General features: G+C 40.2%; 1 long non-coding RNA gene across 1 annotated transcript; it reads left to right on the plus strand.

The window, feature by feature from the left end:
* The first annotated feature begins 12,538 nt into the window (after positions 1–12,538).
* On the plus strand, positions 12,539–51,304 carry LOC134737869 (uncharacterized). Its single transcript, XR_010123270.1, has 3 exons — positions 12,539–12,767; positions 14,522–14,654; positions 49,868–51,304. It is a non-coding gene; the product is annotated as an uncharacterized LOC134737869 (long non-coding RNA).
* Positions 51,305–72,089: the final 20,785 nt, after the last annotated feature.

The raw sequence follows: 72,089 nt of genomic DNA on the forward strand, positions 1-72,089 counted from the left end.
GAAGCCTGAGTTTACTACCACAGGCAGTAAAGTCCAGCAGTTAAAGGCAGGCACAATGAAGTGGAGCAAACTTGCATTTGAATTCTGACTTGGACTCCTTCTAGGGGTATGACATTGGGCATAGCATTTGAGACTAAGCCTTTTGTTTCCTCGCATACAAAATAGACATAGCACTGCCTGTCTTTTGGAATTGTGGTAAATATTCAACATGATACCATATCCCAGTGAGCCTAAGGATAGTTGTGGAATAATTATCCGTAGGCCCACATTCAGTCTCAAAGTTTTCCTGGTTTGCATGAAATACTATACACCCACCCAATACTGAAACTACTTAGCTTCAGGCCTCACACACAGCTATGAAGTACCCACATCTTAATATACTAACCTTTTCCTAAACTTTGCATTAATTTTTTTAAATGTATACATTTTGAAATCATTTTAGTATAGTGCCAGAAAAAATGATATCACAAAAAAGTTCAAGAATATGCCATGTTGCCATGCCACTTGAGCACCAGAGCCTGTAAAATAAAATGTCATTTTGGAAAAGGAAAGCACCCATAATGCCATCTTCATTTGTGTGGTAATGATGGAATACTAACACCTACACTGGGCTTTCTATGTGCCAGGAGCTGTTCAAAGTGCTTTACACTTATTAACACTTCCTAGTTCTCACGCAACTGTCTGAGGGAGGCACTTGAATCATCACCATTTTATGGAAAGGGAAACTGAGGCATGTAGGTCATCCATGTCAGCAGCAGAGCTAATACTGGAACACGATCAGTCTGACTCCAAAGTCTGTGCTTTTGACTCTGCTGAATATGTTAACAAGGAAACTTTTACCCCATTGGTTATAACATTTCTTATCTGTCAAGGGCTGGGAAACCAGGTAAAATAAGTCACCCTTCAACAAACGAAAAGTGCTTCTGTGGAGCTCAGACTTTGCGACACAGTTTTGACCCCTCGGGGTCTCTTTCTATTGTTTCTTTCCAAGTACTCAACTATGTTCTAAGAGAGTTAGGTTCTGGATAAGTAGTGTGGTTGGCTGGAAGAAAGGATTAACTTTCCCTCTTAAAAAATCAACATATTTTACCCAAGGGAGGATTGAGAATATCCTACCTCTCCATAAGGCTGATCATTTTTCTAATAACTACCTGGGTTTTTTTTTTTTTTTTTCCAATCACACCTAGAGAAGACATGAGCTCCACTCTAAGATAATAGGAATGGCTCAGATTCTACTCATTAATATAATGATTCCATAACACAATGACAGATAAAAGAACTCTTTTTTAATTCTACTCAAGGCTGGTTTTACATAAAAATAGACCATAACTCAGAGTCTGTAATGTCTATGAAAAGGTTATACTCGTTACCATCCAAATAGGCTGAGCTAATAAAAATTATATTTGTTACAATCCAAATAGATTAACCGGCCTTAAGGGCTTAGCTATGTATTACACTTTTCAATTTTCTTATAATTAAATTAACATAAAATAGTCTTCACAAATAAATGGCTGTTTCAGAAATAGTTAAGCTCTGTTTAACAAAAATAGCCATTCTATTTACATGTGCAGCCACTCAGGTAGACCTGGGAATTGGAAGAGGCTCTTCTCTGTGGAGTGGACTCATGATCAAAAGATTAATAGATCCCCTCTCACATGTCCTGCTGATGCCTCAGGCACCCCCCAGAAGACGGCCCAAGGACAAACCCAGGCTCCTCTTGCATTGTCCTCTGGACTGAGGGCCTCCTGAACCAACTGCCTGCTCTTGCCTGGATGCTCCCAGCCATGCACCACAGGGTGGAGCCTCAACTGGCTCACCTGTTAAATGGGAGACCTACGGCAGGTCTCCTCAGTCCTAGTGCTCCGTTTCCTGCCAGCCTCGAAGCTCATGAATAAAGGTTCTGCTGAAATTTTCTCAGCTCATCCCCCCTTTCCTTCTCCGGAAGCCTGGTCTCTGGGAATTTGCCTTCCAGCTGGAAATCCTGTTGAAATATTGCTTCTGTTTGTAAAACTCAAGATTCAAAATGTTGATGTTTTTGTTGAGGTGCCATTTTGTAATTCTGTCCCAGAAGCGCGCTGAACATTAAATAAACGACAACTTAAGTCTCTCAGCTGAAGTCTTGAACAAAAGAGTTGATGCCCTTAGTTTAATTCCTTAAATGTCATCATGCTCAAAAAACTAATTAATTGCCAATCAGCCTTTTGTTTTTTTCTATAAATGTCTTAAGGAATGGAAAGAAGTGGAACAAGTTATGTATCTGTTGCCATTTGAAACAATCAGAAGCTTGAGTTTCCTCAGTTCTTAAAGTCCAGAGGGAGAAAACTCACAAGGAAGAGATGGGAGCGTATGCTGGCTGTGAGCTCAGATCTCAGGCATGGGGCTGGGTGCTGTGTTGAACAATTTTAATTGCTTCATCTCATTTAATCTACTTATCATCCTGAGAATTAGGGAAACACTCAATTTCGAAAGGGGGAAATAAAGGTCACAGAGCCAGTGTGAGTCAGAACAAGTTGTGCAAATGCAGAAGCAAGGAGACAGATTGGTAGAGGTGAGAAGCCCAGTGCATGGAGAAGCCCCGTCAGAGTATTACTGAAACCAGAAGCGGAGTGTGCATCCACGATCTCATCATATACAGGGGTTCTGCAGATAGCCTGAGCTTCACAATATGGTCAGTTCCCATCAATCTTGAGTGTTCTTCTTTGAGCTCAGTGGCTTGACTTTATCAGTAGTAAAATGTAGTCTAATTGAGCTATGTGATAATATAATGTAAACCCTCACACGAGCAGCCCTTTGTTTATCATTGTGATTATTTCCTTGGAAGTAAATAGAACTTAGAGGATATCTTGATTGACAGATGGTAGCTCCATCAATCTCTGTAAGCCCTCAGGAGCTGCCCACCTTTTGGGCAATCTAGTCCTTCCTCCTTGGCATCTCCACAAAAGGATGAGCAAGAAAAATAGAGATGAGGCTCAAATGAGCCCATTTTGCTGCATGTCACCAGCTTTTGTTGAAGCTATGACAAGGCAGGAGGTCAAAAGTAATGGTGCAATAAGATGCCTAAATTATCTGGAGATCACTCATTTATGGTACCCCTGTTCCTCATCATCATGGATGAACAAGACCTGGATGCACATTTAATAAGATTAAAATGCTTTCATTCAAAGTGTTCCTGTGAAGCAAGTAGGTGACAAACATTGCAATTTGCATTTTGTAGCTTTTCCCCTCTCTTGGTGTAGACAGTAGTAAAGTTATTCATCTTTACCTCCCAAGTGCGTAGCACAGAGTAGATGCTCAACAAATGTTGTTTTGAAAGCACAGGTTTGTGATGTTGTGCACAGGTTCTCAATGTTGGCTGCATGTTGCTGTCCCCCAGGGAGCCTTCCTTGGAGATCCCCAGGAGACCATAACATGCAGCAAATTGGAGGACAATGAGAATTATCTGTGTTGCTGGAGGGCAGCTGTGACAGAGTGTCATGGCACAACTGCAGGGTCACATGTCTGTTACCCTTTCCCAGTCAGATAAGGATCAGGAAACAGCACCCAACTGACAAGGCAGCTAGATAGTGAGTGAGTTAAAAAACAAAACACCTGGGACACTGAGACAAGAAAAGGGAGTGAGATGAAAATTCTTTCAGAGGCTGAAGGCCAAGCTTTGTGCTATTTCTGATGGACCTCAACACCTTCAGCATAAAACAGGTGCCTCCTAAATGACAAGATTGGCCTCACCCTGGAGCATTGGAATGGATAAGTAGAAAGTGCATGGGCTTTAAAGACCAAGCTGTACTCCAATTCCACCCCCACTCTGCAAGCCTCCTGGCCTCAATGGGCTCATCTTTGAGATGGGGTCTCTCAGGGTTGTGGTGAGGTGGACTGAGGGGTCAGTCTGCATGAGGAATGGACACACAGTGGGCACCTGGTCTGATACATGCAATTTTACATTTACATACAAGCAAGTACATGTGTGTGCACATACACACACACACACACACACACACACGTGTCCTTCCCAAGCTTGTGCTGGCAGAAAAAACCTCAAGAGACCATTTTGGCAGAAGTCATCCTTGCCAAAACTGCTTCCGTTTCCTACACATAAGCCAGTGTAAAAATGTCTCTTGCAGGGTCTCAGGCGGAAATAGTTGGGAAGGAGCTGTTGCTGTGATCCCTGACAAAAGCAGCCTCCTCACTGCCATCCTCGCACTTCTTGGCTCCTGCTGGTCCCAGCACATACTCCCAGGGCACTGGGATAGAAAAGCCCCTGGGAATCCACTCTGAGCAGCTCCAGCCACGCCTGGTAGGAGCCCTCCCTTCCCACCACCCACTTTCCCTCTCTGCTTTTCTTCCACTCGTTTGCCTGTGTGGTCCTTTCAGCCCATGCAGGGCTGACAGACAGGTCCCTGGCCTAAAGCATATCAGTTCATCCCACTGATCAAAAGCTAAATGACTCGTGCTTCCCTGGGCACTTTCTTTTTTGACTTTTTTTTCCTTTGGAGCCTATGTTTAAATGATTCAGTAATTCATTTCACCAGAGAGCAAGCTCTCTGGGGAATTCAGCATCAGTCTCCTCATTCCCAGAGCCGAGATCGGTGTGTCCACCCTGTCCTATTATAAATGCACGACGTTCCTCGTGAGAATTACTGTGTGCCGTAGACCCGCTCTTCACATGAAATTAGGCCACGCTTAAAACAAACAGCGTCGCAGACAGCGTGGGAGGAAAACAGTGGCCTACATATTAAGAAACTCTAGGAGCCTTCAATTTGAGATCTAAGCAGGATGAAATCCCTCCCCACACACCTGTGACATTTATCCTAAGAATACTTGGTAAACATCGATTGTCAGAGTTAAAAAGGGCCCTTGGGATGACCTAGCCCAGGGATTATTAAGTAGAGGCAGACATCAAAATCACCTGAGGAGGTTTTTCAACCTGAGCAAGAGATTCTGATTCGCTAATTCGAGCTGGATTTTAAAGGAATTAAAATGTTGCCAGTGGATGCTGTATTTTGCATTCACTATTTGGGTGGGTGGCGGAAGGAGGTTATTTTTATCATTGTCATTTTCTGCAAAGGGAAAAAGCACAAATTGTTCATGAATGATGGTTGCTCCTTTCACTTTTATTTTGTCGTATGAATTCCCTGCACCCTCACGATCTTCGATTAAGTAAAGGAGCCAGAAAGCGGAAGAATGGTGGGCGCTCATATAGAAACAAAGGAAAGCCAACGAAGTTGAAATATTTGATCTTTTTCCCCAGGTCTTTGATAGAGGCCCTGTAACATTTCCTCTCCTGCCGCTTCAATGGCTCATTCATGTCATTTCTTTGCTTCATTTGCCTTTCTCATCTTATAGATTTTCCCCGTTTACGGACTGCTTTTGGTCCCATTTCCCTCTCACCTTCCCATTCCCCTACTCAAATCCACCTGGATAAAAATGAAAATGACTACTGTATGTCAGACACTTGGTATTTCATGATGCAGGTCAAGGACCCACCCTTCAGGAAACTCAAAAAGTGGCTTTGTCCTGAGGTCCCAACCAGGCCACTCCCTGTACAAAGTATAGCTTGGTGATTCTCAAACTTCTGCAAACCTAAAAAAAAAAGTCACCTTGGATAGCTTGTAGAAATGCAGACCCCCAGGCTTCACTGGGCAGAATTTGATTCAGTGAGTATAAGGTGGTTGCCCAAAGGTTTTAAGAACACAGAACACAAAGGGATTATAATGCAGGTAGCCCAAGGAATAGACATCAAAGAAGGCTGATGTGGTCCCAGAGCCCTCGGGTTCCTGTTTGCAACCTTAGTACCAGAAGCTCAATCACCAGCTCTGAACTCTCGATGTCTGCTTTGGTCCAGTGAGGATTCCCGTCACACCCACCTCACGGGGCCAGGATACCGACTAGATGAGAGCATCATATAAAGCACCCACACAAGGCCTGGCCTACACAGGCAGTCGCTTTATTATCATCTCAGCTGTTCTACACGCATTCTCAAAAATCAAGCAATTGTTTCTGATGAGTGTGATTTCAAGAGAAAATAAAACTCTAAGAAATTAAACTTTTGCCTTAACGTCAATGTTCTTCCATGAAGCACCAGACCTGAAACTCAGGAACTTTAATGAGGGAAATGGATTCCTTTGACCCCTTCCTACTTCCAACATCACTTTTCTCTGTCAACGCTTCCATGTGAGCAAGAGTCGTCTTTGTTAAAGGCAATAATACATTTGCATTTGGCCTTTAGTTCTAATCTTCTTCATCATGTAAGGAATAAAGTCCAAGAAATGACCTCAATTCATCTGGCTAAGCTCCATTCCCCAACCCTCACCTCCTTTCTTCTTCCCAGATGCATTTCCCCTTGTGCTCAATGCCCAGCTCAAATGTCTTGTGCAGATCTTATCTGTAGCTCTTTTCCTCACAATTTCTTATAACTTTGGGTTCCTCTGTGTTTTTCCCACATTTTCTAGTCTTTTGATTTTTTTTTTTTTTTTTTTTTTTGTCAGTGTACATATCCACCTCATCCCCTGGGCCTAGCATACTCTCTCTATACTCTCTGGACAGGAAACACGTCCACAGGAGCCCTCAACCCCCAGCTCCTGACCTGCAGCATGATGGGCATTAGACCCTCAGTGATGTGTAAACAGGACCTGAACTTCTGACTCCTTAGGATCAGAAGTGAGAAATGAAAAAAGTACTGGGGAAATACCTAACATTTGGATGAGGGCACCCGATATATAAAGCAAAAACAAAACAACTCTTCTTTCATGGTTTTAGCCACATCTCCTCCCACTTCAGTCAATGCTTCAGTTGCAATGCTTAATTACAAATGCATGCTTCACTCCCCCCATAGTTACAGTACAGGCTGAGAAGAATCTAGCTCTTCAATGACTCAGGAAATGAAAGGTAGAAACAACCTCCCCAGATGTAGCTAGGCCTAATGTGCCCCTGTGTTTTTTGTGTGTGTGTTTTTTTTTTTTTTTGAGACAGAGTCTTACTCTGTCGCCCAGGCTGGAGTACAATGGCACAATCTCAGCTCACTGCAACCTCTGCCTCCCGGGTTCAAGCGGTTTTCCTGCCTCAGCCTCCTGAGTAGCTAGGACTACAGGCACCCGCCACCACACCCGGCTAGTTTTTGTATTTTTAGTAGAGACAGGGTTTTACCATATTGGCCAAGCTGGTCTCGAACTCCTGACCTCAGGTGATCCACTAGCCTCGGCCTCCCAAAGTGCTGGCATTACAGGCGTGAGCAACCTTGCCTGGCCTATGTCCCTGTTACAAACAATTTCAGTGCCCAGGATATTGCTTAGCACACCATGGGTACCCAATAGATATTTATAAAATGAATAACCATGCATGTTTGTCATTTTATTAGTATCCTTCAAAGCCACAGTCATTGGTTACACGGTGTTGTTTGGGAATTTTTGCAATATGGGGGGCAATTGATTTATGCGAAATTTTATATATTGATTCCAAATATAAATAACTTGCGTTTGTGGTGTATTTAACTCTTGAACATTATGTTTGTTTCCTGGGGCTGCCATAAAGAATTGCCACAAGCTGCGTGGTCTAAAACAACAGAAATGTATTCTGCATGGTTCTGGAAGCCGGAAGGCTGAAATTAAAATGCAGGTGGGACCATGCTGTCTCTGAGGTCTCTAGGAAAGAATACTTCTTGGATGCTTCTAGCTTCTGGTAGTTGCCAGCAATCCCTAGTGGCTGGCTTGTAGATGCAGCACTTCAATCTATGTCTCCATCTTCACGTGGCCTTCTCTTCTGTGTGTCTGTGTCCAAATTTCCTTCTTCTTAGAACACCAGTCCTATTGGAATAGGGCACACCTTGGGCCCTACAGGAAGTAGGGCCCTGCCCTTATGATCCCATTTAACTTGAATTACCTCCTAAAACCCTTGTCTCCAAATACACCTCTTCTTAGCTTGATTATATCTGCAAGACCCTATTTCCCAGTAAGGTTGTATTCACAGGTTCCCAGTGAACATGAAGTTTGAGGGACACTGTAACACTATTCAACCCAGTACAGACATCTTCTTGACCTGAGAACTGTGAATGTGTAGTACACTGAAATCTTCCTCAGCCAGTTCTTTTATGGGGGAAAAGCAGTTTTATATTTCCCAAAAGCCTTGACCTTAACAATTAATTGGAGGAAGGAGTTAGGGTGGGAGATGAATGAGATGACCATTCAAGAGTGTGTCCATCTGCACTGGGAGGAGGGTCTCATCACAGAGAGAAGACCCTCGAGTCATGGAGCCAAGACAGTCAGGGAAAGGGACAGGATAGAAAGGGTTAGGTCTCTACACCCTGGTGACCCCCTTTAAAATTTCAGAGTTGGAAGGTGTCTTCATTAGCTTGAGTTGCCATAACAAAATACCATGGGCCATGTGGCTTAAATAATGAAAACTCATTTTCTCAACAGTTCTGAGGGCTGGAAGGACAAGTTGAGGGTGCCGGAATGGTCATTTCTGGTGAGGCTCCTTTCCTTTTCTGCAGACGGCCCACTTCGTGCTGTGTCCTCACATGTCCTTTGCTCTGTGAGTGCCCATCCCTGGTACCTCTCTTCTTATAGGTACACTAGTCCTATAGGATTAGGGCCCTGCCCTTCTGATCCCATTTAACCTGAATTACCTCCTAAAAGCCCTGTCTCCAAATACAGTCACAATGGGGGTTAGGACTTCAACATATGAGTTTGGGGAGGATGCAATTCAGTCATAGCAGACAGAACCTTGGAAGTCATTGCACTGATGAGGACTGTTCTGCCAGGTCCAGAGATTTGATAAAGGTCTCTCCGGTTGGAAAGGGTCTCATGTTCCTGATGCTCCTCCACTCTGCTAGAGCCTCAAGTTGAGTCTTTCAACTTTCCCTTTTGCTTTACTCTTCTCAAAACACAGAAAAATAAATAAATATCTCTTAAATAAGCAAACATAGATGGCAACTGCTTCATTTTGACTTATGCCTAAAGACAATATATAGGAGTTTGAGCTACAGTCTCCTTTGAGGCAGAAACCAAACAAAATGCATAACCCATGTTGGATTCCCCATGAACCCAGCGCTGGTCTTACACAGAGTAGGCATGCATAAGTACAGATACTAGTAATATTAATAACAAAATTGTATTTAGTACTTGTACTAAGTGCTTTACATATATTAAGTCATTTAATCCACACTATAATTTCATAGATAGGTTCTAGTATAAATGGCATTTTGCAGACAAAAAAATCAAGGAGGCTGGGCACGGTGGCTCACGCCTGTAATCCCAGCATTTTAGGAGGCCGAGATGGGCAGATCACGAGGTCAGGAGATGGAGATCATCCTGGCTAACATGGTGAAACCCTGTCTCTACTGAAAATACAAAAAAAAAAAAAAATTAGCCAGGCGTGGTGGCGGGTGCCTGTAGTCCCAGCTACACGGGAGGCTGAGGCAGGAGAATGGTGTGAACCCTGGAGGTGGAGCTTGCAGTGAGCCAAGATCACGCCACTGCACTCCAGCCTGGGCTACAGAGCAAGACTCCGTCTCAAAAAGTAAAAAATAAAAAATAAATCAAGGCACAGGGAAGTTTATTAATTTATTCGTTTCATTAATGTATAAATGAGAGAATTGATCAAGATATTTAAAGACTGCTCTAAGCTCTATGCTTCAACACTGCATAGCCATATCATTTATTTTATTTACAATATTTGGATATAGATTTTTTATGTATTTAGGAGGAGTTGTTATTGTTTGATTATTGTTGTTAAAGGTAAGAGAATACCAGGCAAATCACACTAATAATAAAGTCACTAACTATAAGTATTCAACTCTTTATATCAGTGTATTTATATCATTACCCAGTATACATACTTATACTAAAACAAGTTTCCCAAAAATAATATTTAGCCTTACTATATACGGTAATGTACTCTGCTATTTTCTCTTGTATTCTATTTTAGTCTATTTAGTTTGTCTATTCAATTTAAGTTTTTAATGCAGATCATGACCAACCAAGTAGAGATTTCAAGAGCCACAATCCAGTCACAGTCAGCTGTTTGAAAAACAACACTACTATGTATGTACAGCATCTATGTATTACATATATAGCATCTATATTATATATTTATATACATATTACATTTTTCTCAACAACATACACATGCACATATACACCTAATAAGTAGATTTTTCTTTTTCCCTCAGCTGCTGAAATTCAGGAGTATAAAGATGTTATAATATGTGTACATTTTAAAGCTTTCAGAATGTTTAAAAAAATGCTTTGTTGTTACCCTAAAGTAAAAGGGACTAACATATTTCAGACGTTTAGGCTTTGGGAAGTCATTTAATTTTTCCCCAGTCTTCTCTCACAGTATGTTTCCTTTTGTTGGATGTGACTTTCCTAATAGGAACTTATTTTATAGTTAAACAATTCAGGTCAGACATCAGATTGTGTCTCTATTTAAGTTCTAAATTGCATCAGACACCAAAATGCCTCCTAAGATTCTGGTGCTGAATCCGAGTTTCTGTGAATGTTCAGAACTGCAGAAAACCCTGTTTTCTTAACATGAAATCTATTACATAATGAACTTCTGCAGAGGGTAAGATCCAAAGCTGAAAAAGTGATGCGGTGTGATACATTGTCAGAAGCAATAGTGCGACATGGAAGATTTGATCTTCCAGTGCTGTGGAGAAAAGAATAAATAAAGGAATAAATTAAGATATGTCTTGGAATGGTGTCCTCAGGAAGGAGATATATTAACAGGCAGGTATAGAACAGTAATCGCCTAGGAAGAGCTAATATATTAAAAAGGATGATAAAGAGATAGGTTTGAAGCATTCCCTATTTATATATTATTTTTAAATATGCCAAAGAAAAGGAACCAGTGCACACCCAGTTGAACTGAAATGTTGTTTCCTGAAAATATTTAGAGGAGTAAATGTTTTATGAAGACCAGAGGCATACAAGTAAGCATATCACCACGGAATTTAAAAGTTGTGAGAACTCCTTTTTAAAGAGTCCCATTGATATCAGTTTCCTTTCCCTCAAAACAACGTTAGTTCCATTGCTCTTCTTTCTTCCTAAAGCAAGTTACAGTCGTCTTTGGATGAGCCATGCCGAGAGAGGATTCTACTGGCACTGGCTCATCCAACACGTTATTTGTACGCAGCACTGAGTCCACTTTATCAGAGCAGTGCTCCTAAAGCTGGCAAATTTGTGTGCTCCACTCCCTGAGGATCTTCCTGGAAGCCTGGGGTAAGTCAGGGAAGGGCCGACAAAAGACGCTAAAACTGCAAATAGATCACCTGTTTGTGGTTCATGAAGACTTTAGTCCATTGATTCTCAAACTTGAACAGGCATCAGAAACACCTGGAGGGCTTGTGAAAACCCAGACTGTTGAGCCCATCCCCAGGGTTCTGATTCAGTGGATCTGGGGAGGGGCCAGAGACTTTGCATATTCAACAGTTACCAGGTGCTGCCTGCTATGTTCTGGAACACACTTTGAGAATCACTGCTCTAGTCCCATTCTGTGGAGTTAGGACACTTAAAGTTAATATCAGATTAAGGTGTAGAACCTCCCTGATTTCTTTAGAGACACCAGCTACAAGCTGGTGATCAAATTGACTAAAGGCCAAACATCACAAATGAAAGTGATGAGCAAATAAGTATAAAAGGCAACTATTATAATCACAAAAAATGCTGTGAGGTTCTCAAGGTTGTATCTTTCAAGAAAGGAAGGGAAAACAAAATTGTATAAGACGTAATGACCATACAAGTAAATGGTGCGGACCTCATTCTTCCTTTTTAATAAATAGCTGACGTATTTTCATGTCACCAAAGAGCAAGAGAGGTGGCATGTGGATCATACAAGCAACGTGTAATTTATCTGCAGCTAAAAATAAAGATTTCAGAGTACAAATGCTGCGAAACACAGGAGATGTTAAAATAGAGAGAGAGAGGTAAGGAGAGAAAAAGCGAGAGAAAGAAAGAAAAGTTGAGCAGGGTAATTGAGAGAAACAGTCCTCTGGCAAAGACAGCCCTGTCTCTCTGAAACAGTTTATCAACTGATTTGGGGGCAGGAGGCTGACTGCAGCAAGCCTAAATGTGATTCCATTTCCCACAATGCCACAGGGTGGTTCACACAGAACAAAGCTCCGCTTCTTTACCTGAGTGCCAGGTAAGCCGTCGGAAACAGCCACCGTCAGTGGGAGGAAAGCAGATTGCTTTAAGAGAAAAAGGCTTTATTAAAATTCAAAGAAAAAAATAAGCTGAGATGATTTAGAAAGCATTATGCATTTATTGAACAAACACTGCTAAAGACATTTCAGCAAACTGTGTGTTTAAAAAGTAATAAATAGCTATTGTGCTTACTTCATAAACTTGTCAGACTGTCTTCATTTTATTTTCCTGAACAAACTGAATTTCTGTACTGCTCATCCCCAGCCAGTTAATAAATACATCACCCTAAAAAGTGCTGTGGTATTAAATTTACAGCAGATAAAATATGGATGAAGTTGCTGTGCCTCAGGTACGTCAAGTGTGATTTAATATCTCACACTCCTCTTATGAGGAGTAAAAGATTATTCGGCTGCTTCAACCGCCAGAGAGCGAGGTGACCTTTGCCCCCAAGTAACAGCCACTCAGCAAATAGCACCAAATGAAGACGGAGAATAACATATAGATTTGCCACAAGAAAAAATTGATCTAAATCCATATATCAAATCTGCTGATCAGAGCTCTAGAGAAATGCTTCACAATCCTTGGCAAGCACTTGCAGGAAGTTTGGGCAGAAAGAAGACCTTCCTGAAGGTATATAGGATATTTTGGTTTTTCAATTTTTTACTTTATTACTATTATCCTTATTGGTCTTTCATATCATTGGAATAAAATCTCTTTAGAAGAAAATGCTGTTTGGCTTAATGTCTTAGTGGTGAGTATTTTCTTCTCTCTGGAGAAAGTATAACCTCTTTGAGCATTTCAGAGATCCGGAGAATCTTATAAATGAAGGCGTTGTTCCCCAGCAAAATTTCTCAACAATCTGATTTAATTTATATCTTTTTTAAAAGTTCCATCTAAAATGATAAAAAAAAAATCTCCAAGGAAAACATTTGTTAGCACAGAAAATAAATTCTTATGATTAACATTCTACCATCCAAAAAGGCTGGTGACTGGGAGAGTTCTCTACACTTCAAAGGTAGGAGAGGAATGAGTTTTAAAACAAGGGTAAAAAAAAAAAAAAGAAGCAAATTGCTGCTGAGCTATTTTTATTTCAAATATATAAAAGTAGAGTTGGTAAGTGCCATGTATAAATCTTCAAAGTGCAGATTGCCAAGGGTCTTCCTCTAAAGACTGCTGTGAAAAAATAAACTTCGGCAATTAAAGCGGCTTTTTCCTTTCACCATGAAGTGAGGGAAGTGGCCGGGTGTCCCAGGGGCTCCTGGTATCCTCTGTGTTCCTAGGCAGTGGTGAGCCTTTGCTAATTTCAAAAATCTCTTCAGCTCTGGGCCTTCGCAAATAAAAGCTTCTGTCACCTCTCCTAAAATGTGACTGCTCCACGGTTTGAGGTTTTGTGTTTGTTTATTTGTTTTTCACTGGGCACTTTTGTGCTCAGTTGGTAATTGGTTTTACTGAGCCAGAGGGGGCTGGGGACAAGGCTGTTTATTTCAACTTCCTTCAACGGTGAATAGTGAGGCATTGGCACTAGCGGATAGGTTCACACAAACGCTATGATTCTTAACATATATGAATTTGGAGGGAAATAGTCCAGAATCAGGTGAGAGAGGGGATTGAGTAGGGTGGTTTGGTGGGCGGGGGCGGGGGGGTGCGGGGAGGGGGAGGTGTGTGTTTGTGTTTGTGTGCAAGAGCCTATTTATAATAGAAGATTTCCTACCACAAATGAACATTCTTTTGAAAGTAGATGTGCTGGACAGGCCCGCAGCCCCTTCCTAGACTGGCCCAGATGTCACTGAGTTCAACAGCTGTTCATCTCTGCACCTTTCCAAATAAGTGCTTTCCCCATTCCAGCTATACAATGGATTGGTCAAGGCAGGGTGACATTTCTTGAGTGACAGATGTGTCTACTGCTGTGGTAGCACCGGCCCGCCCACTTGCTGGCAATCTCTGGTTCCAGGAGGAGCAGTAATATTTCCTTTGTTTGCCTCTGTGGGGAGAGGTGAACAGGGCTGGCTGAGGGTGGGGGTTTGAGAGAAACCGCTGGGAAGAGAGGAAAAGAGAGACCATCTCCTTATGCCAGGGATTATTTTCTTTTTAAAATATATATGTGCACATTGTGAGCATAGAAGAATTTAAGCCAACTGGCAAGGATCTAGAGGTCGTGCAGGGCTGGGAAGGTTTTAAAGGCATGCAACTTCAAATCCCATGACAGAAAGCCTCCTCATGTCAGTCTTTCCCAAATTGACCAGACAGGGAAGGAAAATTGCATTGGGACCACCGAGGAAAGGAAAATGATGTCCTGATTTCTAAATATCATAATAGATTCCAAAGGCTAATTTCTCTTTTCAAACTGCTATTTTATTTTTTTTTTGTTTCTCTCCTGTCCCCAGCTTAAATTAATAAATCATCTTGTCAACTGTTTCTCAGTGTGGAATGTGTTCCTCAAAAATCTGCTGAGAAATCAGGATCCCCGGGGATTTACGTGCACCTTGCGCTGTGATGACCAGCAAGAGCCCCACCTGAGTAGGTCCTGAAGGGAGTCTCTTCAGTTAAGGGTCTTCCTTTTTCTTTTCATATAGGTTGAAGAGATCTACATGTGAGCAATATTGACTGAGGTTCTGCACTGTATTTGCAAAACTAGCTTTGCGGGGAATAAACTTGACTAACTGGAAATGATCCCATGGTAATTAATTAGCATTTCGAAACCAAAGTGGCCATTTATTTTCTAATTTTTTAAAAAGCTAACAATACCATTAATTATTCCTTTTATGAGTCTTGATAATGGCTGTTTACTGTCAATACATTAATATTACACTAGCAGGGACATAACACTCTTGCATATCATAGCATTGTTGCTTTCAACAGGCCACAACATGGATCTCTGCAGTTCTATCCTGAGAAACCCGATTACAGGTGTCACACAAAATCTTGCAACTCCTGGTGCTTCAAGTCAGAGGCACCACTTTTGATTTTTGCCTACCTCTCCTCTGCTAAGGCCCTTCCCTGGAATGTGCCCTCTTGGCATCAACCTGTAACCGATAAGACATGATCTCAGCACTTAACGTTTCTAATCCAAAAACCTACTCCAGTCCTACTGTCAAATGAAGTTGCAACTAATCGTTTATTGTTTAAAGTTTTGCTTTGTTTTTAATTCAACTTAAAACCCAGGTCACGTGCTGGTGTATTTTTTAGTAGATTTTATTTTTTAGAACAGAACTTTAGAGTCTTCCTGGTACATTTTTAATATTGTCTTTAGATTTGTTTTATTTGTCATTCAATCAATGTCACTGAATATATTTAGAAATTATAGGCCTGGCGCAGTGGCTCACGCCTGTAATCCCAGCACTTTGGGAAGCTGAGGAGGGAAGATCACGAGGTCAGGAGATGGAGATCATCCTGGCTAACATAGTGAAACTCTGTCTCTACTAAAAATACAAAAAATTAGCCGGGCGTGGTGGCGGGCACCTGTAGTCCCAGCTACTCAGGAGGCTGAGGCAGGAGAATGGCGTGAACCCGGAATGGGGAGCTTGCAGTGAGCTGAGATAGCGCCACTGCATTCCAGCCTGGGTGACAGAGTGAGACTCTGTCTCAAAAAAAAAAAAAAGAAAAGAAAAGAAAAGAAATTATAAACCATGGCTTTTGAGCTGTATGGATGAGAATTTGCAGTCCTGAAACAATAATGAAGGAAAAAATATCATTTAGAATTGTAATGGTGCTATGACTAAAAAATATATATGTATGAAAAGCTAAAGAAAAGAACAGACATAGAAATAAAGATCCTTAGAATTTACAAAGAAACTACATTATTCAATGTTGTCCTTAGGGAAAAAAAAACCTTATAGATAAAATTAGTGGATGAAAAGGAAAAAATATTTTTAGAGTATTTACTATATGTCTACACACACACATCTAATGGCCCCTCTAAAATGTTGTACCAAATAATACCCTTCATATCCATTTAGGAGAGAACATCCACTTTCACAAATATGAAAAATGCTGATTATTCTCATTATTTTAAATTTGTGATAAATTGTATCATGCTTTAAGTTGTAATTAACTGATTTCTGATGTTTGAAGTTTTTTGCATGTGTTTTTCTCTAGTGACCTTCTTCATGACCTTATTTGTCTGTTAGGGTATTCATTTTTTTTCTTACTGATGTAGAAAAGCTGTTTTATATTTAAGAATGAATGTTAACTTTTGTCATTTAGTTACAAGAATGTTCTCCAAGTTTGTTATTTGCCTTCTATTTTTAAATTAATTTTGCTTTGTTAGTTGTTATTGTAATATAGAAACTAGGGGTGGGAGTTACTTAATTTTTGTATATTATAGTATGGTAGAATGTATTAGACTGTCCTTTACACTTTCTGTCTCTAGTGTAATTCAATGTAGGTTCTCCCATCCACTTCAACATTATATATTCACCTTGTATTAGTCAGGGTTCTCTAGAGGGACAGAACTAATGGAATACATATATAATCCCAGCACTTTGGGAGGCCGAGACGGGTGGATCACGAGGTCAGGAGATCGAGACCATCCTGGCTAACACAGTGAAACCCCATCTCTACTAAAAATACAAAAAAAATGAGCCGGGCACGGTGGCGAGCACCTGTAGTCCCAGCTACTCGAGAGGCTGAGGCAGGAGAATGGCATGAACCCAGGAGGCGGAGCTTGCAATGAGCCAAGATTGCACCACTGCACTCCAGCCTGGGCGACAGAGCAAGACTCCATCTCAAAAAATAATAATAATAAATATATATTATATTTATGTATATATATGTATGTATATGTGTGTGTGTGTATATATATATATATATATATATATATATGAGTTTATTAAGTATTAACTCACCCAATTATAAGGTCCCACAATAGGCTGTCTGCAGGCTGAGGAGCAAGGAGAGCCAGTCTGAGTTTCAAAACTGAAGAACTTGGAGTCTGATGTTCAAGGGCAGGAAGCATCCAGCACAGAGAAAGATGTAGCCTGGGAGGCTAGGCTAGTCTCTCTTTTCATGTTTTTCTGCCTGCTTTTATTCTAGCTGCACTGGCAGTTGATTAGATGGTGCCCACCCAGATTACGGGTGGGTCTGCCTTTCCCAGCCCACTGACTCAAACGTTAATCTCCTTTGGCAACACTCTCACATACACATCCAGGATCAATACTTTGTATCCTTCAATCCAATCAAGTTGACACCCAGTATTAATCATCACAAGCCCACCCCTTGTCAACTTGAACCCATATACATCTCCAGAGATCGTACATAATCTTCAAATAAAGACAATAATAAGGTCATAATTACACCTAACATAATACAGCTATGCTTTGTACAACCAGAAACGTACCAATCCCCAACCCAAATATTATTACATGAAGTTAACAATACTTAAATGCTGATGTGAACTCAATAAATTTTGTATCATATGATAAAGAAGAAAGTAAATAAAATATTTTCTTAGTCCAAGTGTATATATGCACAAACATGTTTTTAACACAAGAAGGAAGAAATGCTCCTGACAATTACAGTCCTCATTTCTGCACCTGGTCATGTGGTCATAGCTGTTATTGATGACTACCTTCTTCTACTCATTCTATATTCCCTTTGACTTCAGCAAGCACCTCAGCATGTCATGGTTTTTTTCCTGGTGGAGTGACCCAAACCTTCATTCCTGAGGGGTGTGGGTCATTTGTAGTGCTGCTGGATTGAGCTGTTGTAGTTCCCCATTGACCTTAATCACAGGGCATGGTAATACTAAGAGACACCCTAATGGATTTCCTGTATTCCATGCCTACTCTTCTTTATGTCTGTTGTGCAGTAGTAGACTGATTTCATCTTGATAGTCGGGCTGATCACCCCAACCATTACTGTAACTCCCTTCTTAGCCTGTTGATTTAAAGGTAGGAGGAACCCAAAACATCCAGGTGGCAATCTTATCTTCCAGTTTAATGGAATCATTGTGTCTCCTGGTAGCAATGTTCCTCCCTCTGGAACTAAGACATCTAGGCCAGCAGAATGTAATGTTGCGGAAACAGAAAACAAAATTTTGCTAGTGGATCACTAAGGGTGATGGTGAGTTGTGCCACTTCCCCGTCCACCCCTTGATTCCTGGACCTGTGAATCCTGGCTATGGGATAAACAGTACCATATATTGGACACTGATTCAGATCATACATGGCTTTCTGGAGAACTTTGCCCCAGCCCTGCAAAGTATTGTTACCTAGCTGGCATTGTAATTGTGACTTCAAAAGGATATTCCACGGTTCTATCAATCCAGCTGCTTCAGGATGATGGGGAACATGGTAAGACCAGTGAATTCCCTGAGCATGAGCCCACTGCTGCACTTCTTTAGCCATAAAGTGAATGACTTGGTCAGAGGCAATGCTGTGTGGAATACCATGACCATGGATAAGGCATTCCATGAGTCCACAGATGGTAGTCTTGGCAGAAGCATTGCATGCAGGATACACAAACCCATATCTGGAGTAAGTATCTATTCCAGTGAGGACAAGTGTCTGCCCTTTCCATGATGGAGGAGGTCCAATATAATCAACCTGCCACCAGGTAGCTGGCTGATCACCCCGAGAAATGGTGCCATAACAAGGGATCAGTGTTGGTCTGGCAAACTGAACACTCAGCAGTGGTTGTAACCAGGTCAGCCTTAATGAGTGCAAGTCCATGTTGCTGAGCCCATACGTAACCTCCATCCCTGCTACTATGGTCACTTTGTTCATGGGCCCACTGGGGGATGACGGGGTGGCTGGGGAAAGAGGCTGAGTGGTGTCCACAGAATGGGTCATCCTATCCACTTGATTATTAAAATCCTCCCCTGCTGAAGTCACCCATTGGTGAGCACTCACATGGGATACAAATATCTTCACAGTTTTTGACCTCTCAGAGAGGTCCATCCACATACCTCTTTCCCAGATTTCTTTGTCACCAATTTTCCAATCATGCTTCTTTCAAGTCCCTGACCACCCAGCCAAACCATTGGCTACAGCCCATGAATCAATATATAATCACTCATCTGGCCCCATTTCTCCTTTCATGCAAAGTTCACAACCAGGTGCACTGCGAGAAGTTCTGCCCACTGGAAAGATGTCCCTTCCCCACTGCCCTTCAGGGATGTCCTAGAAAGGGGCTGTAGTGTTGCAGCTGTCCACTTTCGGGTGGTGCCTGCATATCATACAGAATCATCTCTGCACCAGGCCCTAGCCTTCTCTTCCTCTGTCAACTGATCATACAGAACTACCGTTGAGGCCATCGGTGCAGGCTGGGGGAGAGAAGGCAGGTGGCAGGAGTGGAGACCACGGGCATCTGAGCCATTTCCTCATGTAGCTTACTTGTGCCTTCAGGACCTGCTGGAGCCTGATCACATGCATACCACCTCCATTTGGTGACGGAATGCTGCTGTGCATGACACACTTTATGGCTAGATGGGTCAGAAAGCACCCAGTTCATGATCAACTGTTCAGGTCGCATGGTGACTTGATGACCCATAGTCAAATGTTCAGTTTTCACTAAAGCCCAGTAACAGGCCAAGAGCTGTCTCTCAAAAGGAGAGTAGGTATCTGCAGAAGATGGCAGGGCCTTGCTCCAAAATCCTAGAGGCCCACGCTGTGACTCACCTATGGGAGCCTGTCAAAGGCTCCAAACAACATCCCTATCTGCCACTGACACCTCAAGCACCATTGGATCTGCTGGGTCATATGGCCCACATGGCAGAGCAGCTTGCACAGCAGCCTGGACCTGTTGCAGAGCCTTCTCCTGCTCTGGACCCCATTCAAAACTGGCAGTCTTTCAGGTCACTTGATAAATGGGCTGGAGCAACACACCCAGATGAGGAATGTGCTGCCTCCAAAATCCAAATAGGCCCACCAGGCGTTGTGCCTCTTTCTTGGTTGTAGGAGGGGCCAAATGCAGCAACTGATTCTTCACCTTAGAAGTAATATCTCAACAGGCCCCACACCACTGGATGCCTAGAAATTTTCCTGAGGTAGAAGGTCCCTGAATTTTAGTCGGATTTATTTCCTATCCTCTGGCATGCAACTGTCTCACCAATAAGTCCAGTGTGTCTGCTACTTCTTGCTCACTGGATCCAATCAGCATAATGTCATCAATGTAATAGACCAGTGTGATATTTTGTGGAAGCGAAAAGCAATGAAGTCCTCTCTGAATAGGATTATGACACAAAGCCAGAGAGTTGATATACCCCTGAGATAGGACAGTAAAGGTATATTGCTGGCCTTACCAGCTGATGGCAAATCCCTTCTGGTGGGTCTTATGGACAGGAATGGAGAAAAAGGCATTTGCCAAGTCAATGGCTGTATACCAGATACCAGGAGATGTGTTAATTTGCTGAAGCAATGAAACCACATCTGGTACAGCAGCTGCAATTGGAGTCACAACTTGGTTAACCTTACAACAATCCATTGTCATTCTCCAAGATCCATCTATCTTCTACACAGGCGAATTGGGAGAGTTGAAAGGGGATGCGGTGGGAATCACCACCCCTGCATCTTTCAAGTCCTTGATGGTGACGCTAATCGCTGTAATCCCTGCAGGGATGCAATACTGTGTTTGATTTACTATTTTTCTAGGTAGAGGCAGCTCTAATGGCTTCCTTTTGGCCTTTCTCACCATAGTAGCCCTCTACCTACCAGTCAGGGAGCCAATGTGGGGGTTCTGCCAGCTGCTAAGTATGTCTATGCCAATTATGCATTCTGGCATTGAGGAAATGAACACAGGATGAGTCCAGGGACACACTGGACCCACTGTAAGTCAGACCTGAGCTAAAGCTCCATTAATTACCTCACCTCCATAAGCTCCTACTTTAACCGGAAGACCACAGTGTTGTTTTGGGTTCCCCAGAATCAATGACAACTCAGAGTTAGTGTCCAGTAGTCCCCAAAATGTCTGATCATTTCCCTTTCCCCAGTGCACAGATACCCTGGTAAAAGGCCAGAGGTCTCCTTGGGGAAGGATGGGAGAAAGATTAAATGAATGAATTGTGGGTAATGTACTGGGCTTCTTCCTCAAAGGGACCTGGCCTCCCCTTCATTCAAGGGATTCTAGCTCAAGTCTGGAAATTGATTGAGGTGCTGTGATTCTCTGTCGTTATAATTTGAATTAGTCTTTTGTCCATTCAACCTAGAAGTTTTCTGCTTGTATTAATTAAGTAGGATTGCAGTAGACTTCTTATTGATTTTAATTCTAAGAACACCATGATTAATTAGCCAATGCCAGAGTTCTACATGAGTCAGACTATTATGATTATTCTGATTGCAGCTTTGCCTCTGCTATCCATTATGGGTAGCTATGCCCACCTTGCCTTTAATGGTTGAGTGCCACCACTTGGCCCCTTCCACCTCAAAAGCCAATTATTCCCATTGTATTTAAATTGTATAGTTGAGTGACTGTTGTTCCTACTGTAAGATCTAACATACAGAGAAGAGCAATTACAGGGCTCTTCAAAGATGCAGGTTCTGCCCTTGCAAATCTATTCTGCAAGGCATTGGGATGAATAGGTCTAAAGTGACTAACCCACTCCACCATCCCAATCTCCCTAAGGCTTTGGATCCCTTCCTCTACATTAAACCAAGGGAGATCAGGCATTTCCAGCTCCCTCACAGTGGGCCATAATTTAATCCATATTTCAGCTAACCAAGCAAATAAACTATTAGAACTATTTTAACTCCCCACACTGCAACATTAAATGCAGAGTCCCTACTTAGTGGGCCCAAATCAATAAATTCAGCCTGATCCAACTATATGTTCCTTCCACCATTATCCCAGATCCTTAATATCTATTCCCATGACTGTTCTCCAGATTTCTGTTAATATAAATTAGAAAACTCAAGCAGTTCTTTTCAAGTGTAGCACACCTCCTCATGGATCATACTCTCAACCTCACCTCTAGGGGCCCGCCAGGACTTTAGCCTAGTTATAGGTCTAGAAGCAAACACGGGTATTGTGGGTGGATCCTGAGGAGAATCAACATTATCTTGCCTGGCAACTGCCTCAGGGGAGGCCATCATTGTTGCCTTAGGCAGCACAGGGTTTGTCTCCTCAGACAAAGTTGTAAAGGCTGATAGCAGCATGGTTCAGGGAGGGGATGTTGCCAGTACTGGAGATGGGGAAGCTGCTCCTTCTGGCAAAAAGAATTCATCAGAGTTTACAAACTCAGTGTCCCCAGCTTCATCAGGGTCCTCCCACACATCTGCATTGCAAGTTGCAGGGTCCCATTCTTTTCCAATCAATTCCCTCACTTTAACAGTAGACACCTGGCAAGGCTGTGCATGAACCTTTTTTTGCAGGTTAGCCACTCACATGATAAGAGCTTCTGTCTGTTTTTCCACAATTTCAGCTCTTTCTCTATAGGAGATAAAACTCTCACTCAGGGCAATCTTAGCAGATTTGAGGCTTAGTATCTGCTTCTGAAGCCGGAAGATAGAATTCCTGAGTTCATCATTTTCTGTCATCACTTTGTCCACTGAACTTAGGAACAACCAACCAGCTTCATTATGTTCCTTGGTTGTCCACATATGGTCAAAGGTATTATGTATAGAGTCACTAAACTCCTTGCCTCTCATGAGTGATGAATCAGGAGTGTCAAATGCATTTATTTTGCATAACTCTCTGAACAGTTCATGCCAAGGATTCTCAGTGTTCTCCATACTATTAGAAGTAAGAGTCCTTAGCATTTAGGGGTCTAATTATATTAAGTAGTCAACTCCAGAAACCCCAAAATCAACAAAAGAACTCCATCCTTAATATTCTGTTCCTCTAGAACCACTCCTGGTACCAAAATCTGTATTAGTCAGGGTTCTCTAGAGAGACAGAACTAATGGAATATATATATATATATATATGTACACACACATACATACATAAAGGATGGTTTATTAAGTATTAACTCTCATGATCACAAGGTTCCATAATAGGCCATCTGCAGGCTGAGGAGCAAGGAGAGCTAGTCCAATTCCAAAACTGAAGAACTTGGAGTCCAATGTTCGAGAGCAGGAAGCATCCTGCGTGGGAGAAAGATGTAGGCTGGGAGGCTAGGCCAGTCTCTCTTTTCACATTTTTCTGCCTGCTTTTATTCTAGCTGCATTGGCAGCTGATTAGACGGTGCCCACCCAGATTAAGGGTCAGTCTGCCTTTCCCAGCCCACTGACTCAAATGTTAATCTCCTTTGGCAACACCCTCACAGACACATCCAGGATCAATACTTGGTATCTTTCAATCCAATTGAGTTGACACTCAGTGTTATCCATCACACACCTATATTTTCTTCTTGTATTTGGTTCCAATAATCTGAATATTTTTGTACCATTGTTATGCAGTTTTCATCCCTGTGGTATATTTTGATATCTGTTAAAACAAATTTTTCCTCATTTATATTTTCAAGATTTCCTTTGCATTCTGGAGTATTTAGTCTTACAATTGGATGATTTAGAATAATGTTAGATTCCAAATTCTGATTGACAGTTTTACTAAAATTTTATGAAATTTGTGTTTTTACTTGAAAAAAGCTAATGTTTTTGCCATTACTGAGTCTTCCCATCCAGGACACTGCAATCTTTTTATTCATGCTGGCCTTTTTATCATATTATTCATTAGAGTTTTCATATCTTATTATCAGTCCGGTACTTTACTTTCCAAACATACTCCTGACTATAGGGTTTTATACCATTTTTTAAGAATTATTGTAATGATATTAACAGGGCATAGTGGTGTGCACCTATAGTCCCAGCTACTTGGGAGGCAGAGGAGGGAGGATTGCTTGAGCCCAAAATTTCGAACCTGCAGTGAGCTATGATCACACCACTGCCTTCCAGCCTGGGTAACAAAGCAAGACCTCATCTCTAAAGAAATTAATTTTTTTAAAGAATTACTGTAATTATGGGAGAAAGTTATCACTTTTTGTATTTATTTTCTTACCAGCTGAAGTTTCTTACTATTATTCCACATAGTTATTCAGTTGCCTCCTTTTTATTTCACAGGTCCATAGTCACATCATCTACAAATAATAATTTTATCTCTCTTTTCTTAATATTTACATACCATATTTTGCATTCTTATCGAATTGCATTGGCTGGCTTTTTCTGAAAAAATAAATTTACAATGAATTAAATAAATTAAAAAATTAAATAACAAGGTGTGTGTGCTTGCTTTCTCCTGCATTTAAAGAAATACTTTCACTACTTCACTATAAAATAGGATGCTATTATTTGATTTGAGATATTCTATATCCATTTTGCTATAAGTTATAATCAAGAATGGAGGTTAAATTTTACATAATGATTCATTAACTTCAATGAGATACTGTTTCTTTTTTTCTATAGATAAAATAAATGATACTAATAGATTTGAAGACATCTTTACATTTCTGAGATAAACTTTAATTGTGCAGGGTGGATTAAAATGATTAAATACTGCTGAATTCATTGTAGTAATGCTTTACTTAGGAATTTTGTGTTTATGTTCAAAAGTGATAGCAATCAATGGTTTCCTCTTTTCTGTTCAATTCTTGGCAAGATTTGTTATCAGAATTTCTCTACCTTGATAAAAATATTGCAAAATGTGCTTTATTTTTATCCTATACAACAGTTTATATAATTTGGAAAATAATTGTTTCTTGAAGTTTTAAAGGATCCCGCTGGGCCTAGAACCAGCTTTTTCCAAATGAGTACTATTGACATCATGACTGGATTTCCCATGTTTCCCAGACCTCTCTATATAATTTTTCTTCTGGGAATTTTATCCTGACTTACTATGATTCCATTATTGTATCTTTCTTCTTTTAGGCTTTATAATATTTGCATTCCCCCAAACAAATCAGCAATTGTTGCTAACAGATTTGTTTAAATGTTAATGTGGTATGTATATTTGTCCCCTTCAAATCTCATGTTGAAATGTAATCCCCAATGTTGACAGTGGGGCCTAATGGGAGGTATTTGGGCCATGAGGGCAGCTTCCTCATGAGTGACTTGATGACTTCCTCACAGTTATGAGATCACGGGAGAGCTGGTGGTTTAAAAGAGCATGGCACCTCCCCCTTCCCTCTCTTGCTCCCTCTCCCACCATGTGATGTGCCAGCCCCACTTCACCTTCTGCCATGATTATAAGCTTCCTGAGGTCTCACCAGAAGCCAGCAGGTTCTGGCACCATGCTTGTACAACCTGCAAAACCATGAGTCAAATAAACCTCTTTTCTTTATAAATTCCTCAGTCTCAGGTATTCCTTTATACTAATACAAATGAACTAACACAAATGGTACTATGCTCACTACTGATTATTTTACATTTATACTTCCAAGCTCATGAGTTTCAAAATGCACCATTCACTTAGTACCTCAATTGACTTTATTATATCTGTAAATATTTTTTTCAGAAATGAAACATTATTGCTTAACTTCCTTCTAGGCTCCTTCTACCTCTGATATCTTTCTGTGGTTTTCAGACATAAACATCATCTGCTTGGTATAGAATTTAACGGACATATCACTTTTTCCCCAAACTCTATAGATAATGCCTTATTGTTTTCTGGCATGTAATTTGTGTAAAACACAATGGCTAGCTTGAGTTTGTAAATATTTTTTCAAACCTGTATTTTAATCATATTTTATGTTTTTGCCTGCCTGAGAGATTTGTATACACTTAAAATTCAACTGTCTGAGCAAGATATTTCCAAGTATTGGTGTTTACTCAATACCCAGAGAGTCTTTTTAATCAGGGTGACTAAAGAACAAAGAAGAGAAATCATAGCCTTTAGGAAACTCCAATGCCTTTTCTGTCATTACAGTTCCGTTCTTATCATTAGATTCTTTTTAGGGATCTGTGTATTGTCTCATCCTGGGGAAAATGTATACTGTGGAAAAAAATGTTTTACCTTCATTTTCCAATTATAACTTTGAATAATGTTTCTCTTCCAATTCTCCTATTTATTGTGCCACATTTCTTGTTCTGCCTTTTTATACATAAGTTGGTTCTTTATTGCCTTGCCTCCATGTGCATTATTTTATTTTATGATTTATTTTGTTTTGAGACAGAGTCTTGCTCTGTCACCCAGGCTGGAGTGCAGTGGCACGATCTCAGCTCACTGCAACTTCCATCTCTCAGGTTCAAGCAATTCTCATGCCTCAGCCTCCCGAGTAGCTGGGATTACAGGCGCATGCCACCATGCCTGGCTAATTTTTGTATTTTTAGTAGAGACGGGGTTTCGCCATGTTGGCCAGCCTGGTCTCAAAGTCCTGACCTCAGGTGATCCACCCACCTCAGCCTCCCGAAGTGCTGGGATTACAGGCGTAAGACACTGCACCAGGCCATCCATGTGCATTATACTTATTGTTTTCACCTAGTTGTTCTTTACCTTTGAATTTTCAGAAACCTTCTCAAATTCATCTTCCAGAAGACTGATCAATTTTCTGCAATGTCAATGTTCTTTTTAACTCTTCTACATTCTGCTATGGTAGAAAATTTTTCTTATTTTTTCTTAAATATTTTCTTTATCTCAACAGTATTGATTTTTATTTCAATTTTTAAAATTACCTCATCTTTCGTTTCCTACTTCATAGGACTATCATTTTATATTTGCTTTTGCTATCCAAATTATACCTGTTTCTTGGAATAACTTTTCTCCCTCAAAAATCTTCTCTTTAGCTATCTCTTGCATATTCTATGATCTTTTTCTTTAAGGTTGCGGAACTTTTAAAAAAATCTAATTACTCATCTGCAATATCTTTTTTCTCAAACCACTTCTGACACCAAATGTGCCGTTTTTTTCAGACACCAAATACTTGTCGTTTTCTACACCACTTCTCCAATTCTCTGACACAAACTTGATATTCAACAATTTAATTCAATTCAATTCTGACAGTAACCACTAGAGTTAACGCAAACCTCACAGGTAAAGGGCTCAGTCCTGCAAGATTACCCTAACTTCAGATGATAGCCAGATGGCCCAGGAGCTACCCATCCTTCTGACTGACTGCCTATAGATTTCTCAGGTTTGGTAATCCACTAGAACAACTAACAGAACTCAGGAAAGCACTTTATTATTATTAGCGCATCATTCTAAATGCTACAAGTCAGGAACAAACTAATGGAAGAGATGCATGGGTCATTGGGGGAGCGGAGAAACAAAGTTTCCACACCCTTGCTGGGTGCACCACCCTCTCAGCACCTCTATGTGTTCATCAACCTAAAAGATCCCCAACCCCATCATTATTGGGGTTTTTATGGAGGTTTCATTTTGTGGGCATGATTGAAACTATCATTGGCCACTAGTGATTAAACTCAATCTCCAGCCCCACTCCCCTCTTCAAAGGTAGGAGACTGAAGTTGAAAGCTCCAATCCTCTCATCATGGCTTGGTCTTTCTGGTGACCAGCCCCCATTCTGAAATTACAGAGGTCCCCAGCCATGAGTCATCTCATTAGCATACAAAAGACACTCATCACTCAGGGGATTCCAAGGGTTTCAGAAGCTATGTGCCAGGAACCACGGGCAAAGATCAAATATATATGACATATATAAATCATAGATAGCTATATTTCTTATTAATAAATACACATATAAAAGGTATGTAATATACAAATATATGTAAATATATAATATAGATAAATAGTATATAAATAATAAATACATGTATTTATTTATTTTATACTACATTATCTTTAAATAAGAAATGTTTATTCTTATCCTCCTAGTTTCTAAAAATCTATATGATTGGATTATCCTGGGGTCTCCCTTCTTGTTCAGCTGCAGTCTCCAACCTTTTTGGCACCAAGGAACAGTTTCATGGAAGACAATTTTTCCACAGACTGGGTAGGGAGGATGGTTTCAGGATGATTCAAACACATTACATTTATCGTGCATTTTATTTCCATTATTATTACATTGTAATATATAAGGAAATAATTATACAACTCACCATAATGTAGAATCAGTGGGAGCCCTGAGCTTGTTTTCCTGCAACTAGGCAGTCCTATCTGGGAGTAATGGAAGACAGTGACAGATCATCAGGCATTAGATTCTCATAAAGAGCATGCAACCTAGGTCCTTCACATGCGCAGTTCACAGTAGGGTTTGCGCTCTTATAAGAATGCTGATCTGACAGGAGGCAGAGCTCAGGCAGTGGTGTGAGTGATGGGGAGCAGCTGTAAATACAGATAAAGCTTCGCTTAGTCAGCTGCCCACTGCTTACCTCCTGCTCCACGTCCCGGTTCCTAACAGACCACAGACCAGTACTGGTCCATGGCCCAGGGGTTAGGGATTCCTGTTGTGCAGGATTACTCTCTTAAAATTTATATTTAAGGGCTAAAAGGGAGAATTTCTGTTTTCAATTAGCACATTCCCCAGCTGGCAGCTGGAGAAAAGTAGCTGTGAAAGCTGGCCACCAGAAAGAGCCTGCCAGCATCAGAGTTAACTGGTCCCCATGAGCTGCCATCACTAACAGGTTGCAATCTTCAGTTTGGAAACACCAACTTAGAAAGTAGAAGTCAGAGAATCTGGTAACTGTTTGAATATGAAAAATATAAAGAAAGAAAAAATTAAAATTAGGATTTCTAGCTTGGCATCTGGATGATGAAGTATGTCCTCAACCAAAATAGGAACAGATAAATAACTGGGAGTAGATACATTTTGATTTGTTGGTGTAGCAAAGTCTTATTTTGTGCACACTGCATTTGGAGTTACAGTAAGAGTTGAAAATGTTGGGTTTAGAGACCAGGAGAGAGGGAGAGGCTGGAGAAAGAGAACTTTTCGTGCTTAATGCATTAGAAATGGGAGCTGTGGGATCAGTTGAGGTCAACCCATGAGAACATTTAAGGTGAGATGAGAAGAGCACCAAAGACAGGATCGAGATAACACAAAGCTGTTAAGAAGACTGGAAAAGATGTGCAGAAAGTTAAAAGGAAAAGTAGAAATAGGCATGAATACTATTAATAACACTGGCTGATATTTAAAGCAATGGAGCAATTATGTGCCAGGCACTATGTGACACGTTTTAAATTTATTATCTCATTTAAACCTCTCAACTTAAGAAGCAGGTATTATTATGTCCATTTTGAAAATGAAGAAATAGAGGTTCAGAAAAGCTATGAGTCATTTCCACAGTTACACAACAACCTAGCAAAGAAGCCAGGATTCAAATGCATTTAGCCTTAACTTGGAACTGTGACATCGCTGTGCTTGAAACAGAAAGACTTTATATGGTTTCTGTACAGCAGAGGCCCATCCCAGTGTGTGAACTGCTCAGAGTGCAGCATGAGCCCTATTGGAATGGACTAGTGTGGAGAAAGATGAAAAGCAGAGCCTGAGGCAAGTATCCCAGAGCAAGCAGTTTATTTGAGAGGTGTGAGAAACATGGGAAATGAGACAGAGAAGGGAAGGCAGCCAATACATTGTGCAATAACAGGCAAGCTATCACTGTGAACAAATAAAACTTAACCCAGCATGAAAACTCTGGAAAATGAAATGCTTCAGAGTTACTCCAATAGGGTGAGGGAGCTGGGGTATTTATACAGCCCTTCCAGTCAGTTATTGTTTGAGGGCTGTTTCCATGGATTTTAATTCACTGACTCCTAAGTAGAGAAGCTGACCTTAACATGGGGAAAGCACCCTGGTGGAATGCTGATGTTGGCAATTATAATAGAAGTCATCAGTGACACACCATGGCCATAATGCTCGCCAGAGGGATGAGAGTGGGCACCTGAAAATGTCTGCTAATGAAAGTACCTATCAGATCTGCTGACTGTTGTAACCAAGATAAGAAAAGAGGGCCAGGTACAATGGCTCACACTTGTAATCCCTAACCTTTGAGAGGCCGAGGCAGGAGGATCACTTGAGGGCAGAAGTTTGAGAGCAGCCTGGGCAACATAGCAAGACTCTATCTCTATAAAAATAAATAAAAGCAGAGAATTAGCAGGGGTGGTGGAGTGTGCTCTTATAGTACTGGCTACCCAGGAGGCTGAGGTGGGAGGATCACTTGAGTCCAGGAGTTCAAGAATATGGTGAACTGTGATCCAACCTAAATGACAAAGCAAGACTCAGTCTCTAAAAAGAAAATTAAAAACAAACAAACAACAACAACAACAACAAAACAGAAAGAAAGAAAGGAAGAAAAGACACCTTGCAGTCTTTTGACACTAAATCTCACTTGACAAAAACAACCAAAGTCTCAAAATTAAGTATACCTGAGAAAAGATTTTTAAATGATATGGGGCTTCTGCTTAGAAAGATGGAACAAATGCATTTTCTCTAATTTTTCTGCCAAGTACAACTAAAAGCCCTTGATGTAAAACCAACCTCAGAAGAGTCTGAAAAGTGCAGAAAGAATGCAGAATGGCAAGTGAACTTGGGACCGGAGGAAAGACATGATGATGAGTCCTCTGGATTTTCTTTGTGCCTCATATACCCCAGAGTTGGAGCTGAAGAAACTGGGAACATGGAAAAGTCAATAGATACAAACAAAATCCCCCAAAAATGCCTGCTCTTTCTAGCCAAAATGACCAGAAAAAGTGAACACTATCAAGACTAAATTTTAGACAATAACCACTCTATTCCAGCCAAACACCACAAAAGAACATCCCCAGGCCTATCCACACCAGTAAATGTTGAATGGGGAGCCTAGACTTCTACCCTGAACAGGCTGTAATGAATGCCCTAAATCTTCTGCCAGGGTGATATCAGAGAAGGCCATTAAGGAGCTGGGCCTTTCAACCCTGCCAGCAAGTAACAGCGCACCTCTTCCTGCAGAGTCAGTGGTGACTACTTAGGGAGCCTGAACTTCTACACTTACCTGATAGTAATGAGGCACTTTTCACTTGTCTTACTGGGGTGATATTAGAGGAGGCCTGATGGAGAGTCAGGACTTGTATTACTACCCAGCGTCACTCCCCACAGCAGTATCAGTGGAGAGACCACATGGGGAGCCAGAAATTTCAACCATAACCAGCAGTGACAAGGACGTCACCCTTGGGGATCAGTAGAGGTCACATGGAGAACCTGGATTTCTGCTTCCATCTGTAAGTAACAAGGCTGCATATTCCTTTCTCCCCACTTTTTCTTGCCAGAGTAATGCTCAAGAACATCAAGTAAAACAAAATTTAAATAAGATCCAGAATCTCATAACCTGACATGAACTAAGAACCAGGATCTCGAATGAAAAAAAGACCACCAATAGGCGCCAAAACCAAGAATGGTAAAGATGTTAGAGTTATCTGACAAAGATTTTAAAGCAGCTATATAACAGTGCTTTGAAGAGCAAATATGAGCATAATTGAAGCAAATTATTAAAAATAGAAACTCTCAGTAAGAAAGTAGAAGACAAGAAGAACCAAATTGGATTTTTTTTTCCTTTTGTTTTTGGAGATAAGATATCTCACTCTGTTGCCCAGGTTGGAGTGCAGTGGCTCAATCAAAGCTCATTGTAGCCTTGAATTCCTGGGTTCAAGCGATCCTCCCACCTCAGCCATTCAAGTAGCTAGGACTACAAGCATGTGGCGCCACATCTGGCTAGTTTTTTCTGTTTTTTGTTTGTTTGTTTATTTATTTGTTTTTTGCAAAGATGGGGTCTCACTATGCTACCCAGACTGGTCTCAAACTTCTGGTCTCAAGCAATCCTCCCACCTTGACCTCTCTAAGAACTGGGACTACAGGTGTGAGCCACTGAACCCAGTCCAAATGGAAATTATAAAACTGAAAAACACAACAGCTGAAATAAAAGCCCAGTGAATGAGCTCAATAGCAGAATAGAAGGGACAGAGGAAAGAACCAGTGAATTAGAAAACAGAACAATAAAAAATGTCTGATCTGGAAGATAGAGAGAAAATAGACTGAAAAAAATAACAGAAATTTACGAACCTGTGGGAGTATAACAACAGTTCTAACATTTGTGTCATTAGAGTTCTAGAAGAGTATAGGGCTGAAAAGCTCATGAAGAAATAATGGCAGAAAATCCCAAATTTGCCAAGAGCCATTTACCTGCAGATTCAAGAAGCTGAGTGAAACTCAAACAGAAGAAATCCAAAGAAATCTACACTAAGGTAAATCATAATTAAATTTCTGAAAACTAAAGACATAGAAAAAGTACTGAAATCAGTCAGAGAAAAATGGCACCTTAACAGTAGGAGACAAAGAGAATGAAAGCACATTTTTCAATAGAAACCACAGAGGCTGAAAGAAATGGTGTGATATTTTTCGGGTACTAAAAGAAAAGAACTGTTAACCCAGAATTCTATGTTCAGCAAAAATATCCTTCAGGAATGGAGAAGAAAGCAAAATATCTTCGATGAAGGAAAACTAAGATAATTTGTCATCAGCCAAACTCACATAAAAGGATAGCCAAAGGAAAATTCCTACACAGAAATGGAAAGATAAAAGAAGGAAATTTGGAATATTGAGAAAGAACACAATTATAGTAAGGCAAAACATGAGTAAATACAACAGGCTTTCCTTCTCCTTGTGAGTTTTCTAAATAATTTTTAAAAGTAGAAACAAAAATTATGATACTATCTGATTTTGTTCCACATCTATGTGAGGGAAATATTTAAGTATATTATATAATAAATAGGGAGAGAAAATAGACAAAAGTGAGTTAAGATTTCTATAGTTTATATAAACTGATAAAATGATGACAAGAGTAATGTGAGATAAGTTATATATATAATGTAAGACCTAGAACAACCACTAACACAGGTATATGAAGAGATAGAGGCATACCTGGTTTTACTGTGCTTCATTTTATTGAGCTTTGCAGATACTGCGTTTTCTACAAATTAAAGGTTTGTGACAATCCTGTATCAAGCAAATCTATTGGTTCTATCTTTTCCAACAACATGTACTCATTCATGTCTCTGTGTTACATTTTGGTAATTCTCATAATATTTAAACTTTATTATATTATTATATCTGTGTGGAGTTCTGCTGTCAGTAATCTCTGATGTTGTTCTTGTAATTGTTTTATATTACCACAAATGCATCCATATAAAATGGCAAACTTAATCCACAAATGTTGTGTGTTCTGACTGCTCCCCTGGTTGAACGTTACCCTGTCTCTCCTCTCTCTCTCTCTCTCTCTCATTTCACTGTTCCTTGAGAAACAGTAATTTTAACATTAGGCCAATACATAACTCTACAATGGCCTCTATGGGTTCAAGTGAAAGAAAGGGTTACACATTCCTCACTTTAAATCAAAAGCTAAAAATGATTATGTTTAGTGAGAAAGGCATGTCAAAAGCTGAGATAAGTCAAAAGCTAGGCCTCTTGCACCAAACAGTTTCTTAGATTGTGAATGCAAAGGAAAACTTCTTGAAGGAAATTAAATGTACTACTCTAGTGAACACACGGATTATAAGAAAGTGAAACAGAAATATCTCTATTGCTGGTATAGGAAAAATTTTACTGGTCTTGACAGAAGATCAAATAAGTTACCACATTCCCTTAAACCAAAGCCTAATCGAGAGCAAGATCTTAACTTTTTTCAATTCTGTGAAGGCCGAGAGAGGTGAGGAAGCTGCAAAAGAAAAATTTGAAGCTTGCAGAAGTTGCTTCATGAGGTTTAAGGCAAGAAGCTGTCTCTATAACATAAAAGTGCAAGGTGAAACAGCAAGCGGTGATGTAGAAGCTGCAGCAACTTATCCAGAAGATTTAGCTAAGATTATTGATGAAGGTGGCTACATATTTTTAATACAGACAAAGCAGTCTTATTTTGGAAGAAGAGGCCATTTAAAACTGTCATAGCTAGAGAAGATAAGTCAGTGCCTAGCTTCAAAGCTTCAGAGAAACAGGCTTGACTCTCTTGTTAGAGGATAATGTAGCTGATGTAGCTCTAAGATGAGCCAAGGCTCATTTACCATTCCAAAAATCCTAAGGCCCTTAATAATTATGCTAAATCTACTCTGCCTGTGCTCTATAAATGGAACTACAATGCCTGGATGATAGCACATTTATTTATAGCATGATTCACTGAATATTTGAAGTCCACTCTTGAGACCTACTGCTCAGGGAAACAGATTCCTTGCAAAATATCACTGTGCACTGACAATGCATCTGGTCAGCTAAGAATTTGATGGAGATGTACAAAAAGATTAATGTTGTTATTATGTCTGTTAATAGAATGTCATGCATCCTATAGCCTGTGTATCAAACAGCAATCTTGACTTTCAAGTGTTATTATTTAAGAAATATATTTCATAAGGCTATGGCTGCCATAGATAGTGATTCCTCTGGTGGATCTGAGTGGATGTAGTGGAAATAGCAATAGAACTAGAATTACACTGGGCACAGTGGCTCACACCTGTAATTCCAGCAGTTTGGGAGGCCGAGGTGGGCAGATCATTTGAGGTCAGGAGTTTGAGACCATCCTGACCAAAATGGTGAAACCCCATCTTTACTAAAATAGAAAAATTAGCTTGGCATGGTGGCAGGAGCCTGTAATCCCAGCTACATGGGAGGCTGAGGCAAGAGAATCACTTAAACCCAGGAGGCGGAGGTTGCAGTGAGCAGAAATCTTACCAATGCACTCCAGCTTGGGCAACAGAGTGAGACTTCCTCTCAAAAAAACAAAACAAAACAAAATGAAAAAACTGGAATTAGAAATGGAGCCTGAAGATGACTGAATTGCTGCAATCTCATAATAAAACTTGGGCAGATAAGAAGTTCCTTAATATGCATGAGCAAAGAAACTGGCTTTTTTTAAAGATGAAATCTACTCCTGGTGAAGATGCCATGAACATTGTTGAAATTCCAACAAAGGATTTAGACTATTGCATCAATTTATTTGATCAAGCAGCAGGAAGTTTTGGAGAATTGACTCTAATTTTGAAAGAGGTTTTGCCATGGATAAAATGCTATCAAACAGTATCACAAGCTACAGATAAATCTTTCTTGAACAATAACAAACAATGTGGCAAACTTCAAACTTTGTTGTTGCCTTATTTTAAGAAATTACTGGCCAGGCGCGCGGATCACACCTGTAATCCCAGCATTTTGGGAGGCCGAGGTGGATGGATCACCTGAGGTCAGGAGCTTGAGACCAGCCTGACCAACATGGTGAAACTCCATCTCTACTAAAAATATGAAAAAATTAGCCAGACGCAGTGGTGGGCACCTGTAAACCCAGCTACTCAGGAGCCTGAGGCATGAGGCTGAGGCAGGAGAATGGCTTGAACCTGGAAGGTGGAAGTTGCAGTGAGCCGAGATCGCACCAGCCTGGGTGACAGAATGAGACTTCACCTCAAAAAAAAAAAAGAAAAGAAAAAGGAATTACTACAGCCACTTCAAACTTTAGCATCCACCAACTGATCAGTCAGCAGCCATCAGCATGAATGCAAAACCCTCCACCAATAAAAAGATTATGACTGATGAAGATTCAAATAATTATCAGTATTTTTAACAATTAAAGTATTTTTAAATGGTTATGTACCTTTTTTTAGACATACTGCTGTTGCACACTTAATAGACTAAAGTATGCTGTAGACACAACTTTTCTGTGCTCTGGGAAACCAAACATTTTTTCTGACTCATTTCATTGCAGTACTCACTTTTTTTTGTGGTTTGGAATTGAATCTCTAGTATCTCTGAGGTATGCTGTACACTCAAAAACACTATAAATAAATCAAAATGGAAATCTGAAAGTATTCAAGTAATTCATAGGAAAGCAGGAAAAGGTAAATAGAAAAATGAAAAATAAAACAAAAGAAAACGAAAAATGAAATTGCAGACTTAAGTCCTAACATATCAGAAATTACTGTATGTGGGCCAGGTGCAGCACTTTGGGAGACCGTGGCAGGCAGATCACTTAAGGTCAGGAGTTGGAGAACAGCCTGGCCATCATGGTGAAAACTCTCTCCAACTATGTGCTATCTACAATAAACTTATTTCAAACATAACAAAATAGGCAGACCGGAAGTTAAAACATGGGAAAAGAGTCACGCAAACACTATTGAAGGAAAGCAGAAATGAGTATATGAATATCGGATACTGTGAACTTCAGAGCAAAGAAAATTACAAGGACCAGAAAATAATACTAAATAATGATAAAAAGTCAGTCCACAGAGAAGACATAGCAATCCTAAATGTGTATGCCCCAAACAAAAGAGCTGCAAAATATGTAAAGCAAAACCTGGTAAAACTACAGGGAAAAACATACAAATCCATGGTAACAGTTGGAGACTTTTTGACACCTCATTCTCAATAATTGACGTAGAAGTATACAGAAAATCACAAGAACATAGAACTCAAAAAAAAAAACAAAAACAAAAACACATACACACATCAACCACCAGGGTATAATTATCATTTATAGAACACTACAGTGAATAACAGCAAGCAGGCAGTATATTCTTTTCAAGTGCCTGTGGAATGGAAAATATACCAAGATACAACATATCTTTGGTGACAAAACAAACCTCAATAAATGTAAAAGGATTGAAATCATGCAGAGTGTATTCTTTGACAACAATGATCTCAAACTAAAATCAGTAACAGAAAGATAGCAGGAAAAATCTCCAGACACGTGGAAAGTAAACAATATACTTCTAAATAATCCATGGGTCAAAGTGAAAGTCTCAAGGAAAATTTTTAAAATACAAGAAACTGCTTCCGTTCCAAGATGGCTAAATAGGAACAGCCCCAATCTGCAGCTTCCATTGTGATCGATGCAGAAGATGGGTGATTTCTACATTTCCAACTGAGGTACCTGGTTCATCTCATTAGGACTGGTTGAACAGTGGGTGCAGCCCACGGAAGGCGAGCTGAAGCAGGGTCAGGCATCGCCTAACCCGGGAAGTGCAAGGGGTCAGGGGATTTCCCTTTCCTAGCCAAGGGAAGCTGTGACAGACTGTACCTGGAAAATTGGGACAGTCCCGCCCAAATACTGTGCTTTTCCAATAGTCTTAGCAAACGGCACACCAGGAGATCATATCCCGTGCCTGGCTTGCCAGGTCCCACGCCCACAAAGCCTTGCTCACTGCTAGCTCAGCAGTCTGAGATCGAACTGCAAGGCGGCAGCCTGGCTGGGGGAGCGGCATCCACCATTGCTGAGACTTGAGTAGGTAAACAAAGTGACCAGGGACGCTCGAACTGGGTGGAGCCCACTGCCGCTCAGCAAGGCCTGTTGCCTCTGTACATTCCACCTCTGGGGGCAGGGCATAGCTGAACAAAAGGCAGCAGAAACTTCTGCAGACTTAAACGTCCCTGTCTAACAGCTCTGAAGAGAGAAGTGGTTCTCCCAGCACAGTGTTTGAACTCTGAGAACGAACAGACTGCCTCCTCAAGTGGGTCCCTGACTCCTGTGTAGCCTAACTGGGAGACACCTCCCAGTAGGGGCCGACTGACACCTCATACAGGCAGATGCCCCTCTGGGACGAATTTCCAGAAGAAGGATGAGGCAGCAATATTTGCTGTTCTGCAATATTTGCTGTTCTGCAGCCTCCACTGGTGATACCCAGGCAAACAGGGTCTGGACTGGACCTCCAGCAAACTCCAACAGATCTGCAGCTGAGGGACCTGACTGTTAGAAGGAAAACTAACAAACAGAAAGGAATAGCATCAACATCAACAAAAAGGACATCCACACCAATACCCCATCTGTAGGTCATCAACATCAAAGACCAAAGGTAGATAAAACCACAAAGATGGGGAGAAACCAGAGCAGAAAAGCTGAAAATTCTAAAAACCAGGGTGCTTCTTCTCCTCCAAAGGATCCCAGCTCCTTGTCAGCAGTGGAACAAAGCTGGATGGAGAATGACTTTGATGAGGTGTCAGAAGTAGGCTTCAGAAGGTTGGTAATAACAAACTTCTACCAGCTAAAGGAGGATGTTCGAACCCATCTCAAGGAAGATAAAAACCTTGAAAAAAGATTAGATGAATGGCTAACTGGAATAAACAGTGTAGAGAAGACCTTAAATGACCTGATGGAGCTGAAAACCATGGCACGAGAACTATGTGATGCAAGCACAAGCTTCAATAGCTGATTCGATCAAGTCAAAGAAAGGGTATCAGTGATTGAAGATCAAATTAAGGAAACAAAGTGAGAAAACTTTAGAGAAAAAAGGATAAAAAGAAATGAACAAAGCCTCCAAGAAATATGGGACTATGTGAAAAGACCAAATCTAGTTTGATCGGTGTACCTGAAAGTGATGGGGAAAATGGAACCAAGTTGGAAAACTCTCTTCAGGGTATTTTCCAAGAGAACTTCCCCAACCTAGCAAGACAGCCCAACATTCAAATTCAGGAAATACAGAGAACACCACAAAGATAGTCCTCGAGAAGAGCAACCCCAAGACACATAATCGTCAGATTCACCAAGGTTGAAATGAAGGAAAAAATGTTAAGGGCAGCCAGAGAGAAAGGTCAGGTTACCCACAAAGGGAAGCCCATCAGACTAACAGTGGATCTCAAGGCAGAAACCCTATGCCAGAAGAGAGTGGGGGCTCATATTCAACATTCTTAAAGAAAAGAATTTTCAACCCAGAATTTCATATCCAGCCAAACTAAGCTTCATAAGTGAAGGAGAAATAAAATCCTTTACAGACAAGCAAATGCTGAGATATTTTTGTCACCACCAGGCCTGCCTTACAAGAGCTGCTAAACATGGAAAGGAAAAATCGGTACCGGCCACTGCAAAAACATGCCAAATTGTAAAGACCATCGAGGCTAGGAAGAAACTGCATCAACTAATGGTCAAAATAACCAGCTAACATCATAATGACAGGATCAGATTCACACATACCAATATTAACCTTAAATGTAAATGGACTAAATGCCCCAAATAAAAGACACAGACTGGCAAATTGGATAAAGAGTCAAGACCCATCAGTGTGCTGTATTCAGGAGATCCATCTGACGTGCAGAGACACATATAGGCTCAAAATAAAGGGATGGAGGAAGATCTACCAAGCAAATGGAAAGCAAAAAAATGCAGGGGTTGCAATCCTAGTCTCTGATAAAACAGACTTTAAACCAACAAAGATCAAAAGAGACAAAGAAGGCCATTACATAATGGTAAAGGGATCAATTCAACAAGAAGAGCTAACTGTCCCAAATATATATGCACCCAATACAGGAGCAACCAGATTCATAAAGCAAGCCCTTAGAGACCTACAAAGAGGCTTAGACTCCCACACAACAATAATGGGAGACTTTAACACCCCCCGTCAATATTAGACAGATCAACGAGACAGAAGGTTAACAAGGATATCCAGGACTTGAAAAATACAAGAAGCTGAAATAAAAAATATATAGCAAAATTTATAGAATAAAGGTAAAGTACTTTTCAAAAGGAAATTTATGGAAGAAATAAAACTGTCTCTATATGCAGAAACATGGTTGCCTATGTAGACTACCCCAAGGAATCCACCCTCAAAAAACTTCTAGATCTAATAAGTGAACTAAGCTTGGTCACAGAATACAAGATAAATACACAACAATCAATTGTATTTTCATCCACTAGGAAAGATATAGTGTCTCAAATCAACAATTCAACTCCTCACTTCAAGAACCTTGGAAAAAGAGCAAAATAAATCCAAAGCAAGCAGCAGGAAGAAAAAATAAAGATTAAAGCAGAAATCAATGAGACTGAAAACAGAAAAACAATAAAACACATCAATGAAACAAAGAGCTGGTTAATTGAAAAGATCAATACAATCAATCTTCTAACAAGACTGACAAAAACAAAGAGAAGATGCAAATTACTAGTATTAAGAATAAAATGTGATATCACTACAGAGACTGCCATATAAAAAAGATAATGTGGGAACAGTAAGAAAAACTGTACATATGTAAATTTGACAACTTAGATGAAATAGAACAGTTCTTCAAAAATTACATATTATCACAACTTGCCTATATAAAATACATAATTTTAAAAACCTTATAATTTTCAAGAAAATTAAATTTGTATATTAAATTCTGTAAAAAGTAATCTCTGGGCCCAGATGGTTTCACTAGGGATTTTGTTTCAAATATTTAAAGAATTAACACTGGGCACAGTGGCTCACGCCTATAATCTCAACACTTTGGGCGGCCAAGATAGGAGGATCGCTTGAACCCAGGAGTTCCAGACCAGCCTGGGCAACATAGTGAGACTCCCATCGCTACAAAAAAAAAAAGTTTTTTAAAATGCCAGGCATGGTGGTGCCCACCTGGGAGGTTGAGATGGGAGGATCACTTGAGCCCGGGAGATTGAGGCTGCAGGGAGACATTGCACTCCAGCCTGGGCAATAAAGTAAGGTCCTATCTCAAAAAAAAAAAAAAAAAAAAAGATGAATATTGATTTTGCACAATTTCTTCCAGAAAATAGAATTGGAGAAAATGCTTCCTAATTCACTTTATGAAACTAATATTACTCTGATAACAAATCCAGATAAAGACAGTACCAAAATAAAGACAAACCAAAAAATTATAGACCAATATTTCTTATGAATGTAGATGCAGAAGTTCTTAATAAAATATTAACAAATAATTAACAAACAAAATATTAACTAATCTTAACAAATATTAACAAAACAATATTTGTTAATATTGTAAAAGGCAATTAAGTGGGTTTATTCCAGGGATGCAAGACTGATTTAGTATTTGAATATTAATCAATGTAGTCTACCATATATTAACAGAGTAAAGAAGAAAAAACACATGATCACACCAATTAATGTAGAAAAAAATATTCAACAAAATTGAATATCCACCCATGATAAAATCTCTCAGAAAAAAACAGAAATAGATAAGGATTTCCTAAGCCAAGTAAAAAGCATCTACAAAATACATATGGTTAACATTATACTTAAAGGTGAAAGACTGAATTATTTCTGCAAAGACTGGAAACACAGCAAAGATGTGTCTAACCATTGCTATTGAACATAATGTTGAAAGATCTAAACAGTGCAGTATGGCATGAAAAGGAAATAATAGGCATATTGATCAGAAAAGAAGAAATAAAACTGTCTGTATATGCAGAAACATGGTTGCCTATATAGACTACCCCAAGGAACCCACCCTCAAAAAACTTCTAGATCTAATAAGTGAACTAAGCTTGGTCACAGAGTACAAGATAAATACACAAAAATCAATTATATTTTCATCCACTAGCAATAAATACTAAAAATAGAAGTTAAAAATGTAAGACCATTTGTGATTACTTAAAATGAAATACTTAGGTATAAACCTAACGAAACATGTATAGATCTTGCATGCTGAAAACTGCAAATGCTGATGACAGAAAACAAAGATCTGCATAAAATGGAGAGATATACTTAGTTCACGGATTGGAAGACTGAACCAGGTGAAGGTATCAATTCTTTCCAAATTGATACACAGGCATAATAGTTGCATAGGGCTGCCAAAACAAAACACCACAGGCTGGATAGCTTAAACCATAGAAATGTATTTTCTCAGAGTTTTGAAGGCTAAAAATTCAAGATCAAGGTGCCAGCAGGATTGCATTCCTCTGACGCCTCTCTCCTTGGTTGGCAGATGGCCACCCTCTTCCTGCCTTTTCACATGGTCATTCATTTGTTTGTGTTCATCCCTGATGTCTCTTCCTCTTATGAAGGCGTCAGTCCAATTAGGGTCCCACCCTAACAGCATCATTTTAACTTAATTGCCCCTTTAAAGATCTTATCTCAAAGTATGATTACATTATCTTAAAGTATGATTACACTCTGAGGTACTAGGGGATCATAGACTTAAATGTCACATGTAAAAATATAAAACTTTCAGAAAAAAGATAAGAGGAAATCTTTAGGATCTAGGACTAGGCAAAATGTTCTCAGACTTGACACCAAAAGCACAAGCTAAGAAAGAAAAATTGGAAAAATTGGAATTCATCAAAATTTATAACTTTTGCTCTGTGAGAGATTTTTTAAGAAGATAAAAAGATAAACTACAGAGTGGGAGAAACTGTTTGCAAACCGCATATATAACAAAAAATAAACATCTAGAAGTTTTTTTAAAAAAACCCTCAAAACTCAACAATTTAAAAAAAACAATTAGGTCATGAACAAATGACATGAAAAGACATTTTACCAAAGAAGATACAGTCATATGTTGCAAAAAGATGTTTTGGGCAATGTTGGATCGCATATATGATGGTGCTCCCATAAGAGTATAATATTAACATTATACTCCCAATTTTTGCCATTAAAACTAATGGCAAAACCCGCAATTACTTTTGCACCAATCTATACCATATTTTTGCTGTACATTTCCTGTGTTTAGATTCACAAATGCCATTGTGTTACAATTGTTTACAGTATTCAGTACAGTAACATGATATATGGGTTTGTAGCCTAGGAACGATTAGACTGTACCAGACTTATAGCCTAGGTATGTAGTAGGCTATACTATCTGGGTTTGTGTAAGTATACTATAATAATCCCATAATGACAAAATCACCTAATGATGCATTCCTCAGAATGTATCCATGTTGTTAAGTAACTCATGACTGTATACAGATGGCAAATAAGCACATTTAAAGTATCTTCAGCATCATTAATTATTAAGGAAATGCCAATTAAAACCACAATGAGATACCACTATACAGCTATCAGAATGGCTAAAACAAAAAGTAGTGACAACACCAAATGCTGATGAGGATGCGGAGAAACTGGATCATAAATACGTTGCTTAGTTTGCCTTAGTTTCGTGGATGCCAGTGTAAGACATGAGATTCCTGGGTCAGCAACAAAGGGCAATGTGTTACTCACAACTGTAGAAGTAGCCAGATTATCAGCATTTGGACAGATTCTCTAAGCCTCAATTTCTACAACATAACACCTGTATGCATCATGGACTGTGCTACAAGAGAGGACCTCTGAGCTTAGGGAATGTAAACCTTTTTTTAACAGGCACTAAGCCTGCCTGTCCTTTGCTCCACAGTAAGACATGATCTTCATTATACTACCCACATCCATGAAACTACGACAGACTAACTTACCCACTTGCAAGTAGGGTAAAATCTCCTTCTTTTCCCTCTCTGTCTTCCAAAGATGCTTTGCTATCCAATGTCCTTGAAAACATGGTGCAGAACAAAAGCAGCCAGTGCCTCTGCTCACAAGATGCTTAGAAGCATGAGAGGCCTGTGGAGAACTGATCCTAACACTCGTATTTTTAATACATAAACTTAAAGTTTCCTTGTGCTCTGAAACATTGTTCAAATTATTTGCCTTTTATGGGTGGAAAGGTGTTTTTTTGTTGTTGTTTTTTAGGAAAGAAAGAAAGAGAGAAAGAAAGAAGAAAGAAAGAAAGAAAAGAAAGAAAGAAAGAAAGAGAAAGAAAGGAAGAAAGAAAGAAAGAAAGAAAGAAAGAAAAAGAAAGAAAGAAAAGAAAGAAAGAAAGAGAGAAAGAAAGAAAGAAAGAAAGAAAAAAAGAAGAGGGAAAGAAAGAAATAAATAAAAGGGAAAGAAAGGAAAAAGACAGCCCAGGAAAATGATCACTTCAGTTTTGGTGTTTGTTTATTTGTTTAGCTTTTGAGATTACATAAGATAGAAATGTAATGATGTTTTCAAAGGAAAATAGGGAAAGCTTTATACATCCCTATTCTAGTTATCTATGGCTGCCTATCACACCACCCAAAACTCAATGATTTCAAACAATAATGTATTATGCTCTCTCACAGAGCTTGGCTTGGCTGGGTGGGTGTTGCTCAAGGTCTCTCACGTGGCTGCTATTACACAGTGGCAAAGCCTGAGTTTTCTGGAAGCTTCTTCACCACCATTTCTGACACCTGGCCTGAGATGACTGGAACAGCTGAGCCCTGTCAGCCGTCTCTATCTGTGGCCACTCAAGTGGCTGGGCTTCCTCCAAGCATGGTAATCTCAGTGTGGTCAAATTTCTGAATGGTAGCTGGCTCACTAAACAATCAGAGTTCCATAGGACCAAGGCCCAACCTGCCAAGTATCCTTAGAATTTAGCCTAGAAAAGTCACATGGCATTACTTCCATCTCCTTTGGTTAGTGACAGAGGGCAGCCCAATTCTTGGTAAGAGGAAGCTGCCTAGGGTTGGGAATGGATAGGTCATAATCCTGAAAGACACAGTCCTGAACACCATAATCCCAAATTTTGAAATCTTGACAGAACGAAACCCTGAAAATCAAAATTATGAAAGATCAAAATCCCAAAAATATAATTCTGGAAGAAATAATTTTTAAAATTCTTTAAAAGATATTTATTTACATTTTAAAAGAGGATTTATTTGAGAAACATAAAAACACAACAGAACACTTTATAAGCCACTTAATACAATAAAACAGACAGTAATAACATACTAATAACAGTTAAAAATTGATCCAAAATGAAATGGGTCACCACTGCATATATAAGTTGCCCAAAGGTCTGAGTTTTTGAGAAATTTTAATTTTCACAAATGCAAATGTACAAAAAGGACATCTCTTCATTTATTGGGGGAATTTTCAACCTTTTTTCACGCACACACAAAACACTTACTAAGTCAACATTGTGATAATGCAGAGTCAAGTTTGCAAAAAAAAATGCATAAAACGAACTAGAACTCTCTAAAAGTCTTTATATAATTTGTACCTCTAGTATTGGAAAGGATGAAAAGACAAAATATATGGGACAGTGAATTGTAAACAATAATGCTGATAATTTAAACTAGTGGGAAAAAAAGAACAAGAAAAAGAAAATTTAACATATGAAAGATCATGTTACGGGGATAGATTATGGGCAATTGCATGGAGATAGTCCACAAGAGCTGGCTGACTCTCACTATCATTAACTGTATTTTGAAGTTTTGTATCTTGATGAAAAGCTGCTTTTTTTTTTTTTTGAGACTGAGACTTGCTCTCGATCTGTCACCCAGGCTGGAGTGAAAGATTCTCAGCTCACTGCAACCTCTGCTTCCTGGGTTCAAGCAATTCTCCTGCCTCAGCTTCCCAAGTAGCTGGGACTACAGGTACATGCCACCACCCCCAGCTAATATTTTGTATTTTTAGTAGAGATGGGGTTTGCCATGTTGGTCAGGCTGGTCTCAAATTCCTGACCTCAGGTGATCCACCCACCTCGGCCTCCTAAAGTGCTGGATTAAGGAGTGAGCCACCACGCCCTGCCAGCTGCTTTTTTTTTTCTTTTAGGGCGTGGCTCTCCTTGGAGAATATGTTCACGTTCATTTTCTATGTGGCTCTGCTCTTGCTGAAATTCTTTTATGATTCAATATACACCGACATGAGCATTCCCTATTAAATTTTCCTATCTTCTGTGCCATGCTTCTAAGTTGTTTTGGGCATGTGGAGATCCATTTTGCATGCACGCCTGTGTAGACCACAAATTTGGCAGAAACAATCCTCGTGATTGAAAAGCACCACCGTTGCTTAAGTGTCTTCTTATCCTACCATGCCCATAATTATTTTTGAACTAGTCAATAACTTCTCTGGCTTCTTCAAGCAAATGCAGTTTTAATTTATTAAAAGGTCTGGAATTTCATCAGGTGGAAGGAATGCCAATGTAGACAAATGATGAATTTTTAAAGTGAAGTTTTCATCATTGCCATATCTTGTGGGTAAGCCACTCATCCGAATTTTCCATCAAATGCATAGGACTGAATGGAAAAAAACAAACTTCATTGGTGGCAACTTGAAATTCACTTTCAGAAGCCTTGATCACGTCTAATTCCAAATCTGTCGTTGTAGTTTGGGATTCAACTGGACATTAGGGATTTTAGACTGTAGACTTCAGGGATTTTGATCTTTAGAAATTTCAGCATTTGGGATTTTGGCATCCGGGATTGTATCTTTCAGGATTCTCATTGGTACCACTGCACAGGAGTGTGGGTAACAGAAGATGTTGTCCACTGGAGCCTTCACTTTTGAATCTGCCACTTTAATAACAGAGAATTTAGCACTGTGTATATATACACATTTACATTTGTATTACTTCATGTTAAACGTGTAGATGAGAAAAATTGGTGATCTGGAATCATAAGCTCCAAGTTTGCATCTTGAATTTTTACACTTAATGATTGTGTAATCACAAACAAGTCATTTGTCTTCAAGTAAAAATAATATTACCCACTCACACAAGTAGACAGTGAGGGATGCTTAAGATGACATGAAAGTACTTTGAAAACCCAGCAGAAATACACATGCTAATTCCGTAGCTTTATACAGACCAAATTCTCTCACCTTGCCTATTTTTGAAAATTTGACTTTTCTTTTACAAAACGGAACATGCTTCTCTACTCAAATCACCCAAATGTAGTATGGAGAGTGCAAGTAAATGTGAATCTTGGCTACATTTCACAGGGTTTCAACTCTTTTTCAGGCTCATTTTATCTGCATCTGAGTGGGATACACCGTGCCCACTGGACCACTGGACAGGTGATATGGCGCCTCTGTGTATCACAGGGTGACTGAAGTGGGTGGTAGAACACAGGGGAAGGTGGCTTGCTCCCAAGTTTTGCTATTGAATTACAGTCTGTCCAAGGAGAGTGATCTCTTGTTTTGGCAGCAAGTACTAATCCTGGAAACTATAAAAAGCCGAAGCATTCAAAAATAGGCTGTCACATAGAAAACCATAAATTACTGCAGCCAAGTAGTCCATCACTCTCATTCATACTGCTACCTTAAGCTAAGAAGAGTGGTCTGCCTGAGGGGGAAAAACACAAAACCAAACCTTATTTCTGTTATCTTTTGATTCCCTTTCTTGCCCATTTCAGGAGAAGCTAGAAGACAGCTTTATTTAATTATGTAATACCTTTTTTTAGTTTTGTATGTTTAAAGGCTTCATGGAGCTGCTCAGCATAGAAAAAGGAATCTATTCCAGGAGCAAAAGTGAGATCATCATTCTTAGATGCCATACAGCTGAAAATGTCACAATAGTAAGGGATTCGTATGTAAAGCAAAATATAGAGAGACAAATATATTCTCACCTTGATTTCCATTATAATTTCTGATTTGAATACTCTTGGGAAATTGATCTGAAATGCAATACAAATCACCTTGTAGAATCTTGCTGTCTATTCCAAGGCATGCTTGCCTTTATGGGCATGTGCTTTGTGTAAAAGAAAGTCCCCTCAGGCCACCTCTCCTAGAAGAGCTGGTCAAAGAAACACACAACCGTGAGATTTTGACACACTCACTAAATGTAACATATATTACCATCTACCCCTCAGCGAATATCCATTTGTTTGGAAGGTCTTAAATACTCTATCAGTCTTATGTGTACAAGTACACACCATTGCTCCAGATATTCAACCACATGGAGGCTGCTTTGGACTGAAGGTAGGCTAGACCACCTTGTTTTTATCACACAGTTATTAAAAGATCAGCACAGAGTGGAAGTGTCTCACCATCTGGTTACCAGGATATTTCCTTTAAGTGTTTTCTATAGCAGGACCCATTCATATAGGAGTTAATTACAATGGCCTTTCTAAGGTGAAGAAAGAAAAGAGACAGGAAAGTAACCTGAAAGATCATTTCTACAATTTTTCAAAGTTTATCTGCAACAAGCAGAAAAGTCAAGATAACTATCAGATTGAACTACAATATAGATGGATGATAGATAGATAGATAGATAGTTAAAGACAGATAGATACATAGATAGAGATAATAGGTAGAAATAGATAAGTGGAAGAACTTTCATTGTTTTTAACTGCACAAAATAGAAGTTGTCCTAACTCGATATTTGTAGATCAAGGCGGACTTATACCAATGAGAAAGGAACTTCTCAGTTGACAGAGTTTAATTCTAGTGACCCTGGCATTCATCCATACATTCATTTATTTGTCACACATTTATTGTATCAGAAACTGAAGAGGAATTCAGGGATGTAAGACTTAGTCCCTGTCTTCAAGTAGCTCCCAATCGAGAATGGGAGAAAGATATGCAAGTGTATAATTATCATGCAGTGTGGTAAGCATGATGATGGCCACAGTGAGGCAGTGGGTCCTGGGAGTGAGACTCACATGGAACATAAGGGGAGTGAGAATCAGAGAAGGTGGATTGCTAGGGAGATGAAGGTGAGTTTTAAAAAAACCTCTCACAGCCTAAAAGAACAGCATGGCAAAGTCACAGAGTTCTGACACAGCCTGAGGTCATTCTGCAGATAGTTCAGGGAAGACATAGTCAGGGGGTGGGGAGTGGGGAAGCATGGTAGAAGAAGGATGACCAGATAGGAAACTCAGGCTGGGCACGGTGGCTCATGCTTGTAATCCCAGCACTTTGGGAGGCTGAGGCAGGTGGATCACCTGAGGTCAAGAGTTTGAGATTAGCCTGGCCAACATAGTGAAACACTGTCTCTACTAAAAATACAAAATATTAGCCGGGCGTGGTGGTAGGCTAGTAGTTCCAGGTACTCGGGAGGCTGAGGAAGGAGATCGCTTGTACCCGGGAGGCGGAGGTTGCAGTGAGCCGAGGTCACGCCACTGCACTCCAGCCTGGGCAACAGAGGGAGATTTCATCTCAAAAAAAAAAAAAAAAAGAGACTGGATGATGAGCCACGCCCAGCACACCAGTTGCCTCCTGGGCTCTGCCGGGGACTTGAGGCTTGAGCCTAACAATAATAGGAAGCCACTCATTGAGCAAACCCATCAGATTCCCCAAACAGAGCTTTCACCACTATTTGGACAAATAAGCTCTGTTCTTAAAAAGCAATACTTTTTGAAGACCAAAAATTCCATAATGACCCTGGCCATAAAGCTCGCAGGCTCACAGGTCTGACTGTCAGAGGGCGGGGTAAAAGAATATGAGAGTCAGCACAGTGAGCACCGTTTCTGGCTGGTGGAAAATGACAGGGGTCTTCAAACTGTATGTGTTCTCAACTTTGAAGGGACATCAACTTTGTTGGTGAAGAAAAAGGCAAAATCATCGTCTTTTGTGGTGTGACTTCTTTTAAACGTGGGAAAACAGAACACTTAATGTGTTGAAACAATGTTTAAAGATGATAAACTCATTATGTATTAGTATTTTACGAAAATTCCTCCGGCCAATACAGGGAAGCAGTTTGTGTGTTGCGTTTGGCATTAATTCCATCAGAAAACTACACAAAGAACATGGAAGTCACTAATATGATGTGAAAATCCTAGAGTCTTCAATTATATTAGAGGCGTTAGTCCATTATATTAATCTCTTACACAGTTCCTTTCTATCAAATCAGATTAGCAAATTTGGTTTAAACTAATGAACTATAAAAATCTTATCATTTTTATTAAGTATGAGAAAATTGTGGTTTTGCTTATATTGAATGGTTGATATCATTTATCCCTCTATGTCAGATTAATGATAAAGGAGATATTTGGTGGCCTGTGTTCCCTGTCTCTTAGTAATGAAGTCAGGAATGTTATTACTCTGGGACAACTTTGAATTAATACAAAGGGATGGCCCAGGCATGCTGGCACTTACCTGTAATCCTAACACTTTGGGAGGCTGAGGCAAGAGAATCACTTGAGGCCAGGATTTCAAGACCAGCCTGGGCAATACAGCAAGACCCCATCTCCACAGAAAATAGTCAATCACAGTAGCACATGCTTGTAGTCCCAGCTACAAGTAGTCCCAGGTACTTGGGAGGCTGAGGTGGGACGATTGCTTGAGCCCAGGAGGTCGAGGCTGCAGTGAGCTATGATCATTCCACTGCACTCCAGACTGGGTGATAGAGTGAGACCTGGTCTCAAAAAAAAAAACAACAAACAAACAAAACAAACAAAGAAATAACAGGACACTTACATGAAAACTACAAGTTTAAACTTAGAGAAAGGAGTTTATGACTTTCCATTTTGTTTACTGTCCAGCTTCAAGCCAAGCAAGGTATCAGTGCCTCTCAACATCTGAAGAATGTTACATGGTGATTCAGCCCATGGCAATCCCTAAGACATGTTACTTCCATTGAATTAAGACACAAAAAGTTGCTTGATGGCTCTTCTCACCATGCTAACTGGAACGCCTGAGAAGAAAATCACTGCAGCCGGCACTCCCTGCTTCCCCATCCTACTTCCCTGAGAAAACTGAAGCTGTCAGAAGAGAACTTCCACAGATTCCCACCACCATAGATGCTCTCCAGATGGTTAAATCCAACTGTACTTGGTGTAACTGTGTGGAGCACAGTGGATCACTCACTCCTCCTTGATGCACGTGCTTCCCTGCCGTCTCTTGGGTTTCCACCTCCCTTTGGCTCTTTCTCAGTCCACACGACTTCTTCATCTCTTTCCCCAGATGTCTCCATGTGTGACTTCTCCAGGCACAGTCCTTTCCCTTTTTCTGCTTCTACTCTCATTTCTGGGGTGGCCTGGGCAGCACTTGCCCAACTGCTGTTCTCCCTATTACATGTGACATCAACTCCGTCCTCCCAACTGCTCAACTCTTAGCTATCCTTGACTCTTCCCTTTCTCTCACACCCACATCCAACCCATCAGGGATTCTGCCACACTGCCTTTAAAATGTATTCATGACCCAGTTTCTCATAGCTTCCATGTCTGCCCCCATGGCAGAGCTGCCACACACTTACCCACGTCACCACATCGGGCTTTCTGCTAGACATCCAGTGTCTGTCCCTGCCACTGCCATCTAAAAGCCCCTCAATGGCCGCAGGAAGCCTTTAAAAGCAGAAGTCAATTATCTGTTCAAAACCCTTTCCTGGTTCCTGTTTCCATTCAGAATACAAACCAAAGTACTTGCAATGGCCACCAAACCTTGCTAATACCTGTCCCGGGCCCCTGCAAGGGTCGCTCTGATCTTGTCTACTACACTGTCCATCACTCACCCTGCATTACCCCTCTCGGCTTCCCTGTTCTCCCCCAGCTGCAACCCCTAGTCCGAGGGCTTTCGCTCTGGCAGTAAAAAGAGGCCCTTTTCCCCAGGTATCCACATGGTTAATTTCCGCACTGGCAAATCATTGCTCATATGTCACTTTCCCAGTGAGGCCAATTGCAACCACTTAACACCTCAACCTGTCTCCCTTACCCCCACACCCCTGCTTTATTTGATTTTTGATCCTTCTTATCCTATTTTTCTTTTTACTATAACACTCTTATCATCCTAATATACTGTATAACTCAGTTATTTGATATGCTTACTGTTAATTTTCTGTCTCCCACTGCTACAATATAAGCCCCACATTGGTGGGGGTGGGGGGGACTTTATTTTGTTCATTGACAAACCCTAAGCACATGGAACAATGTCTGATATATAATGGAAGTGAATAAATGTTTGATAATAAATTCTTACAGTAAGCATTTCACCATCCACAACAATTATTTGTAAATATGAAACTTTTATTTTGTATTTCCCTCACAATTAATGTAATACAAACCCATTTGGAAATTTTTGAAAATGCATCACACATCAATGTAAAGAAGATATAAATAAAAATCATTGATAAGTTCACCAATCAGTTAAAAAAGTTAACTTTTTAGTCCATTTTTCTAAAAATATTTAGATCATATTGTAGGCAGCATTATGTATATTACTTTTTTGTTAAATACTATATCAGAATCATTTCCATTACATGAAGAATGTATCAAAACATCTTTTCCAAATAGCTGTGTAATATCCCATCATGCACATTACCATGTTTCATTTAACTACGGACATTTAGATTGTTTTCATGTATTTCATATTATTTGCCATTGCAATCAACATTGATGTGTAGAGTCCTTATCCACATATATGATTTTTCCTTGTGACTAATTCATTGAGAAGGGAGACAAATGGCATGAATAGTTTTAAGGATATTTATATATGCAGCTAATTTGCCTTTCAGAAAGGGGATGCCAATTTGTACTTCCACCAGCAGCATATCTGTACCAATAAGAGGTTATAATAGAATTAAACATCATAAGATTCCTTACTTCTTTCCTCAAAAAATTATAAATAGAATTTCCATATTTTCCAATAATCTCACTTCTAGGTATATAACCAAAAGACTTGAAAGCAGTATCTCCAAGAGATATATGCATAACCATGTTCACAGCAGCATTATTCACAATAGCCAAGAGGTGAAAGTAACCGTATGTCCACTGATGGATAAGAAGATAAAGAAAATGTGATATATACCTGCAATGGAATATTATTCAGCCTTAAAAAGGAAGAAAAATCTCTCACATACAACAACATAGATGAACATCGATGACATGCTAAGTGAAATAGGCCAATCCACAATAAGACAAATACTGTATTATTCCACTTATACGAGGCACCTAAAGTACCGAAATCCATAGGAGCAGACATTAGAATAGTGATTAACAGAGGCTGAGGGAGAGAAGAAGCGGGAGCTGTTTAATGGGTATAGTATTTCAGTTTTGCAAGATGAAAATGATCTGGAGATCTGTTTCACAAAAAATGTAAAGATACTTAACACTACTGATCAATTACTGATTAAGATGATCAATTTTATGTATTTTTACTGTACTTACAAATAAATTTTTAAAAAATATTCCATAGGGTGGGCATGGTGGCTCACACTTGTAATCCCAGTACTTTGAGAGGCTGAAGTGGGAGGACTGCTTGAGGCCAGGAGTTCAAGACTAGCACAGGTAACCAAGTGACCCCATCTCTACATAAAAATTTAAAAATTAGCTGTGGAAACAGTGCATGCTTGTAGTCCCACTTACTCCAGAGGTTGAGGCAAGAGGATTACTTGATCCCAGGAGTTTGAGATTTTGGTGAGTATGATTCCACCACTGCACTCCAGCCTGGGCAAGAGTGAGACCCTGTCTCTTAAAAAATAAATTATTTAATCTTTACTAATTTTGCTAACTTTAGATAATTAAAACTATAATCTCATGATTGCCTGATTGCCAGTAAAACTGAACATTACTTGTTATTTAACAATTTATATTTTTCTTTTGAGTGTTATCTTTCCATTTTCTTTGCCAATCATCTATTGAAGTTTTCTTTTTTCATTTCAATGAGCTCTTCATATATTAGAGGTACTAAACTTTCACCTTTTATATTTGTTACAAAGATTTTCCAGTGTTTTCTTTTCTTAAGATATATTTTTGCCATGCAATTATTCAGTCTTTGTGTAACTAAATTTATTAATATTTTCCTTAGTGATCCTTTTTGTTTTTAAGTCCTTCTCCATTCAAAGATCAAGTAGATGTTCATAATGATATTTGTGTAAGTTTCACTCTTTAATTCCTCCAGAATTTGTCTTTTGATATAATGTGAGTTGAGACTTCAATGTGATTTATCCCAAAAGGAGTACCTAATTGTCATAGTATCTTTTTTTTTTTAATAAATTATACTGTAAGTTCTGGGATACATGCATGAACGTACAGGTTTGTTACATAGGTATACATGTGCCATGGTGGTTTGTGGCACCCATCAACCCGTCATCTGCGTTAGGTGTTTCTCCTAATACTATCCCTCCCTTAGCTCACCCACTGACAAGCCCCAGTGTGTGATGTTCCCCTCCCTGTGTCTATGTGTTCTCATTGTTCAATTCCCACTTATGAGTGAGAACATGCAGTGTTTGCTTTTCTGTTCCTGTGTTAGTTTGCTGAGAATGATGATTTCCAGCTTCAACCATGTCCCTGCAAAGGACATGGACTCATCCTTTTTAATGGCTGCGTAACATTCCATTGTGTATATATGCCACATTTTCTTTATCCTGTCTATCATTGATGGGCATTTGGGTTAGTTCCAGGTCTTTGCTATTGTGAAAAGTGCTGCAGTAAATGCATGTGTGCATGTGTCTTCATAGTAGAATGATTTATAATCTTTTGGGTATATACTCCATAATGGGATTGCTGGGTCAAGTGGTATTTCTGGTTCTGGATCCTTGAGGAATTGCCACACTGTCTTCCACAATGGTTGAACTAATTTACACTCCCAGTAACAGTGTAAAAGTGTTCCTATTTCTCCACATCCTCTCCAGCATCTGTTGTTTCCTGACTTTTTAATGATCACCATTCTAACTGGCATGAGATGGTATCTCATTGTGGTTTTGATTTGCATTTCTCTAATGACCAGTGATGATGAGCTTTTTTTCATATGTTTGATAGCCACATAAATATCTCCTTTTGAGAAGTGTCTGTTCATATCCTTCACCCAATTTTGATGGGGTTGTTTGTTTTTTTTCTTGTAAATTTGTTTAAGTTCTTTGTAGATTCTGGATATTAGCCCTTTGTCAGATGGATAGATTACAAAAATCTCCTCCCATTCTGTAGGTTGCCTGTTCAATCTGATGATAGTTCCTTTGCTGTGCAGAAGCTCTTTAGTTTAATTAGATCCCATTTGTCTATTTTGGCTTTTGTTGCAATTGCTTTTGGTGTTTTAGTCATGAAGTCTTTGCCCATGCCTATGTCCTGAATGGTATTACTTAAGTTTTCTTCTAGGATTTTTATGATTTTAGATCTTAGGTTTAAGTCTTTAATCCATCTTGAGTTAATTTTTGTATATGGTGTAAGGAAGCGGTCTAGTTTCATTTTTCTGCATATGGCTAGCCAATTTTCCCAAAACCATTTATTAAATAGGGAATCCTTTCTCCATTGCTTGTTTTTGTCAGGTTTGTCAAAGATCAGATGGTTGTAGATGTGTGGTATTATTTCTGGGGCCCCTGTTCTGTTCCATTGGTCTAGATATCTGCTTTGGTACAAGTACCATGCTGTTTGGTTACTGCAGTCCTGTAGTATAGTTTGAAGTCAGGTAGCTTGATGTCTCCAGCTTTGTTCTTCTTGCCCAGGATTGTCTTGGCTGTACAGTCTCTTTTCTGGTTCCATATGAAATTTAAAGTAGTTCTTTCTAATTCTATGAAGCAAATCAATGGTAACTTGATAGGGATAGCACTGAATCTATAAATTACTTTGGGCAGAATGGCCATTTTCACGATATTGATTATTCCTATCCATGAGCATGGAATGTTTTTCCATTTGTTCGTGTTCTCTCTTATTTCCTTGAGCAGTGGTTTGTAGTTCTCCTTGAAGAGGTCCTTCACATGTCTTGTAAGTTGTATTCCTAGGTATTTTACTATCTTTGTAGCATTCATGAATGGGAGTTCACTCATGATTTGGCTGTTGGTCTATTATTGGTGTATAGGAATGCTTGTGATTTTTGCACATTGATTTTGTATCCTGAGACTTTGCTGAAGTTGCTTATCAGCTTAAGCAGATTTTGGGCTGAGATGATGGGGTTTTCTAAATATACAATAATGTCATCTGCAAACAGAGACAATTTAACTTCCTCTCTTCCTATTTAAATACGCTTTATTTCTTTCTCTTGCCTGATTGCCCTGGTCAGAACTTCCAGTACTATGCTGAATAGGAGTGGTGAGAGAGGGCATCCTTGTCTTTTGCCGGTTTTCAAAGAGAATGCTTCCAGATTTTGCCAATTCAGTGACATTGGCCATGGGTTTGTCATAAATAGCTCTTATTATTTTGAGATACGTTCCACCAATACCTAGTTTATTGAGAGTTTTTAGCATAAAGAAGTGTTGAATTTTATCAAAGGCCTTTTCTGCATCTATTGAGATAATCATGTGGTTTTTGTCATTGGTTCTGTTTGTGTGATGGATTACGTTTATTGATTTGTGTATGTTGAACAAGGCTTGCATCCCAGGAATGAAGAAGCTGACATGATCGTGGTGGATAAACTTTTTGATGTGCTGCTGGATTTGGTTTGCCAGTATTTTATTGAGGATTTTCGCATCAATGTTCATCAGGGATATTGGCCTGAAAATATCTTTTTTTGTTGTGCCTCTGCCAGGTTTTGGTATCAGGATGATACTGACCTCATAAAATGGGTTAGGGAGGAGTCCCTTTTTTTCTATTGTTTGGAATAGTTTCAGAAGGAATGGTACCAACTCCTCTTTGTACCTCTGGTAGAATTCAGCTGTGAATCTGTCTGGTCCTGGGCTTTTTTTGTTTGGTAGGCTAGTAATTACTGCCTCAATTTCAGAACTTGTTATTGGTCTATTCAGAAATTAGACTTTTTCGTGGTTTAGTCTTGGGAGGGTGTTTGTGTCCAGGAATTTATCCATTTCTTCTCGATTCTCTAGTTTATTTGCATAGAGGTGTTTATAGTATTCTCTTATGGTAGTTTGTATTTCTGTGGGATCAGTGGTGATATCCCCTTTATCATTTTTTATTGTATCTATTGGATTCTTCTCTGTTTTCTTTATTTGTCTGGCTAGCAGTCTATTTTGTTAATCTTTTCAAAAAACCACCTCCCGGATTCAATGATTTTTTGAAGGGTTTTTTGTCTCTGTCTCCTTCATTTTTGCTCTGATCTTAGTTATTTATTGTCTTCTGCTAGCTTTTGAATTTGTTTGCTCTTGCTTCTCTAATTCTCTTAATTGTGATGTTAGGATGTTGATTTTAGATGTTTCCCACTTTCTCCTGTGGGCACTTAGTGCTATAAATTTTCCTATAAACACTACTTTAGCTGTGTCCCAGAGATTCTGGTACATTGTGTCTTTGTTCTCATTGGTTTCAAAGAACATATTTATTTCTGCCTTCATTTTGTTATTTACCCAGTAATCATTCAGGAGCAGGTTGTTCAGTTTCCATGTAGTTTTGCGATTTTGAATGAGTTTCTTAATCCTGAGTTCTAAGGTGATTGCACTGTGGTCTGAGAGACTGTTTGCTATGATTTCTATTCTTTTGCATTTGCTGAGGAGTGCTTTACTTGCAATTATGTGGTCAATTTTATAATAAGTGTGATGTGGTGCTGAGAAGAACGTATATTCTGTGGATTTGGGGTGGAGAGTTCTGTAGATGTCTATTAGGTCCGGTTGGTCCAGAGCTGAGTTCAAGTCCTGAATATCCTTGTTAATTTTCTGTCTCATTGATCTGTCTAATATTGATAGTGGGGTGTTAAAATCTCCCACTATTATCGTTTGGGAGCCTAAGTCTCTCTGTAGGTCTCTAAGAACTTGCTTTATAAATCTGGGTGCTCCTGTATTGGGTGCATATATACTTAGGATAGTTAGCTCTTCTTGTTGCATTGATCCCTTTACCATTATGTAATGCCCTTCTTTGTCTTTTTTGATCTTTGTTGGTTTAAAGTCTGTTGTTGTTTTTTTTTTTTCTTTCCTTTTGCTTGGTACATATTCTGCCATTCCTTTATTTTCATCCTATGTGTGTCTTTGCCCATGAGATGAGTCTCCTGAATACAGCACACCAACAGGTCTTGACTCTATCCAATTTGCCAGTCTGCATCTTTTAATTGGGGCATTTAGCCCACTTACATTTAAGGTTAATATTGTCATGTGTGAATTTGATCATGTCATTATGAGGCTAGCTGGTTATTTTGCCTGTTAGTTGATATAGTTTCTTGATAGTGTTGATGGTCTTTACAATTTGGTATGTTTTTGCAGCGGCTGGTACCGATTGTTCGTTTCCATGTTTAGTGCTTCCTTCAGGAGCTCTTGTAAGGCAGGCCTGGGGGTGACAAAATCTCTCAGCATCTGCTTGTCTGTAAAGGTTTTTATTTCTCCTTCACTTACGAAGCTTAGTTTGGCTGGTTATGAAATTCTGGGTTGAAAATTCTTTTCTTTAAGAATGTTGAATATTGGCCCCCACAGTCTTCTGGCACAGGGTTTCTGCCTTGAGATCCACTGTTAGTCTGATTGGCTTCCCTTTGTGGGTAACCTGACCTCTCTCTCTGGCTGCCCTTAACATTTTTTCCTTCATTTCAACCTTGGTGAATCTGACGATTATGTGTCTTGGGGTTGCTCTTCTAAAGGACTATCTTTGTGGTGTTCTCTGTATTCCCTGAATGTGGATGTTGGGCTGTCTTGTTAGGTTGGGGAAATTATCCTGGATAATATCCTGAAGAGTGTTTTCCAACTTGGTTCCATTTTCCCCATCACTTTCAGGTACACCAATCAAACATAGGTTTGGTCTTTTCACATAGTCCCATATTTCTTGGAGGCTTTGTTCATTCCTTTTCATTCTTTTTTCTCTAATCTTGTCTTCACACTTTATTTCATTAAGTTGATCTTCAATCTCTGATATCCTTTCTTCCCCTTGATCAATTCGGCTATTGATGCTTCTGTATGCTTCACAAAGTTCTCATGCTGTGTTTTTTAGCTCCATCAGGTCATTCATGTTCTTCTCTAAACTGATTATTCTAGTTAGCAATTCGTCTAACCTTTTTTCAAGGTTCTTTGCTTCCTTGCTTTGGGTTAGAACATGCTCCTTTAGCTCGGAAGAGTTTGTTATTACCCACCTTCTGAAGCCTACTTCTGTCAATTCATCAAACTCATTCTCCATCCGGTTTTGTTCTTTTGCTGGTGAGGAGTTGTGATCCTTTGGAGGAGAAGAGGCGTTCTGGTTTTTGGAATTTTCAGCCGTTTTGTGCTGGTTTTTCCTCATCTTCATGGATTTATCTACCTTTGGTCTTTGATGTTGGTGACCATTGGATGGGGTTTCTGTGTGGATGTCCTTTTTGTTGATGTTGATGCTATTCCCTTCTGTTTGTTAGTTTTCTTTTCAATAGTCAGGCCCCTGTGTTGCAGATCTGCTGGAGTTTGATGGAAGTCCACTCCAGACCCAGTTTGCCTGAATATCACCAGTGGAAGCTGCAGAACAACAAAGATCACTGCCTGTTCCTTCTTCTGGAAGCTTCATCCCAGAGGGACACCCACCAGATACAAGCCAGAGCTCTCCTGTATGAGGTGTCTGTCAACCGTGGCTGGGAGGTGTCTCCCAGTCAGGAGGCACAGGGGTCAGGGACCCACTTGAAGAAGCAGTCTGTCCCTTAGTGGAGCTCGAGTGCTGTGCTGGGAGATCTGCTGTTCTCTTCAGAGCCAGCAGGCAGGAATGTGTAAGTCTGCTGAAGCTGCACCCATAGCCACCCTTTCCCCCAGGTGCTCTGTCCCAGGGAGATGGAAGTTGTACCTATAAACCCCTGACTGGGGCTGCTGGCTTTCTTTCAGAGATGCTCTGCCCAGAGAGGAGAAATCTAGAGAGGCAGTCTGGCTACAGTGGCTTTGCCAAGCTGCAGTGGGCTCTGCCCAGTTCCAACTTCCGGGTGGCTTTGTTTACACTGTGAGGGGAAAACTGTCTACTCAAGTCTCAGTAATGGCAGACTCCCCTCTCCCCACCAAGCTAGAGCATCTCAGGTCAATTTCAGACTTCCGTGCTGGCAGTGAGAATTTCAAGCCAGTGGATCTTAGCTTGCTAGGCTCCATGGGGGTAGGATCTGCTGAGCTAGACCACTTGGCTCCCTGGCTTCAGCCCCTTTTCCAGGGGCATGAACGGTTCTGTCTCGCTGGCATTCCATGTGCCACTGGGGTATGAAAAAAAACTCGTGCAGCTAGCTCGGTTTGGGTAGTGTCTGTCCAAACAGCTACTCAGTTTTGTGCTTGAAACCCAGGGCCCTGGTGGTGTAGGCTCCCAAAGGAATGTCCTGGTCTGTGGGTTATGAAGACCTTGGGAAAAGTGTAGTATCTGGACTAGAGTGCACCATTCCTCATGGCACAGTCCCTTATGGTTTCCCTTGAGTAGAGGAGGGAGTTCCCCGATCCCTTGCACTTCCCGGGTGAGGCAACACCCCACCTGCTTTGGCTCACCCTCTGTGGGCTGCACCCACTGCCTAACCAGTCCCAGTGTGATTAGCCACGTACCTTAGTTGGAAAGGCAGAAATCACCCACCTTCTGCCTTGATCTCGCTGGGAGCTGCATGCTGGAGCTGTTCCTATTCGGCCATCTTCCTAGTATCTTTTATTAACCTTTCTTTCCCGTTGACTCAGAAGACCATCTTTGTCACTTATCAAATCTTTATATGTAAATGTCACCTTAATGGCTGCATGATTTGCCATCTTATTGTTGTTATATCGATGTTACCTTAGCATTTTTACCTGATTTCTACCACAGCATTTGTTGTTCTATATTATAACCATTTGCTTTTTCTTTGTCTCCTATTAGATTCCGAGCTTCCTGATTTTCTTTTTGTTCTGGATCCATTATGGTGGTTGTTCCGCAGCAGCTGTTAAACAGATTTTGATGACTAGGTGGCAATTCTAGACCCCACTGACAGTCAAAGAGCTAAGTAGACTGGATGAGGTGGGAGAATCAAAGCCTTCCATCTTTTCTGTCCTTGGGGGCTATAGAATGGGTTTCAGAAGCAAAACTATAGCATCTCAGGTTGGGAAGAAATTTAAGAAAAGTAGGAGCCTTTCCAAAGAGCAAATATTAGGAGGAGGTGTAATATTCAGATTTTAGGAAAGCTGTCTGGGTCCAAAATAAAATTTTTAGTGTCTAAGTTTCAAGTATCTAAACTTCTACAGCTACATATACATTCCTTTGGCTTTAGACTTTAACCTGGGCAAAAGCCATCTGCCTATTTAACTAGGTCTATCCCTTTTAGACTGCAAGTCCCTATAAGACTGGCACCAACTCTGACTGCCTTGTGTATGGTTGTATTCTGATAGTGATTCACATGAGATTAGCACCCGGCAGACAATAAATAAAAATTTTCCTAGTGACACAACAGATGAATAGAGATCAAAGCAATAAGCCCAAGCAAGCATTTGACTTAATATGAATAAGTCTGTAGTACACTTTTTTCAGAAATAGTTCTCATAAAATCAAAATAAACATAACAAATTAATGATCTGAAAATGGAGGGGAGAAAGTCAGCTGGAGAAAAATAGCGCAAAAGAGCAGGAATGAGGGCTGGCTATAACCTTAGGTCATGAGCACTGTATCCAAGTGACCCCAGATAAGAAAAATTATGTTAACTATTTGAGTCAGATATTGTTTCTTATATTCATAATCTCCAGATAATGATATTTTACAATGCCACTCCCAAGAGAATTTTTCCAAGTTTTTTAAGTACCTTCTATTCCAGTTATCTATCGTTGTATAACTAATCACCACAAAATTTGGTGGTATGAGCCATCAATTAGCTGTTATCTCTCAGCTCTGACCAGCTCAATTAGGTGATTCTCACTTGGGTCCCATACAGTTGCAGGTAGATGTGGCTGGGGGAGTGGATCAGTCCATTTTCACACTGCTCTAAAGAAATACCCAAGACTGGTAAATTTATAAAGGAAAGAGGTTTAATGTACTCACTGACAGCTCTGCATGGCTGGGGAAGCCTCAGGAAACTTACAATATGGTGAAAGGGGACGCAGGCATGTCTTACGTGGTGGCAGGTGAGAGAGAACATGTGAAGGAGGAACTGTCAAACACTTATAAAACCATCAGATCTCGTGAGAACTCACTCACTATCATGAGAACAGCATGGGGGAAACCTCCCCCATGATCCAATCACCTCCCACCAGATCCCTCCCTTGACACACGGGGATTATGGGGATTACGATTTGAGATGAGATTTGTGTGGGGACACACAGAGCCAGACCATATCAGGGAGGATCATCTGAAGGCTTCTTTTTCACAGTCTCGCATCTCTCCACACAATTTCTCTCCATGGCTAGCTTGGGCTTCTTCACAGCGTGGTGTTGTTGGGAGAACCAGGCTTTTGAAAACTCAAGCTCCAAAAATGACTGTTCTCAGAGACCTAGGCAGAAGCAGAGAGGTTTCTTATGACTTAGCCTCAGAAGTTCCAAAGTGTCACCTCTACCACATTCTATTTGGTCCATCAGGCCAGGGCAGATTCAAGGGGAAGGAATTACACTCTGCCTCTCAAAGGAAGGAATGTGAAAGAATTTTGAGCCATATTTAGTTCCTCATATCTTCCCTAAGAAAAAATGCCTTCTAGAGGCTGAACTTACACCTCTGTGAAATCTTTCTTGTAATCATAAGCTATTTTTCTTATTTTGTCTTCTTAAAGATAGACAAGAGATGACTAGAAAGCTTTCATTTTGTAGCAATAATTTCTATAATTAAAGACATTTATATCCTATCTAGGACTGGAGTTTTCCTTCCATAGTATGGGCATCCAGAAATTATATGGTACATTCCTACTTGTATGGAGCTCTTTACCCAAACTTTAGTCTTGTACAAAGAGTCTAAAAATGTTTCACAATAAACAATTATTTTTCATGACTGAAACCCAGCCACTCAAATTACTGACAAAACACTCCTTTCCCTCAATTGCTAACTACTACTGAATTATTATTGTCCAGATAGGAACAGTTCTGAATTTACACATAAAAGATGAAGTTATTACAACATTTTGAAGAAAATCTTTGAAGCTAATTATCTAAAGATTAGAGAAAGGATATCTTTTAATTAATTTCAAACCCTGGATTGAGTACTAGGCAGAAACATGAAAGAAAGATTTCCAATAGGAAGTGATAGTTACGGAGGAACCCCCCTCGCCTTGAGGATTACCATTTAATTTTCAACATTGATTTGAAATAAATGCTGGTATGATCTCCAAGGGTAGACTGTTGCAGTTATAAACCTAAGGAGAAGCAAACAGTAGAGTAAGCAAAATATATGCCATGCTCCTGTATTAAACCACCTTCCTTATGCTATGCTTTGGTGTCAAGGGGGATATTAGCTTCTTCACATTCACTGTCACCATAGATGTGATGGATGGTGAACTTTAGAGGGAGAGGCCTCAGGCCTTTGCTGATCTGTTATTTGCTTTCTCTCCACCCAGCATCCAAAACACTACTTGGCACATTAATGTTTGATAAGTGAATGGCCACAAATATTTTTATTTTCCTTATATTATGGAATAAACTTAAAACGTAAAACTATTCAATTTAGATTTTGGAGAATGAGGCACACTTTGTGTCAGACTAATCTAAAAATTACCTACAAGTTAAATAATGTATAATTTTCTGGAATTTTTTTTTTTTTTTTTTGAGATAGAGTCTCACTCTGTCACCCAGGCTGGAGTGCAATGGCACAATATTGGCTCACTGCAACCTCTGCCTCTTGTATTCAAGCAATTCTCCCACCTCAGCCTCCGAAGTAGCTGGGATTACAGGCACGCACCACCATGCCTAACTAATTTTTGTGCTTTTAACAGAGATGGGTTTTGACATGTTGCCCAGGCTAATCTTGAACTCCTGGCCTTAAGTGATCCACCCACCTTTGCCTCCCAAAATTTGGGCATTTACAGGAGTAAGCCACCGCGCCTGGTTGATTTTCTGAACTTTTTATATATCTTAATTTCTCGATTCTTTTAAATGTTTTTCTTTAAAAAAAAAAAAAAGCACACACACACATTTACCAAGTACCTACAGTATGCCAAATACCAAGTGGGAAATGGTCTCTGGTCTCAAAGAACTTCCAGAAATCCTCAGGCTTTTGGAAACCAAAATTGCTTTTCCCCTTTAGTCTGTGTAAATGCAACTCTCTTCTCAACTTCTATTTTTTTCCTTTTCCTTTCAAGGTTAGTTTTTATAATATACACTATTCCATCTTTAGAACTGATGTATAACCTATGCTCTTGCAGACATGATGCTTACATTTTAATAGCAATGGGAAATGGTTCTTTTCTTCAGCAGCCTTGGCCTTCCACAAACTCAACTGTAACCTCTACAGAGCACTGCTTCTGTGTTCCACAGGCCAGAGAGCCTGCCTAGACTGAAACAGTGTGCTTTGCACAAAGGGCAGAAATCTTCCAGATGGTCTCATAGCAATATAGTACATGATGATAAGAAGTCCACACCATCAGCCCATCAAGTCCAGTATCAATATGGATAAGCAAAAAAAATTCAAAGTGATAGAGCCATGCTCAGACTGATCTACAAGAAATTTTTGAATCCAAATTAATACCCACTTTAATTTCATGTCACTTTATTGACACAAATTAAATTCAGGTCCTCGTTCTTTCTCTCTTAAGGCTATTAAATGACTCTTAACTGGACTCTCCTCTTTTATTAAGTCCCCATTTATTTACTCATTCATTCAACATTTATTTTTTAAGAGCAATGTTGCCATCATTTATTTATTCACACTATTTTTTTTTAATCTGTTGACCCTGTATTTCCTAAGCATGAGTATCTAAAATTTTGATGAGGATAATTTGGATTCAAGAACATTTTGACTCTGCCTAAAAACCTACTAACCCATATGTGTTTATTATCAGATAATGTACACAACAGAAAGCCTCTGCTCAGCCATGACTCTTGCTTCTACCTGACCCAGGGTCCCAGCATCTTGACATGCTGCACTGGGGAAGCAGAAGACACCATCAGAGAGGTTGGTAGGGACGAAATCATGAATATCTGTGGATATCCTGCCAGTGCCATTCTGCAAACTGTGGGATCCACTGAAAGGTTTGAGCGGGAGGATCATGAGATCAGACAGAAGCTTGGGTTGATGGAAGGAGTGTTAAATAGTATGACTATTATAGTCCCCCAGTATGCTGGGAGAAACAGAGATGAAAAGAAGGCTGAAAGCAGAGACGAAAGCCCTCAGTGGACAAGGGGAGGAGGACATAAAAGCTAAGGGATGGAGAGGGCTGAGCTGATAGCATGATTTTCAAAAGACAGCATTTTACAGGAGTCCTGGTGGCAACAAGGAGTTAAGAAATGCAACTGCATCGTCCCAGCACACTGCCTTCTCTACCCCGCAGCTCCCAGAAAGCTAACACGTTCATCTGAGCATGTCTCTCCACTTTGTAAAATTCCTCATGACTCCCATCTCCTCTGGGTGAACACCGTTTATGAGCTTTGCTTCCCTCCACAACCCAGAACTGTTGGCTCCTATCGGGGTGACAGAGCCCCAGCACTCTGCCTGTGCACATGCTGGTCCTTCTGCCTGGGGCCTTCTTAGTAATCCTAACAGACTCCCCCTCAGCCCACCTGAGGCCTCCTGGAAGCCCATCCTGACCCTACGGCCTCACCGATTGTCTGCCAGATATGCTCAACGAGCCCCTCTACTTAACTCTCTTGTGGTACTTTTTCTATGGTGTAGTGATTAGTGATATAGGGGTCTCTTCTCCTACTAGACTGGTCATTTTGAGAACAATAAAATTTTATCTGTTCTCTGTATCTCCAGACCATAGCCTTGTGTCTGAAATGTAGCAAGAACTCAGTATAAACATTGACCAAAGTGGCATTTGCCTACCGAGCTACTGAGTTGATGCCTGTCATAGGAAGGATTTAATTTTATTTGATTCATAATTTCAGAGAGTCGCCTCTAACTCACACATGGTTTCCAAGAATGACTGTAAAGATCTAGTTTTCAAATGGGCATATATAAATAACAGGTAGGAGCCCTCACCCTAATGCTTTCATGGAGGCAATAAAATGACACTTTTCCAGAAGCAAAAGGAAGAAACTTCTCCTACTTCACCCCCTTTAAGTGCCCTTGGCCACCCCCAACAGTTCCCCAGCAAAGAACTTTGCTTTACCTGCAGCTTCTATGTTGAACCGGCCACGCCTCTGAGGGAGTGTTTGGTCACCTTCCATGATGTCTCTAGTAGTCCAGCCCTTGCTGGTGATGGCCCTTGGACCCTGCTGAAATGGCATATGCCTCTGTGGAAGAACAGGTGGAACACCCATGCATAAATATGGAAAGAGGAAGACACCACCATCCTGCCCCACCTACCATCCCCAGCCTGCTTTTGTTATCTACATATTCTGAGTCAGATGAAGCCGTGTCCAATTCATTTGGGGTTTTTTTTGTTGGTTGGTTGGTTGGTGTTTTTTTTTTTTTTTTTTTTGAGATGGAGTCCTTCTCTGTTGCCCAGGCTGGAGTGCAGTGGTGCGACCTCGGCTCACTGCAACCTCTGCCTCCTGGGTTCAAGTGATTTTCCTGCCTTAGCCTCCTGAATAGCTGGGACTACAGGTGCCCACCAACACGACCGGCTAATTTTTGTTTGTTTTTTTTTTAGTAGAGATGGGGTTTTGCCATGTTGGCCAGGCTGGTCTCGAACTCCTGACCTAAAGTGATCTGCCCACCTTGGCCTCCCAAAGTACTGGGATTACAGGCATGAGCCACCACACTGGGCTCAATTTATTGTTTTTAATTTGCTTCTACTATATCTCCCTGGGTCCTTCTTATGTCTTTGTTATTCACCAAGGTATTCATCAAGGTCTGGCCACCAAAATTACCACCAGTTAACTGCTCCTAGCATGGGTAGAAATCTCCTATTGGTGGTGGGAGCAAAGAAAGTCATTACCTGAAAAATCATTATTTTCTGGCACCTCTAGTGTTGCTGCTATATAGATTTCTAAATGCCACATCATAACTATGCACTATTTTAATACAAATATTAAAATGTAATAAACATTTCTCCTCAAAGGCAATTCCTCAATTGTCATATTTTATGATACAAAGAGGAGGCATTCTTTGGAAGTGCCCTTATGTTTCGTCAAGTTTACCTAAAGAAAAGTATCGGCACAAAAAAAGCAAGATCAATGTTAATGCTTACTTCGCATCCCCAAATTTCATGCTGTAATTATCTATTTTTTAAATAATAGCTGTACTTTTACATTCTCTCCCTGGGGACAACTTCAAGTAGCTTATTGTGTTAAGAGGCTAGAAAGTTGTCTTTCACTCTTTCAACTTCTAAACTTAAAGCCAGATCCAGACACTTGAGGAGAGGCCTCCAAGGCGAGAGGCACCAAGGATTTTAGGAACGCGTGTCAAGTCTCCTGGGCTTTCCTTCGCTGTGAGATATTAATACTTTGTAAAGTTTTGACAATGGTTGTTTGGTCACAAAGGTATTTAACTGGGGTTAGCCACTGCCCTTTCGGCCAGAAGTTTTTGAAAAGGAAGACTGCTGACAGTGGGTTCATCAGAGCCTCCACTCATCCTTGTGGAAGAACTCTCTCCCTAAGGAGTTTGATCTGTGCCCTTGAGCATTCCAAAGCCTGCAACTTCCCATGGCTACATATGGCCCATTGACAGTTAGCAGCTGTCAGGCGAACAGGCCGCGCACACCCAGCTGGTCAATTGAAGCCATGTCTAGACAAAATGAATGGACACAGCCCATCAGTTCCATTTGGCCATCACAGCAATTGATGCAGATCAGCTGGGCTCGTTGCAACTACAGAGATGAGCAAGGGAGCCTGGAGCTCTTCAAAGTGAAGCAGACAGCCACACCACAGTCCTGGCTGCAGGGTGGGCTCCACACACCTGTGCTGAGAAAGGGGAAGAGCTGCTCCACAACTGTTGTTGTTCATCTTCCTTTTAGTCAGGGACTCATTGTGACCTCAAGTCCCCACCACCAAAGTCTCTCTCAAGAAGCATTTCCTAAAATGTCATTGCTGAGCATCTGGTCCAGCAGAGGAAACCAACTCAAGACTCCAAAGAGATTTCAAGAGACCTTGAGTCTCTTTCCTTACCAAATGCAGGCTGTAGTGGAAAAGGAGTATTTACCCTATTTGCTCCATCACATGTTAAATATTGAAGAAAAAAACTTGTAAAATGTAATATAGTCACACATGTAGAACAATCAAGGTGCCCATTCCCCCTAAAACAACCAAGGTGCCCATTCCCTCTACTGCCTAAAATTTACAAGATTAAAAAAAAACAAATCTCTTTTGAAGAGTTAAAAAAATCACATAATCTGCCTGCAGACATAAAATATTTTTCTATAAACTTATTAGCAGTTCTAGTGACAGGCTGGCCTTCATGATGAATAAAGAAAACTAGTTATCAAAATAGTTTCAGCATGTTTCAAAAGAGGAAAAAGACAGACGACACTTCAAAATCTGTTTGAGAAAACAAAAGTTGTATGGCATCCAACAACTCCAGGGCTGATGCGATGAGCTCCAAGCTTCTCACCAAACATGTGGGCCCCTGCAGAAATATGCCAAAACAACACAGTTTGGGCTCATTGTATCCTAATTAATACTATAATGAGTTTCCTTAGATAGCCAAAATTCTTAATCAGTCCTATCAAAACTATGTCTGCCCAGAAAAAGATTCATGTTAATTCTGCTTAATGCCTAACAGTGGTTAAGCACCATTAATACTCCATAATTTCATTGTATGTTATTGTAATCATATCAGCATATATCTCAGTGGCTACGCAAAGCTCAATAGGCTGCCTTGAATTATCAGTCACGTGACTCTGCTTCACTAAGAGACTATCTTCCATCACAGCCAGACCTCCTTTGCCCTCCCCGCAGTCAGTAGCCTAAGCAGGTATTAATAAAGGTCTCCTTTTTTAAATTGCACAGCTCTAAATGGTCTTTAAGGGACACAGCAGTAATCTCAAGATCCCTATATTTTAGCAGGAAGGCAGGACAGAGGAATTAATAAGAGCCCTTTCTGTGTAAACTGCTCCCTGCTCTAAGGCTATATCGTGATGTCAGGGCGCTAAGAGAATTTTAAATGCACAGGATGGATTGTTTGTGTTGCAAAAGCGAAACAGGGGGCAAAGGCTAAGAGACTTGAGAAAATTGAAAGACTGCCAGGATGCTGGGATGCAAATAGCAACAAAACAGGGATAAATGCTCCTGCTCACATATGCAGGAGTCCTGCAGAAGGGGGAAAAAAAGGTTATTAATTTTCACCAGGCTGTATCTTACAGCTGGTGGCTCAGCATCAGTTTTTGGTGTAATGAAAATGGTCTGAGCAGAAGATAAATGGTTCATAAAGTGGACCATTTAGATGCAATCGAGGCTCAATCTGCCCAGTGACTAATCACGTCCCCCCAGTAAAGCTGAATTCCACTAACAGACTTTTTTTTTTTTTTTCCGGCTGTACCAGTGAATTGTAGCCGGGTCTAAGTTCAAGGCAGGCAGAGAATTATCTTGATTTATTAGTGCACTCCCTAGCTGTGCCACTCGCTCGGCTGTGCCTTTGTGGGCTTCTGCCCTGTTGCTGTCGGAGTGTAATTTTTACTGTTCCCCTGTGACTAGTACACAGCATCATTTTCAGCTGCTAGAAAAATGGGCTGCTTTTCCACCTGTAATTTTTCTTCTTTTGCTGCTGAAGGTATATAATATATCTCTAAAGTGCGTAATAAGTTTCTGAAAAACGTGTTTTTAAAAGAAATTGATTCCAGTGGTTTATAAGCCTGAGCAAGGCCACATAAGGAAATGCACCAGATTGCAAAGGTATGCATGCTTGGCGAGGCAGCCATTTTTTCCCTTCCATTTAGTAAATTCAGACTTCTAGTCCAAAGTGTAATTTCAGACATTTTTCTATACAGTAGTGCTTCTCATAATGAACTCTGATCAAATAAAAATGTTGTTTATATTGAGACTTTACAAGTCCTGATTACATATAAAATAGAGTAGAATCCCTCATAATGACATTTAATTGTGAGAAAGAAAAGATTCCAATAGAAGAGCATTCAGCTGCATTTGTTCCATGTTCCTTTGCATAATGCCGTTTATAGATCGTTCAATTATGACATTATTATGAGCTGCATAAGAGTAACTCACTGGTTCCCCATATTTTTAGACCTATGGAAAATAAACTTGGGTGCGATTTTCGCTATTTTGACTGCGACTTAGTCACAAAAGGCCCTTCATTTTTAGAAGGACTGACTGCACCCATTTGGCTAATGAACTCTGATGCTTCACCTTTGATCTTGCAAGCATCTTCAAAGAAGAACTCACGTTGTTGAGGACACTCGGAAAAGTCAAGTCTCCTCCTCTTTGAAACTCCAAAGATTCTAACTAAACATTATTAATAACCCAACCAATGGCAGGGGGAGGGTTCTGAGCTGGCTTATTCTGAGCCTTCCAAGGTTATCTTTCTGTTTTCTGAAGGAGCTGACAGATATGATAGGTAAATTATCAGGCAATAAGCAGGGGGGAATGCTGCCTAAAACCTCAGTGATCATACATCTTCTCTAAAAGGAGCCCAAGTTCTCAGATACTGCCTCCGTGGTTTCATTCTTTCAATAACATCAGTTTTCTGAAGGTGGCAGAAAGTGTAATTCATTACTTTCCAAGCAGCCTCTCAGAACTGCAGGTCTATTTAGTAGTCCAGGCCTTCACCTGCTTTCTTCCCTTTTCCATGGAGCTTTGACCAATTCAGCCAGGAACTGGCTTTTGCAGCACAACAAATGGGTTTAGATGATGCTGACCACACCCACAGTTCTGACAGCAAAAAACGTGGCGAAGCATTACAGTCCTTATTTGCAGCCACATGTATTAACAGAACACGTTTTGTAACAACACAAGCAGAACAACCAATGCTTTCTGTCATTCATGTAACAAACACTCATTGCATGCTTAGTATATGTCAAATACTATGATAAGTCTGCAGAACACACAGACGAATGAGGCAAAGCTCCTTCCCTCAAGAACTTGCAATCCTGAATGGCTAATGACTAAATGAATGAATGGATGCATGCCTGTGGCCTGCACAATGCTCAATGAACTAGAAAAATACAGTGAAAGGTCAAGAAGCCTCTGTTTCTAGTCAGAATCACCTAGGATGGGTGTGGCTTTGGGGAAGTCACTTAATTTCTCTATACCTTGCTCCCATAACTCTAAAATGAGGATAAGGATGTTTGCTCCATTCATCACTCAAGATTGCTCCGGGAATTAATGACATGGCATTTGTGCAATTGCTTTGATGCATCACGGGAAGATAGGGAATTATTATTATTGCCTGGAAGGTAAGAGGTTGTCATAGAGCTGTGGACAAGCCCTGTCCAAGGACACCTGAAATACAGCCCACCCTGGGCTCACCGAGCCCTGTGATTGGGCATGGGCCTGGGACATCACTGGAGAAAGGAGCATGTTTTCCTAATTTGCGCAAAGGCACCAAATGGGCTACTAACAGTGTGTGCAAATGTGCAAAGTATGTCAAAGCAATTCTTGGAGCCATTCCATCACTGAGCATTTCTGTAAGCTGTAAGTGCTCGGGCCTCCACTTGCTCCTGTTACAATCTACACTGGGCTCTGACATCAAGCTACAATATCTTGGAAAACTACACCTTGGGTAAATGACATGATTCTTTTTTATTTAGCCCATGCAAATATAGCCTGAATTTTTAATTCACAGGAATATAAATGTCCACGGAATGAGAAGGTTTTCATAAGTGCAAGCATGGTTTGTATAGTGGGTGGATAAAATTTCTTAGAAATATTCCTTGATTGAATCACACTGCTGAGAGTTAAATCAGTTTGTTGTGCCCTCAACACAGGATGCAATAAACTTGGAGCCAGAATGATCTTTGCTGCTTCTAAGCCTCTCCCAACAATCCAAACTCACAACTCTACCCCATCATTAACTCTGCCCCAGGCCGCCTCATAGTTGTTATAGTGCTGATAAATGCTGAAATTACATTTTTTGTTTTGTTTACATTTTTGTTTTTTCTTTTCCCATTTAGGGAAATCCAGCAAATCTTGAACCTGCTGCCTCATCTGTCAAATAAAGATGCTGAGACCCAGCAGGACCACTAGAAGATGGGAAAGGTAAAGAATCAGATACAGGCTAAGATGAGCCCTTGACAGTACCAGGCCAAGGGCCCCAAGAACACCTGAATCCTGCCCAAAACATAGGAAGTCTTACACACAGATCCCTGTGGGACAGATAAACCTCAATGGCAATGGCAAATAAAATGAAAGTAACCGCCCCCACCATGAGTCTGGAATAGTGGCAAGGCCCCAAAACCAATCTGTTGGTTTAGCCTTCCTCCAAGTAGAGCAGTGGATACAAGAGATAAGAGTGTCTGGCACAACCAAGAGAAGAGAAGGCAGAGTTCCCTGCTTGACATCACACCAGCCACAGGAGATGGGGACAGGGCCAGGGGTTGTATGCGATGGAGTGGCGATGGGGCTGTTGGAGGGAGAGGTAGACCAGCAGTCTGATTACCCCTTCTGCAGCCAGCAGGAAAGGATGAATAGAGTACCAGAGGGAAGCAAACCTAAGAGCCTAATTTGAACTTACAGTAGCTTTACCCACTGGAAAAATAGCATTCTGCAGTAAAACCAACAAATAACAACTCCTCAGAGGTGGTAAGTTGGGGGCTGGGAGACTAGATGCAGAAGTGGGTCTGGAGCACCTGATACCTACTAGGTACTCAGGATCCAACAGTGACTATGACCGTAATGATCTTTGTTTTTGTGTGTGTGTGTGTGTGTGTGTGTGTTTCTTTTTTAAGACTAAGTATTGCTCTGTCACCCAGGCTGGAGTGCAGTGGCACAATCTCAGCTCACTTCAACCCCTGCCCCCCAGGTTCAAGCAATTCTCCCACCTCAGCCTCCCAAGTAGCTGGGACTAC

This window comes from Pongo pygmaeus, chromosome 12, assembly GCF_028885625.2.
Source record: "Pongo pygmaeus isolate AG05252 chromosome 12, NHGRI_mPonPyg2-v2.0_pri, whole genome shotgun sequence".
Classification (NCBI taxonomy): domain Eukaryota; kingdom Metazoa; phylum Chordata; class Mammalia; order Primates; family Hominidae; genus Pongo; species Pongo pygmaeus.